Genomic DNA, 52,465 nt, shown 5'->3' on the forward strand with positions numbered 1-52,465 from the left:
ACACAGAATTTCTGTAAGTATAGGGAGACCAATATTATGATTTTTTAATGTGTCCTTTCACTACTTGAGTGTATATCCAACTACCGGACATATTGTACGATTAGTGCGATATTTTTCAAATAAATGAACAAGCGAACTCCACCGGTTTCTTAGTTTCTTGGAGTTCAGAAACTAGTCTGTCCATTTTTTGCCCCATTCTCAATATTACAAAATTTCATTTATACATAAATATAATTGTAATCTGAGGGGTTTCAAATTATTCTATTCTAAAATATCCCATATATACTCATTCATTTGTTGTTGTATTGAGACTGATAGAGAAGTCTTATCACATCCAAAATATATTTTCTCTCTATACACAAATGATTCAACAATTAATCATTTCATTAAAAACAATTAAAATATAATATATTTTTTTTTTTTGCCGCTCATCGAAAGGAAATAAATTATTTTTGTTTTTTTTCGACATTAAAGCTCAAACTATAATTGAATATATAATTACGGGCAAGGTTTTTCCGTTCTTTTATTCGAAACAAAATATTGTGAGATCATTTGATAGACATTACAATGGCCCGGATTATTACATTGGGTCTTTATTTGTAACAATTGGTGCATGTTTTTAATGGATGTTTCTTGTCATATTATTTTTGTTCTGGCTATTTGAGGATATCAGTGAAAAATTATTATTTGTCAGCTAACACATTCGAGACAAATTTTTGGTCCATAAATATTTTATAAAAACAGTAATCAATCTATAGTTGTGACCAAGTGTACAAAAGAAGATAGTACAAATTATGAAAAGTTGAAGACGTCCGTTTATTAAGAAATTAATTTAAAGTTTAATTAACAGCTTTCGACTTTATTATAACTATTTTTCTATGTTTTAAATAAATGCGAATTCTCGGAATATTGAAAATAGAAAGTTTATTAATTTTTTTTTAATGTAGACCTTATGGAAGAGTTCCTCACCTCTACTTTGAATACTTCAGACAATAGAAATACGTGAAATTCGGGTATGCTAATAATTAGCAAATTTGCTACGACTTCGTGGCAGCTGTAGTGGAAATCAGAAGTATTACTATTCACCAATCTTAAAAGTAGTGACATTGAAGCTTCTTTAAGGGTCAAGTACCTCAAGTGTTTTTCAACAATTACCATCAACGGTTATTAAGAAAAATATGTATATCACAAAAAAAACATGTATGTGATACTTCCGATCATGGCACAGTGAACAGGTAATCCCAAGGTATATTTAAAAAGGTAGCCGCATCGGCCCAGCTGTTGGTGCAAATAAATGTCAAAAATGTTGTCGTAATGTTGAACCAAAAAATAAAAACGAAATTATAAATGAAAATCTCCGAATTGGTTTGGGCTTGTTTGGCAATACTTTTATTAACATTTTCTACAAGAATTTGTGTAAAATACCAAAACTGATACCTAATATATCTACCTTGGGTAGTCCATTTAGCGCAGCTGATGTCTCGATTAACTGTCAAAGTGGGTAATTTCTACTTGAATTCGATGTGCAGTGTTGCCAACAATTTGAAATATTATAACGAATAATTTGACAGATAATCGAGACAAAAACAAATGTTTTTGTTTTGATACATCACCTCATTATTGTATCATGCTTCCCATGATTGTTGTAGTTATATATACGACGGAAACTGGGAATGATTTGATTAATGGGGAAGGTAACAGAGCTGGACTCGTATCATGTGAACCCTGCTTCCCTTGGGGCAGATCATGATACAGTGAATAGGTAGTCCATTTAGCGCAGCTGATGTCTTGATTAACTGTCAAATTGGATCATTTCTACTTGAATTCGATGTGCAGTGTTGCCAACCATTTGAAATATTATATGGAAAAATTTGACAGATAATCGAGACAAAAACAAAGGTTTTATCATGGGGCAGATCTCTTCAACAATTCTAGATTGTTAGGTGTTGAGGATGACTCGTGTTCACCACTGCTCTATTGTCATGTCCCTGGTTCACATCTGAATAAATTCCTTATCGGAGATCGAGTCATTATATCGTTCGATGAACCGATTACAAAAATTAACCGTACTTCCGTAAATTTTTTTCGGAGACTCCTTCGGTATCGACACGTTTGATTGTTGTTTGTACTGATGATTGATTCATCCATCGTTTCGATGGGAAGGTCATCAGCACCCACTTCAACGGTCACTGCCTTCCATGGAGTGGTAGATGATGTCAAGAACTTCTCAACATTCCGGGACCCATCGAAGCACCTGATTGATTAGAAGTCCTTGGCATAATTTTCCTGGTTGTACTCAGGCTACTCGCAGTTTCCACCTCCGTTGAGGTTAAGGGGAATTATTTCCATTTCTCTCGCAATATCTGAATTTGAGGTTCCTCACAATCTCAATAAATCCCTTATCGGTAAACGAACCCTATCCCGTTTGATGAACCGATTGCAAATATTAACATCTCCATTTTAGATATATTTGTCGGTGACTAATTCGTTTCGATTCGATTGTGATTTAAACAGTAGTAACCAGACTGATGCGGAAGGAGCAAATTTCCTCTATTAAATCAAGGTGGAGGTCGAGAGTAATGGGGTTAGGAACATAAAAAGAGAGGTTAGATGGTACATTCGAAGTACTCGACGTCATTGGGAATTAATTTAATTTTTATTATTCTCTTGTAGAGTTTGTGGCTGAGGGTGCTACTGCTAGGGCACCCTCAGCCACATTATGTGGAGGCTATTCCAAAAGGGGGATCTATATTAAATATTATTATTTTTTTCTGTGGAGAAAAAACTTAACCCATTAAGATGAAGGAATATTCAAAATATCTCAAATTGGGCGCCATTGTTTAAGTGAAACTACTCCGATAAGAGGATTTATATAGAAAGTTTTTTTCGTAAAGATTAAGGAAAAAAGATTCTATTCTATTAAATACTACATAAACTAGAACTTTAAAATTATTCTAAATTGAGCGGTACCTTAATATGGGGCTATTCCGAGAGGTGGACCTATATTCAATTTTGGTGCAAAATCTTTCAATTTTTTTTTTTTGAAAATTGTGTGGTGCCGTTTCAAAATATATTAAACATTTCTAATGCCAAAAAATTTAACCCATTAAGATAAGAAAATATTCAAAATATCTCAAGTCGGGCGCCACCGTTTTATGCAGGCTATTCCGAAAGGTGACCCTATGTTAAATGGCTTTTTTCGTAAATTTTTTTCTAACCATTAAAAACTCAACATTTCAAACTGCAGAAACTAGGGCTCTAAAGCTATACAAAAGTGCGGTGTGGGGCTATTTCGAAAGCTGGCATTATGTTGAACATTTGAGAGACAAAATCTTCTCTTCATTTTTTAAAAATTTTAAGCGGCATATATCACATAATGTTGAACACTTGTCAGGAGTAAAATAATTACTTACCTATAATCCGGATTTAGCGTATAACCCTCTTGGACAAATAATCCATTAGCTATATTAATGGTGTGATTTATTTCCTCCATTGCAACATTTCGACCTGTTACACGATTATTATTTTTCTTAACTGCGGTATAAAACCAATTTGGGCGCTTCCTCCTAACCGTATCTATGCCAGCATTTACATCAAACTTTTCCATATCATTCAACATTGAACTAAATATTTGATGATATTTTCCGGGATTTGTATTAAAATCGGCTATATTCTCAAGGCCAAGTACTGTTTTTAACTCTTGATAACTTTTGCCCTTGGCGCCGAGCATTAACAGCGATAAAGCCGACATCAGCGAAAGCGGCGAAAAGATTTCACTACGTGTTGCATATGGATCCATATTGCTCAATTGTTGAATCATATTGTGTCCGAATTGTAAAGCATTTTCAGCAATCATGTCATCGATAGAATCTTTAGGTGATGCCGGTGAAGATGCTGGCGGTGGCAACGGTTCGAAAATGGGTAATGCAGTTAGCTGCTGCTGTGGTTGTGGAGGTGGTGGTGAATTTGGAAACCTGTGAGGTCCCATATTAAGGGGATTTGAAATCGTTTGAACAATAAGATCATCACCGGCCGCCAAATGTCCAGTTGCCAAAAGCACCAACAACGTTGATGCCGTCAACTGCCAGCTGTTTAATATTCCCATCACAGGCTATTTCTGTGCTCCAATCCAAAGAAGACGAACAGATAATGAAGATTTCTTTTTATACAAAACGCACCGCACCGAATTGATTACAAACAACACACGATTTTCAACTAGATTCCCGAACACACACACACAAACAAGATGTTCGTTCTAGCCAAGCGGGTTTTATTTCTTTTAATTGACTTATTTTTTGCGGTCTATATTTTCTTGTTTTTGTTTTAATATTTATTTTTTTTTTTGATTATTATAATTAGCAAAATATAAACTATGTCTGTTTGTGTGTATATATATTGCTGTTCTTCTTCTTATAATATTTTTGTATTATATTGTTTTGTTTCCGAACTTATATTTCGCTTAGTTTGTGCCGCACAAAACCCGTCTTTAATACTTAAAGCGAGCCAAACAACTGATCATTGAATAAACCAAGCTTTGGAATTTAGCTGAACTTGAACGTCGGCCGTACTCTCAGCGTTGTGTATCTTTTGTAAAATTAATCTGTAGAGAAGAGTAGAGTTGGGAAACGCAAAAGAAAAAGTACCGCAAATGTACTTTTTTGTGAGTCAAATCGGTACTTTTTAAGTAAGGAAAGTAGTAAAGTCGGACGGGGCCGACTATATGATACCCTTCACCACTATGGGTATATTAAACAGGACTATTAACATGAAATTGGATAAAATAATATATGTAATAATGTGAATCTACCTGGATATATCGATAAAATATGTAAATCGACTTCAAACAATTATAAATAGGTCATACGTTGAGCTATGTCTGTACTTCTAGAAAACGCAACTACGTAGTTCTATTGTCAATTTTGTACGTTGTGCAAAATTTGATGTCAATCTGACTAACATGATGAGTTTGATGATCAATTTATTTAAAATCGGGCGAAAATATATATGGAAGCTCTATCCAAATATTAAGCGATTTCAAGCAAATTTGTCACAGGTTAGGTTATACTAATTTCAGAACGTGTTGTTCCTATTGGTTCCTTGGTGCGCCAATTACTTAAAATATGTGAGCTATATATGTAGGAGCTATTTAGAAATCTGGACCGATTTTCTCGAAACTTGGCAGACATCACTCTAAGCTTAATTCAGTATGTTATGCCAAATTTCGTGCAAATCAAAAGATACATAGGACTTTGGGGCACCATTACATGAAATCGGACGAAACTATATATGGGAGCTATATCTAAATCTGGACCGATTTTCTCGAAACTTGGCAGACATCATTCTAGGCTCAATTCAGTACGTTATGCCAAATTTCGTGCAAATCAAAAGATATATAGGGACTTTGGGGCACCATTTATATGAAATCGGACGAAACTATATATGGGAGCTACATCTAAATCTGGACCGATTTTCTCGAAACTTGGCAGACATCACTCTAGGCTTAATTCAGTACGTTATGCCAAATTTCGTGCAAATCAAAAGATATATAGGGACTTTGGGGCACCATTTACATGAAATCGGACGAAACTATATATGGGAGCTATATCTAAATCTGGACCGATTTTCTCGAAACTTGGCAGACATCATTCCAGACCTAAATGATTAGGCTGTACCAAATTTCGTGCAAATCGAAAGATATATAGGGACCGTTTACATTAAATCGGTTAAATATATATGGGAGCTATATCTAAATCTGAACCGATTTTTCCCAATTTCAATAGGGTTCGTCCTTGGGCCGAATAAGTGACCTATGCCAAATTTCATTCAATTCGGATCATAAATGCGACCTGTACTTTGTTTACAATTTAACACCAACAGACGGACGGACGGACATGCATAAATCGACTTAAAAAGTGATTCGATGGATATTCTCAAAAGGAACCATGTGTCTATCTCGTTTCCTTTTGCCTGTTACAAACATATGCACAAAGACATAATACCCTGTACCACAGTGTGGTGAAGGGTATAAACACATACGAACTGAACTTATTTTAAAAATACTAAAAACGATCTAATAGTTTTTCAAATTATTAAAAATAATATTTTTAAAATCCACATTTATCCTTGACAACTTCGGATGCTCCGACGATGAACTTATTCAGTAACGAAGATGGTTCTGGCTTTTGACAGCTTAACAACTAGGGCCTGCTTACGGGCTCTTCTCTTCACAGGGAATTTTCTCCTCCAGTGGAATGTCAAAAATAAGCCAGGATGTTCAAGATGAATCGATTGCAAAAGTTAATCGCTCTTCTAAATTTTATACTTTACAGAACGGTTGTTCCATAAGCCGACTTTAAAAAGGATGTCCAAGCGCGTTGGTCTTTTGCCATCTCCTCCAATTTGAAAGACCACGTTCCAAGATGTTGTATTCTACTTGGTCTTTCCATCTAATTCGTGGCCTTCCACTTCTGCGTGAACCATCAGTAGGCTTGCTTTTTCTCATTCGCACAACATGGCCTAGCCAACATAGTCGCTGCAGCTCAATACGACTGACTATGTCGATGTCCGCGTATAGATTGTAAAGCTCGTGGTTCATTCGACGCCGATATTCACCGTCGACGCAGATCGGCCCGTAGATCTTTCGGAGAATTTTTCTCTCAAACACCCCAAGAGCTGCGTCTTGTAAAGTGTGAGTTTAGTCAGGCGGGAGGTGGTCTTGTTTCTAAACTGCTTACTTAGACCATCTGTTGGCCATTACTATCCTTCTTCGAATTTCAAAACTGACGACATTCGTTTTTTATGGCGGTACTAAGGTATATAAAATCTTTAACTACCTCGAAGCTGTAGTTCCCAAGTTCCACAGTTGGTCCGAGTCCACTGGACGTCTTGCGCGTTGATACCATCAGCTTGGTCTTCTCGCCATTTACTGCCAGACCTACTTTGGCAGACTTCTTCTCAATTTGTTCAAAAGTGGCAGTTACTGCTCTCAATGTCGATGTCTTTTGCGTAGGCGATTAACATGTGTTGTTTGGTGTACATAGTGCCATTTCTGTTTACCTTTGCGTCTCCTATGACCTTTTTCAGAAGCATGAAGCATAGCCGTATTAATTTTGCAGGAATGCCGAACGCAGAGATGGCTTTAAACACCTCTTAACAGATAGGACTGACGAATGTGGCTTTATAGTCGACGAATATGTGGTATGTGTCGATGTGTTTTCGTGGGTCTTTTCCAGGATTTGGAGCAGAGTGAAAATCTTGTCAATGGTGAATTTGGGATATGTAACAAAGATAAATACATCGACCTTAATGAATAGAATGATATGCGAACTCATTGCTATAGACGACTCTTTGGTTTGGAACTGAAGAATATCACTACATGATATTCTTCCAAAAAATTCCATATTTGATTTTATACTTAGATATAATCTTAGAATATGTAATAGGGGCAATAGAGTGAGAGATGAAGTCATTGACATAACCCTCACTAAAATAGACTGATCTTGGGTTACGAACTGGAAAGTATCTGAAAAATTATCTTTCTCGGACCATAGAATGATACTTTTCCAGAATCCTACCTCCAGTGGAAAACAGAAACTTTATAGGAATCCCCGGAAGACAAACAGGGATAAATTCAAAGCTAAAACCGCATTCTCAATCCTAGATCACAAAGACCTTAGAACAATTGAGGATGTTGAGAGAGCTCTGAACAATGTCACTGAGACTCTTTTGAGGAACTATAAAGCGTCTTGTCTTGGGAAGAAATCTCAGTGGTCATTAAACCTGACATCCTTGGAAAGAGCTGCTAGGAAAGCATATAATAAATGGTTTGTTCCCGTACTGCAAGATTTTACTCGATTTTACTATTTTTTTCGATATCAAAAGGAAAGTTCGTTATCGTAGTAAAAAGTAGTGGATTCTTGTAGTACGGGAACAGACCAAATGCTAGTAGAACGAACAGTTTGGGAGGTTTACAGAGAACAAATTAATAGGCACAAGAGTGAAACCAAGAAGGCTAAACGTGAGTCTTGGTTTGCTATAGCGAGTCAATTAAGAGAGTAAACGTATCCTAGACCACAATAACCTCAACATGATTAAGGATGTTAAGAAAACTGTAAGCAATGTCACAGAGACTCTTTTGAGGAGATATAAGGCTTCTTGTCCTTTGGCATACCCTGAAGAAATCTCAGCCGGAACGGTTGAAAAAAAAGCATATAATAAAGCTAGTAGGACGAAACTGAGTACAGATTGGGAGTCTAAGTCAATAAGACTAAACGTGAGTCTTAGGTTTGCTATAGCGAGTCAAATTTCGAAGCGGCCAAATTTCGCAAAGTAATATCTAAAGTTTCAAAATCTGTAGGTAGTATTAAGCGACGGGACGTGGACAAACTCCGACAGAGAGACTCTTTATCTTCTATCATCAACCCACTTTCCTGGTTGTATGGACCATAACGACGAAATGCGGTGTGCACATCGACATACGGTTCTGTACAATCTCCCATTGCCTACTTTATTGGCAAAATTCGTTTGATATAATACAAGGTTGTCGGCAATAGGGATGGGTAAATCGACTTTCGACTAATCGACATATTGTATTGAAAAGTCTAAAAGTCGAAGTCGACTTTTGATCTTTGAGGAAATCACAATGTCGACTTTCGATTTTCTTCATACTTGGTTAATTGTTACAAAACCCAAATTGCCCAAAAAATACACAACCCAGAACTTTATATCATCTGTTGATAAAAATTCGTACAATCGATTTTGAACAGGTTTGGCAAGATCGAAAATTGGACCATTTAGTCAAAGCCCAAAATTTAAAAGTCTAAAAATCGACTTTTTGGTCAAAGGTAAAAATCTAAAAGTCTACTTTTACGCTCGACTACGTATCCCTTGTCGGCAACAGATGATCAACTGAACCTGCAGATTTTCAAAAGCCATATGGACAGAATTTTCGCGAAGTATAAATTTTTCGCTTGTGTCTCATAGCAGGTCACTGCAGGATTAGATCTCTCACTTCCAATTGGGACATTAGCGGTGTGGATTATTGACGTCTATGTGAGGATGAGAAGAGCTAAGTAGCAGACGACACGGCAGTTCGGCAAATATGAAATTGAATAGATACCAAGCAAATCCTAAGCTTTGTTAAGACTTTGAAATGGCTAATATAACCAGTTTCTTACACTCTCTAAACTTCTACTATATTTCCTCTTCTTCAAGTTTCTCTACTTGTTTCTTTTCAAGTATCAAGGATGAGCACAATGGCAAACGGCAGCCGTAGATCTCTCTACCTATCCTAGCTAGATGGTTTCAGAAGAATGTTCCCTCTCGGCTCAAAGTATGCTATTCTTCCAGATTCCCACTAATATAGTAAATCAGAAGAAGTGCTAAATTCTAATACTTGAACTTCACCTGCCGCTCAGTATGACCTCACCACGACTGAAGACGTTGAGAAAACAGTATGCGAAGTAACGGAAACACTTCTGAGTTGCTTTTCGACTTCTTGTCTAGTCGTCCACGCCTAAAACTCTGTCTCTGAAAAATATTATTTAAATAAAAAAGATCAAATTAATCGTACATTTGTACTAAAACCTTACCATCTCTGTTCCGCAAAAAGCACGCAGAGTGTGTGAGAGAGAGAGTAAAACTTGTTTAACACTTTTTTTTTGCCAATATACGAGTATACTATAGGAAAACCCATGAACTCTAAGTACTCATGACTCAGTACATTTGTCGTCGATTTTATTGTTAAATAATTATTTAATAGCCAAAAACAAACTGTATACTAGAAACGTGTGTGTAAATACGCAAGCGCATCGTTTCTTAGTTGGTACTACAATGTTAACAATACAAATGAGTTGTGTACATCGTAGTAGTATCATATCAATGAGATACTACTACGATCTACAGTGGATCATAAATAAATATGACTATATTCGAAGTTGTATAAAATTATATTAAAAAAAAATTAATTTAAGAAAGTCGCATTAAAAGCTTGAGGAGGACTCTTCTCGTATTTAGAAGTTTACTTAAAGGATCTTTAGTTATAAAAGATCGTTTAACGGATTTTCTACATTATATATACGGATTGCTACCTACATGGATCCATCCAAGATATATTAATATGGACATCCAGTTAGCAAAAGTCAGGTGTATTTTCTCCAGTCTAATATCAAAATATTTAAATTGGTTTACGTTTTCAAGAATGGAAATAAATTCACAATAATGAATTTTTACAGCAAACTTAAGAGACTTCTAATACCCAGCTGATCTCCCTGGATAACCTTATTGATAGGCCTTGGATCCATCCACGTTTTGCACAGGAAATTAGGATGTCGTCACCAGAATAAGGGAGACTGTCACTGTTTTCCAGATACTACCTTCAATTTCCTTGAATCATATCAACAGCATTGGATAGCCTCTGAGAACTCAAAAGTAATTTCTGTCATTCCACAAAAAGTTCTATCCCCATCGGATGTTCTGTGAAATTGTTACAGCAAAAGCAGCTAGATTATTTTATATATTTTAGTTTACCAGCAGGTATGGTAGAATATCCGAGATTAGACACAAGTAGAGTAGAGACAGAAGGACTAGCTTATAAGCGTGATAATCTGCATCCTTCTTACCTAACATAAGCTAGACAGTTTGGTTACACTGGAATACACCATTTATATGAAAAGTCGGGTACTAACAACAAGCTTGTCCTACTACGAACATGTACTGATCGGTTAATACTTAGGGGATATAATGGAACAATAACTTTATTATATCCTTCACCAGACTGTGGTACAGGGTATTATGTCTTTGTGCATATGTTTGTAACAGGCAAAAGGAAACGAGATAGACACATGGTTCCTTTTGAGAATATGCATAGAATCACTTTCTAAGTCGATTTATGCATGTCCGTCCGTCTGTCTGTCCATGTTAAATTGTAAACAAAGTACAGGTCGCATTTATGATCCGAATTGGATGAAATTTGGCATAGGTCACTTATTCGGCCCAAGGACGAACCCTATTGAAATTGGGAAAAATCGGTTCAGATTTAGATATAGCTCCCATATATATATTTAACCGATTTAATGTAAACGGTCCCTATATATCTATATCTATATATTCGATTTGCACGAAATTTGGTACAGCCTAATCATTTAGGTTTAGAATGATGTCTGCCAAGTTTCGTGAAAATCGGTCCAGATTTAGATATAGCTCCCATATATAGTTTCGTCCGATTTCATGTAAATGGTGCCCAAAGTCCCTATATATCTTTTGATTTTCACGAAATTTGGCATAGCGTACTGAATTAAGCCTAGAGTGATGTCTGCCAAGAAAATCGGTCCAGATTTAGATATAGCTCCCATATATAGTTTCGTCCGATTTGATGTAAATGGTCCACCAAAGTCCCTATATATCCTTCGATTTGCACGAAATTTGGCATAACCTACTTAAATGAGCCTAGAATGATGTCTGCCAAGTTTCGTGAAAATCGGTCCAGATTTAGATATAGCTCCCTTTTATTATAGATTCATTTTAAGTAATTGACGTACTAAGGAACCAATAGGAACAAAACGTTCTGAAATTAGTATAACCTAAGCTGTGACAAGTTTGTTTGACATCTCTCAATATTTGGATAGAGCTTCCATATATATTTTCGCCCGATTTCAAATACATTGGGCATCAAACTCCTCATGTTTGTCAGATTGACATCAAATTTTGCACAACTTACAAAATTGAGCATAGAATTAGTTGCGTTTTCTAGAAGTGCAGACATAGCCCAACGGATGACCTATTTATATTTGTTTGAAGTCGATTGACATACTTTATGGATAGATCTATGTAGATTCACATTTAGATAAATATCACATTTTTTTCATCCAATTTTATGTTATAGTCCTGTTTAATGTACCCATAGTGGTGAAGGGTATCATATAGTCGGCCCCGTCCTTACTGGTTTTTGTTTGTTTTTCTGGTCGCTCTAGAGGCCACAATGTCAACAATTTCGGAGCAAAGAGCCTTACTAACGCTGTCACGCTGGGCCAAGGCGAACGGCCTTGGTGTAAACCCAGCAAAGGCGGAACTGGCAATGTTCACTAGGAAGCGTATGCTCGGCGTCTTTGCTTTGCTTGATGTAGTGCAGCATCATCTATCACCCGAAGCAAAGTACCTTGGCACAATCCTGACTGTCAATGACGATGGAACAGGAACGCTGAGGAACGGACGAAGAGAGGGCTGGTTGCTCTCTATGCATGCAAGAATTCCTTTGAGAAAAGTTGGGGGCTAAAACCATCGACTATACACGACATCCAGCAAACTACATAAGCTACAAACAGCCGCCTCGATTCTAACAACAGGTGCCGCGAGTAACACCCCACAAGCAGCTCTGAACGCAATGCTGAACATAAGGCCTCTGGGCCTCAGCAGTAAGTGTCAGGCCGCGCGTACTGCCCTAAGGCTGCATGAACAAAATCTTTGGCGAAGTTGTATCTTTTTGCATGGTTGTTTTTTAAACGAACCAGTTATGACATTGGACCAACGCGTAAAACTAAGCGACTATATATCACAAGTCCTGAGATGTAAATGTCGATATTCCTAGTAGAAACGACTGGAACCGGAGTAACCCTCCTCTGAACGGTCTGGCTTTCTATACAGACGGATCCAAGATGAAAGGAGTTACGGGGGCTAGCGTCTACTGTGAAAGGCTACGTCTTGAGCTTACCTACAAGCTGGATAGCAACTATAGTGTTTTCCAAGCTGAAATCTTCGCGATTTGGAAGGCAGCGGAATTGATAAAAAGTCTGGACGCAGAGATCGCTTACTGTTGAACCTGAGCAAAGCTGAAATAAGAGTAATAACAAGAATCATTACTGGCCATTGCAATGTCAGGGATTTTGCCAGTAAATGGGACCATGATGTTCCTGATTACTGTAGACTCTGCGTTGACGAAGAGGAGACGGAGACAATTGAGCATCTCTTGTGTCGCTGCCCAGTCCTGGCCCACAGACGGCACAGACTAGTGGCTGCTCACTTTCCACCGAGTCGTAGTTTCTTCTCAACAACGGAACCTGATCTAATCTACAGTATTATTAGAAACCTAAAGTGGTTGGGAAAATGGAACCTTGGCACGTAACATATTTTATGTCCGATCTCTATAGCCATCGATACTATCTCATCCTTACCTTCTCACACTTCCTTGTATGCTTGTCATCTTTCACTCAGGAAGATAATCTCTATATGAAGTAACCCATTAACTGGGCTCAATAGTAAATTTAGCCTCTCCATCAACATGTCTTTAATATTTGCTAATGTTTTTTTTATCAATAAAACGCCAAACTCTAGGTCACCTGTGAGGAATTTCCGTATTCCTCTATCTAAAGTAGAATATTTAAGAGACATTCTTTCAATATAAGGTCATTGGAAAGGTCTTAAAAATGTGTTACTTAAAAAATTTCAATTAAGTTGTTTCTAAGAACTTATATTTCCCCCATTATATTTATAACTGAAAGTCTGATAAGCTGTGGGAATTCCCAGTAGTGGCCTAATAATATTTTCCATAGAATTACCATAATCTATGGGATTACGATGGTTTTTGTGATTTATTGTTGGGACGTTTAATAAATTGTATGATATCCCTTTAAAGAACTTCGCTAAATTTGTTTTTTAAAAGAATTTGAACGGATAATTAATGCCGAAAATTTTAAAATTAATTACTTTTGCTGAATTTTGAAGATTGTTACGTGTATTCCTAAATATATTGATGAAATAGATTATCCACATCTACTGCATAAAACGTCTGGAAGAATCTTAAATGAAGCGTATTGTAATATGACATTTTTTATTTCTTTGAAAGTATCTTTGTTTTAACGATTGCTTAAGTTTATATTTTAAAATTAATTCAATTCAATTCAACACATTTCAATTCCTACCAAATCAAATTTGATCAAGATTTTCAAGGTCCAATCTTCAAGCGCTTGTTGACAAAGATATTGAAAACTGTATTAATTCGAATATACGATAAAGATACAAGAAATAAGAGTGTATTGGGAGGACAATTAATGTTACAAGTTTTAATTTAAACCAGTAAGGAAAGTAGTAAAGTCGGACGGGGCCGACTATATGATACCCTTCACCACTATGGGTATATTAAACAGGACTATTAACATGAAATTGGATGAAATAAAATATGTGATATTTATCTAAATGTGAATCTACCTAGATCTATCCATAAAGTATGTAAATCGACTTCAAACTATTATAAATAGGTCATCCGTCTGGCTATTTCTGTACTTCTACAAAACGCAACTACGTAATTCTATGCTCAATTGTGTAAGTTGTGCAAAATTTGATGTCAATCTGACTAACATGAGGAGTTTGATGCCCAATTTACTTGAAATCGGGCGAAAATATATATGGAAGCTCTCTCCAAATATTAAGCGATTTCAAACAAACTTGTCACAGGTTAGGTTATACTAATTTCAGAACGTTTTGTTCCTATTAGCCTATTGGTTCCTTGGTGCGGCAATTACTTAAAATCAATCTATAATAAAAGGGATATAGGGTCTTTGGGGCACCATTTACATGAAATCGGAGGAAACTATATATGGGAGGTATATCTAAATCTGAACCGAAACTTGGCAGACATCACTCTAGGCTCAATTCAGAACGTTATGCAAAATTTCGTGCAAATCGAATGATATATAGGGACTTTGGTGCACCATTTACATGAAATCGGGCGAAACTATATATGGGAGCTATATCCAAATCTGGACCGATTTTCACGAAACTTGGCACACATCAGTCTAGACCTAAATGATTAGGCTGTACCAAATTTCGTGTAAATCAAAAGATATATAGGGACTTTGGTGCACCATTTACATGAAATCGGACGAAACTATATATGGGAGCTATATCTAAATCTGGACCGATTTTCACGAAACTTGGCAGACATAATTCTAGACCTAAATGATTAGGCTGTACCAAATTTCGTGCAAATCGAAAGATATATAGGGACCGTTTACATTAAATTGGTTAAATATATATATGGGAGCTATATCTAAATCTGAACCGATTTTTCCCAATTTCAATAGGGTTCGTCCTTGGGCCGAATAAGTGACCTATGCCAAATTTCATCCAATTCGGATCATAAATGCGACCTGTACTTTGCTCACAAAAATACATGGACAGACGGACGGACGGACGGACATGCATAAATCGACTTAGAAAGCGATTCTATGCATATTCTCAAAAGGAACCATGTGTCTATCTCGTTTCCTTTTGCCTGTTACAAACATATGCACAAAGACATAATACCCTGTACCACAGTGTGGTGAAGGGTATAAAAATCATTATTATTATTCTTAAAATTTTAAACTATTTTATTTCGCGTTATTTTCAATCTTTTGACTTTATTTTTTAATTTACTTATATAGATATATATAAAAAATATTGTACTTGTATATGACCTTTCTTTGGGACTAAATATTAATATGAACTTCTAAATAGATTCTAAAGTTATATTACCAAGAAATTGCAGGGCTAGATTAAAGAAAGGAAAGTGGGCTGACAATATTTTTAAAAGTCGCCATGGTTGGGAGGGTATTCGACTTTGGGAAGACAAACACCAACAAGCTCTTCTGTATCTTGTTTCTTCCGAAGAAAATAAGTAATATGTCGTCAATGTGTATATCTAAGATAATGCTACCTAAAAATTTTTATTTTTCTTGGTCGACCTAGACTGATTTCTTCCGATAAGAACACCCCCCATTAGCCCTGAGTACAGCCGGAATTTAAGTTAGCGTTGGATCGGAAGAAGTAGGGTAGAGAAGCGGGTCCTCACACAATGGATATACAATATCCACCTGTTATAATTCCAAAAAACCCCACCTAACTAACCCTGACCTACTGTATTCTGCGGCGCATAATAAAACAACATAAAATCCCCTTTTCCCGCAGCGCGTTCTTTTACTTGAAAAATTTACTCACCCAAAGTTCCCATTCCCGCTTTATTTACGTCACACAATATCAGTAGTTTACGTTATGAACATAAATACGTACACGTACACACAGACATTCCAATTCATTCATTGAAAGAAGTCTAAAGATATGAAAAATTATTGGGAAACCCCGAATGCTCTCTTTCAAAGCTACTGGTGGGTGCTATAGCTTTGTTCTCACTATTTCCGTTGTTTTGTTTTCTTTTAATTGTTTTGCATAATTTTGTTTGTAATGACTATTTATTTATTTTATTTTTTTGCGATTCCCTGAAACAGTTCTATAATAATTTAAATTTTTTTGCGGGTACCCTCTTTTATGGGCCGTGTAAAAATGGGAAACTACAAACATTTATCAATATGAGTTCTTAACAAAATGTATAAGTTGTTCTTTGTCCACCATATGGAGGGTATATTAATTTTGACATTCTGTTTGTAACTCATCGAAATATTCATTTCCGACCCTATAAAGTATATATATATGGGCAATATTGCCAATTTTTTAACATAGCTGAAGCGGAGGTTCACCCCTTTATAACTCGGGAACTACTTAAATATATGAACAAAAGTGAATAGTTTTGGGTTAATTGATCTGTCGTTGCAAACTGTTCATGATATTGACCTCCAAACTTTATTTTGGTGGAAGCTGTGTCTACTTTAATGTAAAAAAATGTGTAAAAACAGGTTGAGGCAAACCAGTTTTTTTATGTTCTCTATCGATTTGTGACTAAGCCACTCTTTGCACGGCCTTCGTGTCAAAATAAAACTAGAAGCCAACAAAATGGGGACTACACCCCCTTTGTATCATTTTTCAAAATTTTAACTGCATCTATCTTTAAATGATGCTGACATTTTGAAGCTCGATTTTGAGTGTTTTTTTAATTTTACTTCTAGCTTTAATACGCAAACAGGAATTTATAAAAATCGATTATAAGATTATTGTAGTCGCGAATCTGCGTAATTTGATATGTATTTTGTGTATGTAGTATGCACAGCTTCAGAGTAATACTCATCCGAACGTGCGAATTTTGTGCGATCAAATTTCTAAAAAACCTATTTTTCGGGCCAAATTTTTAGATCTGTCAACTGAATGATATGGGTACCCGCGATCAATAAGGTTTTTTACGTTTCGGATGATATAAAATCTTCTTCGTGAAAATCCATCTACTAGAACGGCGGGAACTGGTCTTCCAAAAACACGAAATTTGACAAAAAATGTTTTTGAAAATATCGCGGATTTATTTGCGTTTTCTGTGTATAATTTTCGCTTCAATAAATGACCCCATGCGGATTTTGATCTTTTTCGAAAAGAGAACTTCAAAAACTTCAGCCGAAAGAGAGATGTACGCAATTTATCTCAAAAATAGATTTTGCTGGCACATCCATGGTTCTTAATGGACCACATTGAAATGGTATAGATCGATGTATTTTTTTAGGGTGCACACTGAAATCGGATGCGCGTTAATGGCATATGGAGTTTTCGGAAATTATTCGCGTTTTACGATTTTTTGGGTACTTCAATGTAACGTGCGGCACATCTTAGCCGTCAAATGAAATTACGCAAAATATATATGGATTGGAAGATAAACTTCAGTACTTCCTGGAAACCGCATGCGCATCAAATGATTTTGAGAATTACGCGATTTACACGCAATTTAAAATGTATATTTTATAATATTATTTTATTTTAAGATTTATTCCTATTTATAGAATTCTAAGATTTATCGGAAGGGTCTTGATATAATCCGCAAGGCGTATACTTATACACAAAAAGTGATTTTTATAATATATCTCAATTTTTCGGCGAAATTCGGGTAAAATAGCAGAATAACCCCAACATTTTTTTCTGAAATTTCTTGTATACAATTAAAAAAATAAATATGATGACATTATTTTTTCGAACCAAAAACAAATATTTTTCCTCGATATCTTGTTTTGTTGTCGCTGTGATTTAGAAACCGCTACACGGACTTGTGTGATTTTGATATCATTTGATTCATCATGGTGTTTAGATTATGTAGATATTTTTAAATTAATTTTTAGGTGTGTGTATGTCATTAATATAATGAAAATATTGATGTAATCTGCTATATTTTTTTATTTTTCTCATATTTCGCGAATATGTGCAACTTTATCGTGATTATTATAATATATTCATATTCTTATTTTACGGAGGAAGATATATATCAACGTTTTTGGTCAATATAATAAACGGCGTAATTTTAAGATTTTTTTCTTATGCCCAAAATTAAAACCTCGAAAACTTTTGCGCGCATCGACCAAAAATTTGATCGCGAACGGTTTCGGAGTCAGAACATTTTTCTCTATATGTGTACCAAAAATCATTGATGTGCTACAAAAACAAAAAAGCTGTTTTTTTGAAAATGGAATATTAAAAAATTGGCAATATTGCCCATATATTCTTGATCAGGGTAACATTCTAAGACGATCTAGCCATGTCCGTCCGTCTGTTGTAATCACGCTACCTTCTGAAGGAATTGAGATTGTATGTTGAAATTTTGCATAGGTTTGTCTGAAGGCAGGTCAAGTTCGAAGATGGGATATATCTGTCCACGTTTAGGCGTAGCTCCCATATAACGGTACCCCCCAATATTACTAAATGTCTCCACAAAAAATTGTGAATATAGGTCCACTTTTTCTGGTAGTCCACATATAACGGTACCTCCTATTTTTCAGTATATTGGGGGCTTTGGTCTTATTTTTCCGCCGAATTGGCTATAATTTAGTATTTTGAGTTCTTATTCAAAATATAAATATGGGTCCATTTTTTCGGATAGCCACCATATAAGGGTATCCCCAATTTTCGGTATTTTGGGGGCTTGGATCGCATTTTTCGACCGAATTCGCCGAAATTTGGTACCTTAATTTCTTATTGGGTAGCAAATGTCCCCACTAAAAATTATAAATATGGTCCATATTTTCGGATAGCCCCCATAAAAGGGTATCGGTATTTTGGGGGTTTGGGTCTCATTTTTCGACCGAATTCGGTACATTGGGGTACCAAATCACTCCACTAAAAATTATAAATATAGGTCCACTTTTTCTGGTAGTCCCCATATAACGGTACCCCCCAAATTTTCGGTATTTTTTGGGGTTCTGATAGTATTTTTCGACCGAATTGGCTGTAATTGAGTACTTCGAGTTATTATTGGTTAGCAAATCTCCATACCTAAATTATAAATATAGGTCAATTTTTTCGGGTAGCCCCCATATAAGGGTACCTCCCAATATTCGGTATTTTGGGGTCCTTGAACTCTTATTTCAACCAAATTTGCAGCAATTTGGTATTTTGTAGTCGTATGTGGTAGCAAACCTCCCTCCCAAAAATTATTAATATTCGCCACATTTTAGGGTTAGTCCCCATATAACCCACTTTTTATAACCTTCACCACACTGTGTAACAGGGTTTTATGTTTTATATTGAAATAGTTATCTGATTTGTTCCGCGTTTTGTGTTGACTTTGTTGCAATCATTCTAGCTGGGTAGGATATCGCGATAAAAAATTAGAACGTGAGGTTCGTGAATGAACTATATAAAACCTCTGGTGATGGCCTTATAGACTGCGTAGCATAACTATAGCCGCACCTTTAATTCAATTGGTATGTTAGTTAACAAATAAAATGGACCCATTAAGTTATGGTTCACAATAAAACGATCAAAAACACATATCATTCAACAAAAATAATTAATTTATTCTTTATGGTTTCGCCGAATTCTGCACTTTCAAAATTACTCGTGTTGTATAACTATAGACGCTCGTTTACAAAATTAGAAACATTTTATAAAACTTAAATAAAATAAAATAAAATAAAATAACTTTTATAAATAATGGGTAGGGCCTCCCTCACACTGTTGATCAAAATTATTCGCAAGTTTTCATCGATTGACCGCCATTCATCGATAATCACTTCTTGGAGGTAAAATACAGTTTGGTATTGGCGGTTTTCTGTATAGACACGATGAGTCAAGATTCCACACATGTTCTTGATCGGATTCTGGTCGGAAATTTTAATATTTTTCGATTTTAACCATACTTGAGTATGGCGACTTTTATGAACTGGTGCGTTGTCCGAGTCCTTCATTGTTGTTACTTCCCCAAATTAACTAAGAAAACATATCGAAGAGATCTACGGACGGAATCACGATATTTATTAAAACGATATTTTCATTTCAAGTATCTGTCTGTCAGTATCCTAAGTTCGGCCCGGCCGCTTTTTTCACTTGTTTATATTAAAATAGTTATCTAATTTGTTCCGCGTATTGATTCTAAGACTCTGTTGTAATCGAGACAAACTCGCATTTAGGCCTATTTCCTGTGTGGGAGTTGCCGATATTCCCCATCTTCGAACTTGAACTAAGTTTGGAAGAAATAATAGGTTGGCAAGATTTTAATAAAATCAAAATTTTCTGAAACATATTTGGTCCAAAGAAACATGGGGTCTAGAACTAATATTTCGAAGAGGCTCATTTTCACCGTGTCAAAGTGTATACACCCTCATTAGCCATAAGGCTGAGGTTATAATTATCCATTAAAAATTTCTGAAATTTGTATTATGGTTTGCATAATCGGTTTGTAGAAATATCGATATAGGTCCACTTTTTCGTATTTTCCCTATATTTGCATTTCAAGTACCTGTCAGTATATCTATGGTGGAGGGTATCCAAAGTTCGGCCCGGCCGAACTTAACGCTTTTTCACTTATTGATTTTAAAATAAAGTTCCAAAACAAATGTTCGAAACTCATAATAAATCCGTAGGGACAAATCTTGTATTCCTTACACAAGAAAGAAGGCAATAAATCTTCAATATGAGCAGAAAACAAATTTGTACTGCTGATGTAATACTACAGGACGTTTCTGCGACAAATTGTTTTGGATAAAATGACAAATAGGTGGTTACGGCATAATGACTAACCAATGACCCAGCATATATGTATGTATGTCTAATTGGAATTCAAACCCCTCAAAACATACATATACAAATTCTATTTGTTTTATCGATACATACAACAAAATCGAATTCAAATAGTTTGCAATAAAAAGTTCAAAACCACGACTGTGATAAACTTAGTATATAGTGGAACTACGACCATCATCTTCTTAAAAGAACACGATTTTAACGAATCAAGAATGTCCCTACACATTTTCAAGTGAAAATCTCAAGAACTCTTGAAGATGTAGCCGATTTATTGTGTCAGCATCAAGTGGCGGCAATAGTGATTATCAAACTTTAATCGCATTTCTCTCGAAGAAGTGTTTTTACGAATGTCGGGCACGATAACTCAAAAACTAATAATCCAATCGGTTCCAAATTTTGACACGTTTCTCTGGGAGTGTATAGCTATCGTATGAAATAGGATAAAACCAATCGGTGAATAATTTCTTTATTTTTTAAATTAGTTTGTGGTCAAAAATAGCCGAAATTTTAGACCGTTAGTTTTGATCAATATGATTTACTTTATTATGTACTACTTACGACTCAGCGAAAAATTACAAAAGTAATAAAAATATTTGTATTTAGAACGTATTCTCTCGTAAAAATTAATTTGAAACCGAAACCAAACATTTGTTTTGCGGTTTGTTTATTACAGCAAAAACAATATAATAAATCGAGAAAAGTTATAATTATTTGAAGGTAAAGTAACAGAAGTTGGTAGAGTATAGAATTGTTGATTAATTTAGTCATGTCTAGGTTTTAAGAAAGCTAAAGATCTTTTTGGAGTATATTCTGAAGAAGAATGCTAGAGTATAAATTTCATATTTGCCAAACAATCGTTGTCCTCTGCTACTTAGCGAGGGACGTATACAGAGTATATGTTTCAATTGTTTCCACCTCATCCTCACATAAACGGCAATAATCCACTTCATTAATGTCCCATTTGGAAGTGAGTGATTTAATTCTGCAGTAAGCTGTTATGATCTCCACAGTGATTCAGATCTCTCTTACTTTGAAACAGCATCGAATTAGTCCTACGACGTGAGAACTCAGGCCAGATAGTTTTTGAAGTTCTGCACCTATCCACCTGATGCTTTGGGTCGTACGGATCCCTAAATCGGTAGATGGGCTAACTGCGGACACACTCGAGCAAGCTCGTAAGCTATTTCATTCCCATCTTTGTCACTATGTCGTTGAACCAAACAAAAAAAAAATAAACTTCAACCCTTCATATAAGACGAATATATGAAAACCAAATGGGTTTATTTTCAAAATTGGAACACCATATCGCCGTATGAAGTTATCCCGAAATAAATTAATGTGGTTTGAATCAATATCCAATGGATACTGATGTGGTTAATAAACTTAAACGGTTCGCAGTGGTAATCTTAACGATATATATTTAATAAAAAGTCCCCAAAAAAACTTTGTCTTTGTTGTCTAATCTCAATGAGAATGGCTACATATAATGCATTTATGCTAAATATTAACCGATACGATCCATTTAAAATTTGTGGTCCTGATTAAGAACAAATTTTGCTACCTAATTAGATTACCTACCGAAGTTCTTTTTATTATCCTTTTGTAACATTTCAAAAAGAATAAGCAATTGAAACGATTGTTATGCTGATTACAATTGAATTTTGGGGTCCTAGTACGATGTACGATATAGATTTCAAAACGATCCACAATTCGAAATAAATTCTATTATCGGTTGGACACTTTCATTTTTGTATGATAATACAACAATACAGCTATAAGTTATTTGCACTTTTTAAAATAAATGTTAATTGGATTCCTGCATTCGCCGATGAATCCCCTCAATTTCGCTTGTTATAAATAGCTGGCAACACGATGATGTCAAACAGTAGTAGAAAGCGTCAGCTACCAACAACCAATGAAGTAATTGGCTCAAACAAGACCTTATGTATTGATATATTGATGTTTTTATTGTAATTATACCAAATTGATTGCATTTTCATAAAATTTTCGGCATTCCGTATATAAACCGGACCATTCATCATCAACAATATGTACTGTCAAAAAGGAAAACTGAAAAGATTTAGCAAAAATTACGTAAGAGAATTTTGTTTGAAAAAATCGAACTTTGCAACAACTACGACACTGTGACACAAACATGAAATCAATGTATATATAGAATTTTTTTTTCTTAATTATTCGCCAAATTTGTCCAATTCCACACAATATCCAAGTAATTAATCAAGGCACTTGCTTAGCATTTTTCTAAATATTTATTTCGCAATTTTTCGTTTACATATTAAGATCTTTTTCACATGTTCTGTATGAGACACCAGCACCGAAACCAGTACCCATTATAAGGGGCCATGCTTTCCTCTTGAATATGAGCAGCGACAGCACCGAACCAATGGCCAAACCGCTGACACTTTTTATACCCATATCGGTAATGCAGCGATCGATTTTCTTTCCAAATTCATCTTCAGATTTGCTAACTTGTGGCATCTTGTTGGGATCCGGTGTTTTTTATTTGTTTGTTATTTGAGAAAAATGCAAAAAACTGTATTCGTTCGTTCTCCTATGAATCTATCGTACGCCGTTTCGCACTTCTTTTGATTAGTAACAGCTGTTTTCATTTTGACAGATAGTTGAATGAAAATATGGCGATGCCTTTATTAAGTCGTAAAGAGGTTGGCAGAAAAATGTATATGTAAATTGGTATACTCTACACCATACTCTGTTATAGGATATTATGTCTATATGGATATACGACAGACCCATAGTTACTTTTTAGGATATATAATCACTGTTTGTATCGATTTGTACATAAATCAGTATGTCCATATATTTTTAAAAACAAATACATTTTGAATTTTTATGATGAAATTTGGCAGATTTATATATAGTTTCCAGTATATCAAAGACCCAACGTTTGTCCGATTGACATGAAATGTTAAGCCTAGGATGATGTATACAATCATGTTTTCTTTAAATCGGTTTATATTTACATATAACTGCCATAAATTATTTCGTACGATTATACTCGGACAACGACTACCACCTCAGGCCAACGTTTCCACGACAGAGGGATCTACGATCCGTAACGACCAGAGTCTTGCTCGGTCAACGGGATACTACAACAACAACATCAAGCCAAACCAACATTAGAGCTGCTATAACAAATACTTCTGCAAATACAATTTTTATACCACACAAACACAATATATCAGTATCTATCTATCTATTCTGGCCTATTTCGTCTTATTCAAAGTAAAGCATCAAAGGAAGCCGTCTGCTTACCGTATTAAACCCAAAATTTCACAATAATTGCCGCCTCATCGACATCAACTACTACTAAATGTACCAAAGGCAAAAATATATTCAATAAGAAAATGTATAGGAGTATGAGCTATTATAACCGATTCGTAATCCGATTCGTTGATCCCATCACAAAGGGAAGGATTCGACAATTTTTATAGTCAGCACCTTCAAAGGAGTCTGAAAAAACAAAAGCAATTACCTCCATCCACTATTGTCAAGGAAGGTATGGTCTAAAGAAGTGCCTGAATAAAAACGTTTTCCTCGAAACCACTTTTAATTTATCAATCAACTGTTTTATAAGCTCTAAACTATCTTTCTTTTGCAAATTAAGGAACAGGCTTATGTTTTACGATTCTAAATCAACAACCGATAGAATATTCAGTTAGGTTTAAAATGGTTTAAAACCACTTCAAGTTTCGGCTGATTTCGTAATGTAATTATTGTATAAAAGAAGTCCTTATATTTCTATATCAAAGAAGATTCAGTCGCGTAACCAATTTGGCATCTCTACATAGGAGAATGTATATTAGGTTTCCAGTGGAGTGTTGGAAGCCTATATCCAAACATAATTGCATTTTTGTAAACCGGACCTCAACCACTTCAAACTGATATATTTGCTTTAAAAGGCATGGGGAAATACAAGGAGCACAACGGAATTAAGGGCTATCGAAAATTAAACATCCACAAGGAAACGATAACAAAGTAGATTCAGTCGCGTAGCCAATTTCGGCATCTCTCCATAAGAGAAAGTATATTAGGTTTCCAGTGGAGTGTTTAAAGCCATCTACAAAAATAATTCAATTTTTGTAAACCGGACCTCAACCACTTCAAACTGATATATTTGCCTTGGTGAATCGTAAAAGGCATGGGAAAAGCCATGGTACAATTATAAAAGGTAACAGCAAATCCCAGCTGATTTGATTCCAACGTTATACTAGTGTCAATATGAATTTGACAAATTATGTTTTTAAAAATCACCCAACAGAAAAATTGGGAACGCATACAATTTAAAATTGTTCTTTATTAAATGTGCTCCTGTATTCAATTTACTCAATCTGCCTGCTGGGAAAGTTTGAGGAAGCAAATCTTTCTTCAAGGAATAACTCGCTATTCCCAGCATTTTCATATGTGTTACACATATATATGGCAATGGCTCAATTATAGGAAATATGTGGAATAGATAGAAATATAAATTTGATAGATTTTCATTCATGTTTTTCAATTTTTATTTTGAGGATTCGAAAATATTTCATTTTCAAAATAAAAATAATTTGATGATAATTTGTTTGTTTATTTACATTTTTCTGTCAAATGATTTGACACTAGTAGAACTTACAAAAACAAATTTCCATGTGGTTGTTGTATCGTTTTTTGTACAACAACACTTGCTGTTACCTTCTATTATTATACCATGGGGAAAAGCAAGGAGCACAGCGGAAATTTAACTTCTTTCACAATATCTTACACACGCCAGAATGTCTGAAATTCGTCACATTAGTAACTACATAACCTCTTACCCCGATTTTGAGAATTTCAGTTTTAGTGTGGCTAGATCACCTAATAAGTTACATCCATTACGAAACAGCTGATTTCAATGCTCCTATAGGGTATGTTCAGTGTATGCCACAGGTGATTTTTTAAGCACAGGTGTAAATTCCATAACAGCTGTTAGTTCTTAAAGCCGGTTCCATTCAGTGAATAGTTCCCCTGAGATAGTCCATTCTGAAACAATAAAACTCTAATTTTTTAATTAAATTTTAGTTTTTTATTTATATTTTTTGGTGTGTAATCCACTTAAATGTGAATTAAATTGATATTGAATTTGTTTATTTCTGATATGTGGGAAATTGTTTTATAATACACATCGTCATCATCATTACCTCGATTCCATTAACCCCTTATGGCCAGTGATTTAGAGAGTCTAGACTTATGTGTACCATCAACCAATAACGAAGACTTCCCACAATATCCCCAGAATATACAACGTTTTAATGTCAACGAAATAAGTTACAATGATTTCTATTGGCTTTATATGGAACGTAATATACCGGTTATACTGGAACAGGTGTCCAGCAACTGGGAATGTCGCAATTGGATAAACACTGAAACTGTTGCCGATCCGACGGACTCTTTGGTTACAGTTACTAACAACAAGACTAGTATTAACTATGACTACCTCAAGGAAAGAATTGACAACACTCTGGTACCAGTGGCCAATTGTGCAGTGGAATATTTTAATAGTCATGCAAAGAGTGAAATGTTATTTTATGATTTCTTAAAATACTGGCAGGAGGAGGAGGGAAATGCACATCAGACCAATCCCACTGAAATAAGCAACCGGAAAGGAAATTCCACCGATCTATTGTACCTAAAAGACTGGCATTTGAAGGCTCAGAATTCCAACTATGACTTCTATAAAGTTCCTAAACATTTTGCCTCCGATTGGTTGAATGAACATTTATTGGCCACCAATAGTGATGATTATCGTTTTGTTTATATGGGACCAAAGGGGACATGGTAAGTTATCATTATTGACCTTTGAAGTCAGTGAGTTATGATAATTGTTTTTTTTTTCTATGTCAAGGACACCTTTTCATTCGGATGTTTTTGGATCATTTAGTTGGTCAACAAATATTATTGGTATCAAAAAATGGCTACTCATGCCACCCGGCGAAGAACTAAAACTCGCCGACCGTTTAGGCAATTTGCCATTTTCTATCAATGAGCAGCTGCTAGAAGAACATAACGTCCATTTTTACACGCTAATGCAGAAGGAAAATGAATCATTATTTGTACCCAGTGGCTGGTATCATCAAGTAACCAATATCACCGATACCATATCCGTCAATCACAATTGGTTTAATGCCTGCAATTTAGAACGTATTTGGACAAATCTCTCGCAACAGATGCAACGTGTCGTGACCGAAATAGATGACTGCCGTCAAATGGATAATTTCACGGAACATTGTCAGACAATGTTGCGTGCAAGTTTTGGGATAAACTACCTCGATTTTATACAACTACTACAATCAATAACCGAAAGACGTTTGTTAGCTAGAAATAATAACACTGCCTCAAGTTTATCTAACAACCAATATCAACAAGAAATAACATCATCGTCATCGCAGCCACCATCATCACCATCTTCATTGGTAACACCACCGACACTGTCGACGACGACGTCATCATCGTCTTCCAAATTAATATTTTTTGATAATTATATACCAAATGATTATCATATAGAACATGATTTGCAACGCATTGTTCAGGTGGTCGACTTAATGCTACAGGATTCGGTTATTTGTGATGATCGTATAGTTTTATATCGTAAATGTATACAATTAAAGGAAACACTTAATGGATAATTTATAACATCATCAGCATTATCAACATCGTCATATGAACATTACAATAGATTTATAGATATACATTCAAATATATTTATATATAGTTGTATATATACATATTTATTTTTCACAAAATAAATTTAAAAACTATTTTTTAAAATAAAGACCAAAGTAAGAAATATCAAAATTATTTTTAAAATTTTTAAAGGTAAATTCTTCTTGTCGTCCCTTTCTCATCTAAATATTATTTCATCGGCTAATTTATTCCATTTGTTTCCACTTTGATCTGAAACTTAATAGAGACTAAGGAATTGTAGTTCACCATCCACCACATTGGCACATCCCAACTGGCATTTAGTGATTTTGCGGTGACATTCATAAAGTCATTGTTCCAACCTGGGCAGTCCACCAAACTGTCATTGAGCATGCGCGAAAACGTGTCCTTAACATTCAACCATCAGCGGTCGCTGAAGCTGAAAGGTCCCTGACAAAAAAAAGAAGAACCATTCTGGCAGACCTTTGGTCAAAATTGTCAGTCAGTCCTCAACACTTATTAAACTGCAATTGTTGGGATTAAAGACATCGGTCCAAAATACAAGCCATACTTATAGTTGTAACATGGCTTGAGAAAATATTATACCCTCAGTCTTAGGGTTAATGAGGGTATATACACTATGATACGCCAAAAATGTGCTTCATCGAAAGTATTGGTGTTAAACCCCATGTTTCTATGTTAATAGAACAGTAGGATTCGGGAGGGAGATCCTGTCCATCTGGAGTTCACGATGGAGAGCGTGCGGATAGCTTCTTTCGAACTTCCTTACGAATCTCATCTTGCCCTTGATGAAATGGACCCATCTTTCCGAAATTAAATTCGCGTCTCGCCCCTCGAATTGAGCCGCTGTCCGTTGCTCGACAGATTCCACATCGTCGGACATCGCCTCCGCCGCAGATTGCCTCTGAAGTTTATTGTCAGTAAGTGGCGACACAGGACCTGTTGAAGTCGATCGGTCAACAGGGTCTGCGCTTCCTTCGTTTATGCTAAAAAAATCCCCCTTTGTAGACTTGTCTGGGTGTCCAGCTCATCATCTAACTGGTCGAAGATTTCCTTACTTTGCTCCTCTAAACTATCGCGGATAGCGTTATTAGTTCCGTGTAGGTCATCCCCTCCCAAAACTACAGTCCTGTCAGCCAGAGACTGATTTTCATCAGTACTGACTTGCATGCACTTGTAACAGATACAACTGCAGGTGCCAAGGCATCCCCACCTAGAACAGCCGGATCACAATAGCTTGTTCTTGACGACATGTGGCTTGTTATCTCGCCAACGATTGCCACGGGTATTGGGTTATTAACTCCCTGCACCGTAACTTTATTCTTTTTACCCTTCTTAGCTGATTTATTTAAGGGCTCTACCCCGATCCATTTTTGTCCACGGGGGATCCGAAGATCCCCAAGGTTTCCATAAAGTGCAGAGAAAAGTTGACCTAGGTCAGTTTCACTCTGCACATTATGAAGACCCCCTTCTCATCCGCCACCCGGGAAGACGCGCCAAGTAGGAGATTGGCAACTCCACTGGGCAAATAAGTCTATACTTTCATAGATATGGGTCTCCAAATTTCCGCGGGATCCTTCTTCAATTCTGAAAATCAATATAGGGGTTTGTGGGTAGACGGCCTTCGAACAGGGATTTACGATTTTCTCCTATGAACAGGTGGCAACACCGGCTACGCGATCCCATCTCCTTTCAAGTTGAATAGTGTTTGTGTAATCAATATTTCAAACGCTTTTAATTGATACCTATATTGCCTCGAGTAAGTTTTAAAAATCGTAAGAAAATACAAGGACCCCAACAGAATTTTGAAGGCACATATCTCCGGAAATACCGATTTCCATAAGAAAAAAAGTATACCGTTGTAATCAGGACCCCAAGGACTGCATGTGGTAAAAATTTCAAAACGATCCGCTTGATGGACCTAAACTCGACTTAAGCCTAGCCCCTAAATTTGACTTAAGAACAAGTTTTTTGGCAAAGCTGTAAATGATTTTAGGATCTATCTCGGTCTCGGTTAAAGTGTCTACCCCCACACCCCTTAAAAGACGTCACTGTCTTGTGTGTGTTTACTCTTTGTTTTGGTATTATCATCCGCTTAAAACAACAACAACAGTACAGCTGTTTAATAAACATTTGGAGGCAAAAATATTCACCGACCCGTCGCACCGAACGCGACGGAATAAATTATCAACAAACACAACAACAAAGCCGATCAAACTTGTTGGTACTATTTTTTGGAAAGTTTTTTGCATTATTGCGGACGGGAATATTAATCGGTTAAACAAACTCAATAGAAACACATCGCGCTCTCATGCTATAGGAAAATGCCTCTTAAAGGTATTAAAGTTTTGGAATTTGCCGGTTTGGCACCAGCACCATTTTGTGGTAAAATTTTGGCGGACTTTGGGGCAAAGGTTACAGTTATAGATAGGGTATGAGTGCTAAAGCACCAAATAACAATTTCAACACTTGGAAAAAAAGTTGAATAATTCTGCTTTTTTAGGTGCCAGATAATCTATTCAATTGTATGAGCCGCGGCAAACGTGTATTGGCCATTAATTTAAAAGCCCCCGAAGGACAAAAACTTGCCCGCAAATTAGCCGGAACTCAGGATGTTCTTATTGAACCATTCCGTCCGGGTGTTATGGAAAAGCTAAATTTGGGACCTGAAATTCTGTGCAAAGAAAATCCCAAACTTATCTATGCCAGACTAACAGGTTTTGGACAAACCGGCAGATTGGCTGCTCGTGCCGGTCATGATATTAATTATGCTGCGATTTCCGGTGTTCTATCTATGTTGGGTCATAAAAATCAAAATCCTCAACCTCCTATGAATATATTGGCCGATTTTGCTGGTGGTGGTCTCATGTGCGCATTGGGAATTTGCATGGCTCTATTGGAACGTTATCGTTCGGGACGTGGACAAGTTGTTGATTCGGCCATGGTTGATGGTGCAGCATATGTTGCCAGTTGGCTATTTATGGCACGCTCTATACCATCCATATTTCAAGGAGAACGTGGCACAAATGCTCTGGATGGTGGTTTTTATTTTTATGACGTCTATAAGACCAAAGATGGCAAATATATGTCCGTCGGTGCCTTGGAACAACAATTTTTCAATGAGTTTGTAAATAAATTAGGCCTCCCGGAACTTTCTCAAGGTATGATTACTGAGGAGGAACAGAAAACTGCCAAAGCAATGGTAACGAAAAAATTTCTAGAAAAAACTCAAGCTGAGTGGTCAGCAATATTTGAAGATATCGACGCGTGTGTTTATCCCATTGTCGATTGGGAGAATGTTATGGAACATGATCACAATAAAACTCGTCAGGCATTTGAAAAATTAGATGATGGTTGTTTAGCACCCACTCCTGCACCACGCCTAAGTCGCACTCCGGGTAAACTTTCAACACGTCCCTGTACATCTGCCGAGGCGGTTGAGGAGTCTTTAGATATTTTAAAAGATTTGAAATTAAGCAATAAAGAATTACAAAAATTAGTAAGTGATAAAGTTTTGATATTGCCCGCTCAGGCAAAATTATAAGCATTCCAGTTCCATATACCTACATATAAATAAACTATGTTGTTGTCGTTTTATTTTATTGTGATAAGATTGCAAAGAGATTTTTGATAATATTGTTCTTTTTTATATACATAAGTACTGAAATATATTTGTTGTTGGCAAAATTTTGAATAATCTGTTGATGGTTGATGTTTTTTTATTTAAAATTTATTTAAATATGTGCATATATACTTAACGGAAATGTACTTCCGTAGTGTCTATTTGGCATTCTCGATTTTGAGAAAACTTTTTTCTTTTTATAATTATATGCTTTGATTTCATGCATACAGTGAAAAGAGTAGAAGTGAACGACTTCCTTTTATAATAAAAATTGTTTCTAAAGAAGAACCATTATGCGACGCGTTTCGCCGTTGGTTAAGCGGCTCATCAGGCATATTGGGCTATGTTATGGCTTTACAAAGGTCGTATGTTTATAGCTTGTATTTATTTCGCCCTGATGCAAACTTGCATATGTCTTCATTCTAGAAACAGTCCTTTTCCAAGCAGATTTTTGTTGAAGCGATGAATAGTTTATTCACAACACCTACAATTCCTTCCATGGTGTTGGATATGTTTGTATTTTGAACCCTGATTGTGTAGCAAATATTTTCTTCCCCCATTTGGATATTTTAATGATTTTAGAATCATTTTCCAACTGACTTGGGTGTAATAAAATTGTTGATTTCATATATATGCAGTAAATCCAGTAAAAAAACCGACGAATTATTACGATGGAACAGTAACGCTGAGAAACGGGCGAAGAGAGGGCTGATTGCACTTTATGCATGCAAGAATTCCATTGGGAAAAGTTGGGGTCTAGAACCATCGACCATACACTGGTTGTATAACACAGTGGTAAGGCCCATCCTTTCCTATGGTTTTCTTGTTTGGTGAAACTTCCTGCGCCACAAGTCGACATCCAGCAAATTATATAAGGTACAAAGAGCCGCCTCGATTTTAATAACAGGAGCCATGAAAATCACACCACAAGCAGCTCTGAACGCAATGCTGAACTTATGGCCTCTGGGCCTCAGTATTAAGTGTCAGGCCGCACGTAGTGCCCTAAGGTACTATACTATATCACTAGTCTATATATCACGACTCCTGAGATTTGACGATGTAGATGTCGTTATTCCTAGTAGAGACGTCTGGAACCGGAGTAACCCTCCTTTGGAAGATCTGGCTTTCTATACAGACGGATCCAAGATGGAAGAAGGATCAGGGCCTGTCGTCTACTGTGAAAGTCTAGGCCTTGAGTTAACCTACAAGCTGGATAGCAACTGTAGTGTTTTCCAAGCTGAAATCTTCGCGTTGAACCAGTGACTATCTTTCTGGATAGTCAAGCGGTTCTTAAAGCCATCAAATCCTGTTACATCTAATCTTAGGCCGTCCTTAAGTGTAGGACAGTTTTAGAAGAACTTACAGCTTTCGGCTGTGTTGTGTACCAGGACACCGTGATATCATGGGTAATGAAAGAGCAGACGAATTAGCTAGACGAGGATCTCAATCTACAGATCTAGCAATTGATGGCTCAATCAAACCACCCATATGTAATTTTTATCGGAACTTTGAGGCGTTCTTCGACAAAAGAGCCTATGAAGATTGGCACAAGGAACCCAGGTGCAATGTGTCAAGACACTCACTGTTGAACCTGAGCAAATCCGAAATAAGAGTAATGACAGGAATCATTAAATGGGACCATGATGCTAATGATTACTATAGACTCTGCGATGACGAGTAGTAGACGGAGAAAATTGAGCATCTCTTGTGTCGCTGCCCAGTCCTGGCCTTCAGACGGCTCAGACTAGTGGGTGCTCATTTTCCACCGAGCCTTAAAGTCTTCTCAACAAGGAACCTGCTCTAATCTACAGCATAATTAAAAACCTAAAGTGGTTGAGAAAGTGATTCCTTGACACGTAATATATCTTCTGTCCGATCTCTATAGCCATCGATACTATCTCACACTTCCTTCCAAGCTTCCCATCTCTCACTATCCCCCTTTCTTTTCTCCCCAATAGATCTCTCCATATATTTTTCTTTTCCTGACCTGACGGTCTCAGAGTGCTGCCACATAAGTGGCTGCACACCCCAAACTTAACCTATTGTATAACACCTATATATGCCCAAATTTCGGCATTTTTAGGGTATAGGTGTTTGTAATTTAGTATATCGGATTTTTTTGATTCTTTTAAACGCTTTGGCCTCTTTCTAACAAAGTAGGTGCAATTTGAAATCCAGGATTCTTGAATGTTGCATAAAATACTTTCCAGAAAAAATGCCATATAGGTCCATGTTATGACATAAATTCTCGGAGAATAAAAAAAAAAACATTTTTCAGATAGTCTTTAATGTTCAGAATAACGATATTTCTAGCCCATTTTTCCCAACCTGATATATGGTGTTTACTTTCTGCAGAGCATAAACCACCTACTAGGAGATAAGTTTCAATGACATAGTCTCCATATAATGGTCTCGACCGATTTAAGGTATTTTGAATGCTCACCACATATGGGACTGTCATATTAGCAGTTGCCTTACTTAGAGACCAGTGGTCCGCTGTGTTTATCTCAAAAAGAAAAATTGTAGCGGGGGAAAAATAAGATATAGCATAAAAAGAAACTAAGTTGAGGTTAGGTTTCATAACTCTGGATGCTGGAATCTATATAAACGTGTCAATCTCAATCAAACATTCAATGGCTACTGCTGCATAATATTGGATATCTACACGAGTAGATGCTCAATCGATTCCATCCGATCTTTTATTTGGAAGTTAGAGATCTAACTCTACAAAGACATGTTTTGATACCAACAGTTGATACCTTTCTTAACACATTAAGGACCGCTCACGAGTTTTCTCGTGTTTCGCGTCCCATCTGTTACGGACCGCTCATGAGTTCTATCGTGTTTCACGTTCCGTCTGTTACGGATGGACAAGCTACGAAAAACTAAATGCACAAACGCAAAATAAAAAACAACTTTAATTGCGGTTTTGTCTCAAAGAGCATTCGACACGTTGCATTGCATTTTGGTGATTCGAATAGCATTCGCATTCAAGTTCCTCGCCCTTTTAGAAATGGCCTCCTTTCGAAAAGAGATGGAAACGAATGAAGTTGAAATACTTTCATTATGGTCAGTCTAAGGTAGTTAAAAAACCAAATTTTCCCTAAATATTGAATGTCCGATTCCAGTATAATCCGTATTCGAAAGAAATGCGTACGAACGTTGCCCTTATGAATGCGATTCTAATTGTATATTACCCCATTGTCAGATACGTCTCTGAATGGAATGATGTCAAATTGTTTTCATTTCCTTTTGCTTGGCTATTCGTAGCTTATATTTGTGTTAAAACAACTCTGCATTCACCTACTTGTTCTCTTCGATTGTTGATGTCGTCTATTTTAAAATTAGATCTTTGTGTATCGGTTCGTTACGCTTATTTTCATGTAAAAAATATCTAAACGGAAATACACACGTGTTAAAGTAATACAGAATTTGGTAATATATAGAAAAATATTCAATATTTCAAATATTAATATTTAGAATATCAATAATTTTTGTGGATTTCTAGATACACATCACTGGGAAAATTAGTATTGAATTCGTTCGGATTGGTGCGCCGTGATTCACTATTTTTTTTGTTTGTATATTTTTGTGTTTGTAAACTACACCATTTCCAAGTTTTTAATAATCTAAATTATGTATCTGGTGATCCAAAAACCGCAATACGTATCTGATTCTATGTCGGGTTTATTTAAATTTTTGTATACAATAACCAAAATTTATAAATCAATTTAAAAAATTAAAGTTCACAAACAAAAAATTTAATATATTGAAAGATTGCAAATACATTATTTCGCAACATTTATTATTGATTAAATAAAATAATTCCAGATAATATAGTATATAACAAAACAGATAATAGAGGTGCAACAGTTTTTAGAATTTGGTTGTTCCTAAAACCGATCATAGCTTTTGAGCTAAGTTCCAACTATTTGAAATTAACTTACCGATTTCATTTTGTTTCTTCTTCTATTTCAGGAACTAACCTCAAGCAGAAATTATGGCTGATTTGGAAAAACTCAGTAATAAGGAGTTACGTCAAAAATGTAAAGATTTGGGCATTGCAAACATTCCCGTTACAGATTCAACACGGAAATTACTAATACGTAAAATACAAAATTGCATATCTGGCGGCGAATCGAAGAAAAATGTTAAACGTCTTGCCAATCATAAACCTGCAAAATCCTCCACTTCCAATGTCAAAATTGCTGTCAATACAAAAATACGTGTAAGAGATGATGTTGCCGAAAAGAAAAAGGATACCATAAATTTAACACGACGTTCAATAAGCGACACTAAAACAAAAACAAATGTAAAACATACTCCAAAACCGTTGAACAACAACAGTACCGTTAAAATCCCAACAAAAGATATATCACCAAAATCTTCGTATTCATCAACACAAAGAATAAGCCCTCTTAAAGGTATACTGAAAAATAAACTTTCCATATCGCAAAGACCATCGGAGAATATAATAAGCGATAGCCTACATAAAAGGGACTATACAAACGAATCATTATCAGCGAATTTTGGAATTTGTCATACTATGCAACCAAAATTATTTAAACCCCAAATTTCGAAAATTAACACCACAGTATGGCCGCACAATACATCAGCAAGAACTCAAGTTCTAACTAAAACTCCCGTCTTCTGTACATCATTTATACAAGAATCTAGCATTTATAGATCCTAAAATAAATTAATAGACCCTAATAATATTATAAATATTATACTTGTATAGCATCACATTATTGTCTAACTTTAAGCTTCATATTTTTGTATGTATATTAATAATATACTAATAAATATTTAATTCTAAAAACATATTTTGTTTTATGGATCGTATTTTAATTATTGATGTACGTAATTATCGATATGTGAAACAAAAATCCACAAAATTTACGAATAGAATTTACTGTGAATTGAAATTTGATATCGAGTGGATTCCGATTTTTTCTTTAATTTGTTACTGGATCTTAGTTATTTATGCATAGGTACATTTATAGCTATTCTATTACGAGCGCAAATTTGACAATTGTACAGAGTTATTTCGAGGGTTTAAAAGTATGGAACTGAAATTCAACATCTGCCAAACAAAGTTTTCTTTTCAGTTGAAATTTTGACATTGAGAAAATGGATCGCTTCACAATCTCACAACGCAATAAAAATCTTTTTTTTTTAAGTCCAAGTCTGACCAAACCTATTGTTTTTGGTAATAAACGGGTAATAGTTAGGAAATCGAATGGACTAAAATCTTTATATTTGCCTGTTTTTCAGGTCGCTCTAGAGGTATCAGTAAATACCACAAAATTTTGCACGGAGAAGAGGATCTAGTCACTGAATATTTAGCGCGTCAAATGGAGACGGGGGAAAAATCACAACATTTGTATGGTATGGCGTATATATTTACTCCATACCATACATCTATTTAGAATGGCTGATTAGAGGGTCAATTGAAGGATAGATAGTATAGAGGACAAAAATACTCTTCACCAAATTTTAGCATAAGTCCCTGAACAAGAGAAATCGGTATATATAACATATATTAGGTTTTGGAAAAAGAAATCCATTATTTTTATAGGACTTTAATTAACATGCTTCACTTACATCCGCGAACAACACTGGCGCCACATAGCTTACTACTGACTTACTAACGATTTGAGGACCTTGTTCCTACTTCTCAGCTTATCGCATACAGCAGTGGCTTGCGCAGACGACTTATAAAGGCTGTCGAACGTTACTCCCAGTATCTTGAAGAAGTTGGTGGTCGGAATCAGTTCTCCATCGACCATTATGTTCAGTGGGAGCTTCATTTCAGCCGTTCATGTGGTGAACAGTGTGACTGTTGATTTTGTGGCGGATATTTTCATATTCCTCAGTTGGAAGAAATTAACAAAATCGGCAATGTAGAAGTTTAACATCTCACATATGACATCAATAATGGTACCCGACGCCATGATCGTACAATCATCTGCATTCATTACGATCTCTATGCTGTTCGGTGGTTGTAGAATATCAGAAAGTTAGAGGTTGAACAGTTCGGGAGATATCACCCCTCCTTGGGGAACTCCCTGTTTCACTCTACAGGGCTTAGACTTCCTGTTTCTGAATTCCACATACGACTGGGGTCCACACATATAGTTGATTATCCAACGTTTCAAACACGATCGGATGTTTGTCTTTTCTATATCTTTGAACAGCTTGGTATGGTTGACTTGGCATGGTTGACGGCCTTCGATAGGTTAAGTGCCACCATAACTGTTCGGTTGCACAGTCTGTTCTGGTTAAATCCTCCTATAATATATGTGGAAATGGCGTGTAATGCTGTTGTTGTGCAGTGCATTTTACGAAATCCATGTTGGTGTTGGAAAACTTCTTCTCAATGACGGCAAGTGTAGCGCCTCCAGTGACTTTGCCAACTGGACAGAAGTGAAATCGGCCTGTACGATTCACCCTTGCTGGCATCCTTGCCAGGCTTCAGCAGCGGGATCACCCTGCCTATTTGCTAGGCTTTAGGAACTATGTGGGTGGTTAACAACAAGATGAGGGCTGATGTTAAGTACTAAACTGCGGGTTCATCCAGCTGCTTGAGCATTACTATGGATATTCCGTCCCGGCCCAACACTTTGGATTACTTAGTGTTATTGATGACATCTACAACGTCCTCCTTCGTAAATTGTAGTGGTGGTTTTCGCCCTGTCACTCTCGGGTTGCTCTATGAATTGCCTGTTAAAATAACTCGCGTACCTCTTCGGGTCTGTCAGAGTTACGTCGTTAAATGTAAATGGTGTTAAATGCTGTGAGTTTTACTGTTGAGGAGACTGCGTGGTGTCTCGTACTCCGAAGATGACGAATCGGACGACGACTCCTGAGACACACTGGGAAACATACTACGCAGCATGAAGCGACGTAACTCATTTCGCAGTACTCCTGGATTTTGTTCAGTCCAGAACAACCTCGAAAGTGCATCCATTCTCCACATCCATTGATCTATTGCACATAATGGGCTGTTGCAATATCGCTTGACTTGCATTATCGCCTTTGTCAAAGAAAAACTGTAAAAAGTACAGAATTTTCTCTTTGTTCACTTCCATTTTTAACCCTGTAACTCACAACTGAATGCATCAAACAAAAACAGCAAAATAATTGTTTTTACTGCGATATGTCACCCTTCCAACGAGCATAAATTTGAAATAGTTTGATCGATACTTTACGAGAATAGAACGGCCATCTGCCCAAAAAATAATGGATTTCTTCTTCCCCAACCTAATATTTTTTTGTGAACAAGTTACCCATTTATTTCTAAAAAAGCTTTCGCTATAAGTATATTTTTTTTTAAATTACAGTTCATTTATTCAGTTTCCAATTTCAGTTGCTTTAGTTTTTGGCCACCAGCAGAGATGGCCGGTCAGAAACAGTGACGTATAATACATACGTCAGAAACGTCGGAAACCTACCCAAATCCATTTGGTTTTTTATAAAATAGCTATTTCTATTAATCAATTTGGAAATTACGCATGCTTTACTCAAATTAATATAAAATGTCAAAATTTTGTTCTGAAAAAAATTTAAAAATTTGCATCAGTTCTAGTAAGGAATAGTAAGATATATGTAAAAATAATATATATTCTTGAGAATAACTGTATATACTGATAATATAGAAATAAAGGACGTTTACTACATTTATTACATTTTATACAGGTATATGACGTTTTCGACGTTTACACCTTTTTGACAGTCGGAAACCTAAAAATTCGTCACATGGACCATCCCTGGCCATATATATATTAATATATATATATATTAAAAATTATTTATTCGGTACTTGTTCAATTTGTTCTTTAGTATTTTTATTTAGTATTTTTAATATATATGGGAAATTACTAACATCTTTTAAATTCCTTGAAACTGAGGTTTGCATGGTTATAACTCGCGAAATATGAACATATTGCATATAATTTAAATTCATTTATATAAAATGAATTGTTCTTGTCAAAATCTTAAAATATGGGTAATAAATAATAATTTGGGTGGAAGCTGTGATGTTGGTAATGTAATAAAATGGGTGAAAATGAGTTGAAGCCAACGAGTTTTTTTGTGTTTCTTCCTGATTTGTGGCTAAACTACACAACGCACGCATATGGGATCAGTGTCTAAGTTGCAGAATACCCCATGGACAACATGGTTCTAATGTATGATTTTTCGATATAATCACTGCATCCACCCGAAATGGATGCTGACATTTTGAAGCCGGAATTTCGGTGTTTTTTGATTTTTTCTTATAATTAGGATGCGCATCCAGATAACGGACTAAACTAATTATAGGATTGTAGAACTCGTGATTTTGCTTCGTTTAGTGTATATCTCATGAATGTGCTCACCGTAGCTTCTTTGCAATTGGGCTCCAAAGACAAAAATTTGGTGCGTAAACCTAAAAAACCTATTTTATGAGTCCAAAATTAAGAAACTACATTCAAATTCCGTGGAACCCCGCGTGATTTCAGTTTTTTTTACGTGCCGGATCTAATGAGCCCATCCATGTTCAATTCCGCCCAATAAAACGGCGGATATAGGTACCTTGAATGTGGGAAAAATTCCAAAAATTTATTTTGACAAATTCGCGTATATTATCGCGTTTTTCTTCGAACTGATTCCACATACATCCATTCTTGTGTCATCATATTCGCGAATCTGTGTGAAAATAGGCCAAAAATATATCGATACGCGAATAATATGCGTATTTTATCCAAAATCGATTGCGAAGGCACATCCGCGGTGCTTAACCGATCCTTTTAAAATAGGTGTTCTTTTGTGTATTTTCATAGGAGATTACTGAAATCGGATGCGCATAAAAATCGTATGCACTTTGCGTCATTTTTAAGGTTTTTGCATAGTAAAGTGCATCGAGCGGCACACTTTAGCCGAAAAAACATCGAAAAATTCATAATTATTGGAAGACATTGATTCGGTTTATACGAAAACCGCATGCGCAACAACTGATTTCCGCGAATACGCGAATTGCATGTTTTTCAATATTGACCATTTTTATGTATTGAAAGTGCAATATATTTAGTCAGTTTTAAAGTCGAAATTCTTATCAGATGAATCTACCGATATTTAAAAATCATCTAAAAGAATTTGAAGAAGAAAGCGTGGCGTATTTTAGAAGATTAAGGCAAAACCGTATTCCCTTAACCATACTAAAAAATCGAAAATTCTAATTTATTCTATTGTCAGTTGTCTTCATTTTTTTATTTGTTTTTCGCGACTATTAAACCATATTTTAATGCGATTTGAGAAGTATACAAAGAAAACAAATGTGTTTATCCGTTTGTGAAGAAATTCGCGATGTACAACAAATAGGAATTCATTTAATTTATATTTGAAATACAAGGTTTAAAACGGCTATAACTTATGTGCGCAGCATCCGAATTTGTGAACGCGAACAGATTTCGAATCAGCATATTTTTCTTAACCTATGTACCAAAAATCATAAATGTGCTCGCAAAAAAAAAATTTTTAATTTTTTTTAATGGAATTTTAAAAGAATTTTGTAATTTCTTATATCTTGCCACCTTTTCAATATAATTTAAAAGCCAATTTTTATTTACAAATTTCATATTTGAACAAAAAGTATAAATTAAAAAAAAAATAAATAATTTTTAAACCCCTTCGTAACGAAAAAATAATTTTAATTTGCCTTGTCAACTAGCTGAACTAAAGGAACTAGATAAATGGAATGGTTCCAAACGTTCATTTCACACAGCACTTCCTTTGAACCTATTCGTTGCGAAACGACACAACTCTTGAGAATTTAGTCATTCGTTTTTTCGCAATATCAGCCGCCAGCCGGGGCCACGCGCTTTGTGAAAATCTATGCAAAAAGAGAAACAGAACAAAGATATATAGTCACTTCAATTAGAAGAATTTAATCGTGGAAATTAAAAAAAAAGTTTTTTGTGCTTTTCTTTCGTTAGTTAACGTTGAAACATTTGGGAATTGCACAAATTTGTTTGTATTTGCAAGGTGGCAGTGAATTAAAACGAAGCAACAGAAGAACAAAAAATAAAATAATTGTGAGACATCATCATCCGAATTACATATAAAAAATTCAAGCAACACACAACAGAAGAAAAACGACGACGACGAATAAGAGGCAGTAAAGGAAAAAGCGAGAAGCCAACAGAAGCAGTCAAGCAGCGGAATCAAAGAAATAACGAAAAAAAGAGGAGACAAAATCAATTATTGACAGGCAACAACGAACGAACGAATCAATCGCCAAACAGACGAATAAGAAACTTGTGCGTGCATTTAATAGAAGTAAAAAGAAACCGAAGAAGTTCAAAAGGATAATAACGTCTCAAAGGTAGGCATAATTAGTATATCCTGCATTTTGAGGCACATTTCTATAGTGAAGGTTAAAACAATTCTAGTTTCTTCCACAACAACGCTGTGTCATTAAAAAAAAACGTTTGGTTCGTTTCACATTTCTTCAGCGATTTGAAAGCATCCTCTCTCCATCCATCCATACCCAGTGCAAATATCAAGTGTTATCATGATGAATCCACAAATAACCATGCAGTTGATACAAATCTTGGAAAAGACTGTTTCACCAGGTAAGAACACATTTTTTTATCTAAATTTTGGAAATAATGCAGTTTTCCTGCAAGGAAAAAAAGTAATTTTGGCGCTTGTATACACATAATTCGTGATAGTTCATTTGTATAGGTGCAAGTAGCAGCAGAAGCAAAATTTCATATTACCCTAATCCCCTAGCCCTGTTGGTATCCCCTCATCTATGACAATTGCCTTTGTTATATATATGTGTGTTTGTGTGTGCGTCTCATGCTTACTTTTTTTTTTGCACACAACGAAAATGGGGGAAGAAACAGAATTGAAATTAAAAATTATTTAACTATAGCCGCCAAGGCAGCTTTTATCGAGTTTTGTTGTTGCTGTCGTTGTTGTTCCTGTTGTATTCTGTTTTGTGTTTGTGTAGTGAAGGGATTTTTTTTTATGTGCACGCAGGGTTGCATATTTCGGTTGTAGTTTTTGAAAATAACGGACAATAACTACTTAGAGTAGCTTTGGTTTTGTTAATCACTGGTTGTGGACGACTAATAGGAAAACAGGAATAGGCGTTGGACATTTATGATTTTAGAATGTCGACAATCAAATGGTTATCTTGATAGAGAAGTCATGCTATTGATAGGTTATGTTTTTGGAACTTTGCATTTAACTTTCAAAATCACTTGTAGCACAAATCGAAAGTGACGAATACTTTTGTCTACATTCTAATTGGAAATAGAGGAATGATATTATTTGCTCTCCAATTGGAGCAAATACCTTTCCTAACCTAACTAACATTCCACCATATCTACTCATTGTGTAAAATCAATAGGTCAACCCAAGTGGAAATATTTGGGGGGTAGTTGTTGAGATTTTGGTAAAATTTTGTATGTAGTTGACATTTTTGTAACCTCTACCATAGTATGGAGGGTATATTAATTTTGCCATTCATCGAAATTTTCATTTGCGATCCTACAAAGTATATATATTCTTGATGAAAACTTCTAAGACGCTATCTTCTGAAGGAATTGAGACAGATCGCCAAAATTTAGCATAGAGTCGTCTTTTGTCTGCAGGCAGGTCAAGTTCGAAGATCGGATATATCGGTTCACGTTTAGGCATAGCTCCTATATAAGGGTACCCCCCCAATCGATATTTTGGGGTTCTTGAGCGCGCTTTTCAACCGATGGGGGTTTTGATGGTATTTTTTCACCGAATTGGCTGTAATTTAGTATTTTGAGTTCTTAATATATACCAAATAACTCCACAAAAAATTATGGATATTGGTCTACTTTGAAGGGTACCTTCAATTTTCGATATGTTGGAGTTCATGAGCGCGCTTTTCAACCGAATTCGCTGAAATTTGGTACATTGGGTTATTTTTGGGTACCAAATGTCTCAACTAAAAATTATAAACATAGGCCCACTTTTTCTGGTAGCCCCATTTTATAACGGTACCCCCAATTTACGGTATTTTAGGGGGTTTTATCCGCGTTTTTAAACCGAATTCGCTGTAATTTGGTGCAATGGGTTCTTATTAGATACCAATTTTTTCCACTTAAAATTATAAATACAGGTCTATTTTTTCGGGTGGCTCCCATATCAGGACAGCCCCAAATTTTCGGTATTTTTGGGTTCTTGAGCGCGTTTTTAACCGAAGTCGCTGTAATTCGGTACATTGGGCTCCTTTTGGGTACCAAATGTCTCCACTACAAATTACAAATATCGGACAACTTTTTCTGGTAGCCCCTCCCATATTTACGTATTTTGGAGGTATTTTTAAGCACGTTTTAATCTGAATTCGCTGAAATTTGGTACAATGGGTTCTTATTGGGTATCAAATTTCTTCACTAAAAATTATAAATATAAGCCCATTTCTTCGGGTACCACTCATATAAGGCACCCTCAATTTTCGGTACTTTGGGGTTCTTAAGCGCTTTTTCAACCTAATTCGCTGTAATTTGGTATTTTGTAGTCGCATATGGTAAAAAATCTACCTACCAAAAATTATTAATATTCGCCCCCTTTTAGAGGTAGTTCCCCCATCTTACATTAAAATAGTTAGGTGATTAGTTCCGTGTGTAGGGGATGTCCCCATATAGGCGTATTCTATCATAGCATAAGGGATAGTCGTTACCAGAGCTCCGAAATGCTCGCTCGAATTCGAGTAAAGAGTGAAACTTGCTCGAATTCGAGCGGGAGTACTCCTGCGAGTAGAAAAAGTAAAACGAGTATACTCTATGTTTCTCTTCCACTCAAATAAGAGCGCAAGGGCTTCGCTCGTATTCGAGTGGGAGTGAAATTCGCTCGAAATCGAGCAGAAATCGAGCATATCCACTCGATTTCACTCTTAGAGTGAACTCTTACTCTATTTCGAACGTTTTAACTCTCACTCTTTTTCTTCAATAAGGAGTACTCGCGAGCACTCCCAAACAAAATAAAAGAGTGAAGAGTATACTCCTTAAAAAACTCGTACTCTTCTCGTACTCCCACTCGGGAGTATTTTTCACTCGCGAGTAAAATCGAGCAAATCGGAGCTCTGGTCGTTACTCGAAATAGTCAGTTTTACCCTATAAATTATGGAATTCTAAGACGATCGGAAATAGTCATAAAAAACTCGATCCTGACCATAATGAAATATATCTGACTGCATTTATGCATCTCACCCATATAATTATACCATCTGAAGGAAGGAAAATTGAGACACAAAACAAAAATATTGGGTTCGAAATTGACATATGTCGGTCATTAATTAGGCATAGCCCTCATATAACTATAACCCTAATGTTCGCTAAATCCTACAGTATGTAATCTAACTTTGTAATCTAAATTGCTAAGTTTGAAGTTTGTATATTCTACCATGCGTTATTTGTATCATTGGGGTTTTCATTAAAATTTGCTGAAATTTGTATTTAGTGTACATAATAGTTTACACTTTTTGGTATGTTCGCTATATTTTCATTTCAAGTATTTGTCAGTATACCTATGGTGGTGGGTATCCAAAGTTAGACCCGGTCGAACTTAACGCTTTTTCACTTGTTTATATTTCCTTTAAAGGCACCCCTCAGAAAAATTTAAAATGTTCACCATAGGTATAACTTAGTATCCTGAACCCAAGATATGGGTCTCAAAATTTCCGAAAATCACAACATTTTGCTTAACTCTATATTGGTAAAAACTATCAGTTTTCTTTTGAAATTTACAGAAGTAGGTGTTTTAACCCTTATAATGGAGATATAATTTTTTCTTGGAGTACGTATCCGGTTGATTGACCTAGAAGTTCAGGTACAGGTACCCGGTTTGGACCCCGATTTTTTGAAAAAGTCAACCTAGGGTCCATTATAGTCTTACCATTCCTGACTGAAATGATAGACTACAATTTATCCTTTCCAAAAACAAGGAAATTCGTTGACGTAGCCGAAGGCCGGCCAACCAAAAATCTATTATATTTAAAAGGAGGTTATTTCGCGTATCCGGTGTTGGTATCTGTCCATATTAGAAAATCTCAAATCGCCGGCCGATGGCCGGTCATCCCAAAAACTATTCTATTTAAATGGAGATTCTTTCGCGTATCCGGTGTTGGTATCTGTCCATAGGAGAAAATCAAAAATCCCCAGCCGATGACCGGCCATCCCAAAAATCTATTTTATTTAAAAGAAGATTCTGTCGCGTATCCGCTACTGGTATCTGTTCATAGAGGAAAACAAAAAATATTTTATTGAAAAGGAGATTATGTTGCGTAGCCGGTGTTGGTATTTCTCCATAATAGTAAGAAATCTTAAATTCCAGCCGAAAACCGGCAGTCCTTAAAAATATTACATAACAGGGTATTTGACACCTAAAAGTGACAATGCGTAGCCAAAATTTGCACCATAAGAGAAATCTTAAATCCCGGTCAAAAAGGTAAATTAAGAGAAATCTTAAATCCCGGTCAAAAAGGTAAATTTTTGAATGAAATTGGGGCATTTTTGGAGTCTTGTATTTCGGGAAGTATACTTCTGTCCTCGCCTATCTTCGCCATTTAAAGTACAAAGTACTGCTTTTATATTTTAGTTTAATTATTTGTAAGTTAGGTTGATTTAGGTTTGCAGAATCTACACATAACTTTATTTCAAGGATTCAATTATTTCCTCACAGTGAATAGATTGCATATTAGGATCCTTTTCAGTTTTCATTAGATCGTTCGATCAAAAACGTACATGATTAATTTCCATATATGTTCATTACAGACAAAAATGAATTGTTGTCGGCGAAAAACTTTTTGGAGCAGGCTGCCGAAAGTAATTTACCGGAATTTCTAAAGGCATTGTCCGATATACTGGTCACTGTCACCAACAGCCCTGTGGCTCGTATGGCAGCTGGTCTGCAATTGAAAAATCATTTGACCAGTAAGGATGAGACCATTAATTTACAATATCAACAGAGATGGCATCAATTCCCCGAAGCCACAAAGGAGTACATCAAGAAGAATGTAAGTAAAGAAAAATTAATTTTTGCTACTTTAGTTTTTATTCTAATTCGATTTACGATTTATTCATAGATTCTTGATGCTTTGGGTACAGAAAATACCCGTCCCTCCTGTGCTGCTCAATGTGTTGCCTATGTGGCTGTTGCCGAATTGCCCATTAATCGTTGGGGCATGCTTATACAGACATTGGTAAATAAGGTTGTAAATGCCGGTTCCAGTGAAATGGATCGTGAAGCTGCTCTGGAAGCTATCGGTTATATTTGCCAGGATATTCGTTATGGTGTTTTGGAAAATCAATCGAATCAAATATTAACCGCCATTATTCATGGCATGCGAAAACAAGAACCTAGCAATCATGTACGTTTGGCTGCTACAACGGCTTTGTTAAATTCCCTGGAATTCACAAAGGCCAATTTTGAGAAGGATGTGGAACGTAACTATATTATGGAGGTGGTCTGTGTGGCAACCCAATCGCCAGATACTCAAGTGTGTGTAGCTGCTCTGCAGTGTTTGGTTAAGATCATGTCATTGTATTATCAATATATGGAACCTTATATGGCACAAGCTTTGTTCCCCATTACATTGGAGGCAATGAAATCGGAAAACGATCAAATTGCCCTGCAGGGTGTTGAGTTCTGGTCTAACGTGAGTGACGAAGAAATAGATTTGGCCATTGAAAATCAAGAAGCCAACGATGCCGGTCGTCCCCCCACTCGTGTTTCTAAACATTATGCAAGAGGTGCTTTGAAGTTTTTGGTTCCCGTTCTGGTGGAGAAGCTTACAAAGCAGGATGAATGTGAAGATGAGGATACCTGGAGTCCAGCCAAGGCTGCCTCTGTGTGTCTCATGCTTTTGGCCACCTGCTGTGAAGATGAGATTGTGCCTCATGTATTCCCCTTCATTAAGGATAATATTGAATCGGCCGATTGGCGTTTCCGTGATGCTGCTGTCATGGCATTTGGTTCTATATTGAGTGGTATTGAAGCCAATACTTTGAAATCGTTGGTAGAGCAGGCTATGCCAACACTTATTCGTTTAATGTATGATCAAAGCGTTAATGTTCGCGATACAACAGCCTGGACATTTGGACGTATTTGTGATGTAAGTGGTGGGATATTCTCAAAAAATAAAATAATATTTACTAAATTTTATATTTGTCTATATTTTCTTTTAGATTATTCCCGAAGCAGCCATCAACAAGACCTATTTGCAGCCTTTATTGGAATGTTTCATTCAAAGTTTGAAGGCCGAACCACGTGTAGCAGCCAATGTTTGCTGGGCATTCATTGGTCTATCAGATGCCGCATATGAAGCTGCTGAAGGTGGCGAAAGTGAAACACCCGAAACCTATTGCCTTTCGCCATATTTCGAATATATCATTACACAACTGTTGGAAACCACTGATCGTCAAGATGCCAATCAAGGAAATTTGCGTGCTGCCGCCTATGAGGCTCTTATGGATATGATCAAGAATTCTCCATTGGATTGTTATTTGATTGTACAGCGTACAACCATCGTGATTTTGGAACGTTTGAATCAAGTTCTACAAATGGAGACACACATTTCCAGTCACAATGATCGCCATCAATTCAATGATTTACAATCTCTGCTCTGCGCCACACTTCAGAGCGTATTGCGTAAGGTGCGTGAAGATGATGCACCACAAATTTCCGACGCCATTATGACTGCTCTGCTAACCATGTTCAGTTCAAGCTCCGGCAAATCGGGCGGTGTTCAAGAGGATGCCTTCTTGGCGGTATCTACATTGGTCGAGTTATTGGGATTGAAATTCGTCAAGTACATGGATGCATTTAAGCCATTCTTGTACATGGGCCTGAAGAATCACCAGGAATATCAAGTGTGTTGTGCAGCAGTAGGCCTAACTGGTGATATATGTCGTGCTCTCAAACAACTCATTATTCCCTACTGCGATGAAATAATGAATCTCCTTTTGGCAAATCTGTCTGAGCCAACATTACATCGTAGCGTCAAGCCGCAAATTTTGTCGGCATTTGGCGATATGGCTCTTAGTATTGGTGGTGAATTTGTAAAATATTTAAATGTCGTCTTGGAGATGTTGAGAGCCGCATCACAATTGGAGGTATGTAACACTTTTTATGGCAAATTTTTTTTAATTCATTATTTTTTTATTTAAATTCCAAGAATCGAGTTTTGATATTGTTTTTGAGAATTTGAATAAATTTTAAATCGATTTCAATTTCCATTTTACTACAGGTTGATCCCAATAGCTATGACATGGTTGAATATTTGAATGAATTGCGTGAAAGTGTCTTGGAAGCCTATACCGGCATCATTCAAGGTTTGAAAGGCGTTGAAAAAACACCCCACCCAGATGTCTTCCATTTGGAACCACATTTGGGACACATTCTTATGTTTATTAAACGTATTGCTGCCGAGGGTGATAATCCCGATTCAATGATTGCCAGTGCTGCTGGTTTTATTGGCGATTTATGTTCGGCATTTGGACCCCGCCTATTACCATTGGTGGATAATGCCACCGTTACACAATTCTTAACCGAAGGCAAACGTTCAAAATCCAGCCGTACAAAGTCACTGTGTAATTGGGCCTTGAAAGAAATCAAGAAATTGCGTGATCAACAACCAATAGCTCAGTAAATTGAAGTGAAGTTCATATTTTAGAAAGGGAATTTACGCCGATGTTGATGCTCACATCGAACATCGTTTTAAATGAAAATGGTAAGTTGTAGAATTTTGTTCTATTTTTAAAACAATATTTTTTTCGTCAAATGATTTTTCTGGCAAATATAAAAAAATACAAATATACAAAAAGAGGACTTCTTCATAGAAATACTAACTCTTTGTACAAAAATTCAAGATATTTCATTTATGATGACAAGAGTAAATGACTACCGATGGGATCTCCAGCATCACCGATTATTGCACATATAGTAATTTAGGAGTTATTGGACGCTTCTATTCAGAAATTGACACACAAATCAAAAGTAATTACCAAATATGTGGACGAATTATTCTGCATTGTAAAAAAGAACAGAAATTGACAACACTTTAAACATCTTCGACTCACTCGATAAACATGTACAATTTACACACGAAAGAGAAGAAGACTATATTTTGAGGCAATAATAATTCGACAAGGCCAAATAAAAAAAAAGAGAACAAAATTCTGGATTTTATTTAACTTAAAGCCGAAACAAATCCAACAAGAAAAAAGTTAAAAACCAGTGAGCGGAGTAGTATATTCGAACGGGGCCGACCATACGATACCCTACACAACTACCACGGAACTATAACTTTCTGCGGGCTTTTTATTCCGAGGTCAACAGCACCTCTTCCTTACACTGACATATTTTCCGAATATTACTAATATTCAGTACAGTCCATCTATGTTCGGCTTATAAGTGCGGCCTATAGGTCGGCTCGAAAGAAAAACACAAAACATACGTTTTCGGTCCACTTCATCCCAAAATTATTATCTGACCATCACCGAAAATTATAGGCGTTGTCCTTGACCATACCTGGATCCTCATGGAAAATTTCAAAGCGATCAGCGCTATATTTCCGCCCTCTACGTGGCAATGGGTTACTAAATAATATCTGAATACGTAAGCACATGTAAATATTTAAGTGTAACTCCCACATCCGAGTACATATGACAATATAATTGGTATCATTTTAACGGTCAACAACTTTGGATATACTATCAACTTCTCGGGTCTATGTTCTTTAGGAGTAAATATATTCGCCATAGAATACATTTTTTTTATTTTTTCACACACCGCTAAATATTGACCGATCTTTATGAAAACAGTTATGTTTATTCTTTGGCCAGAAAATCTGACAAAAATTAAGTATTTGGTCCATTTTATCCCCTAAAAATTAACCGATCTTTACCATAAACAATAGGGGTCTTCATTAACCACAACCAATCCTACATGTACAATTTCGTGAAGATATGTCCATAACTGTGGCCTGTATCGTGTTTACAAATTATAATGGACAGACGGACGGACACACATGTCTATATCGACTCAGCTATTCGAGATATGACGATCGGTATGCTTAAAGGTAGATCTAGGACCAATATTTCGCGGCGTTACAAAATTTTGGGGCTGCACAAAGCTATAATACCCTGATAACATAGTTGTGTATGGTATACAAATAGAATTTCATGTCGAGTTGGCCATGTTCGTGTGCTGTGGATAGAAATCGCTATATTTAAGATTAAGCTTTGGAACTTTGCACTACTCCTAGCATAGATGTCTATATTATGACATAAAGAACCCGACTTATTTTAGAATGCATTTTCTGAATGAAAATATAAATCGGTCGGCAATGCTGACTGGTGCTTTATTACTTATTTTACACTAACCTCTATTTTAGGAGAGAATATAAACGATTTGTGAATTATTTGTCTTTCAAAAAATTCAATTTGAAGCTTCAAAGGCCGATTTTAATTTACGTTCGGCTGATCCGAATCGTTAATATTCAATACAATTTATAACTTTTAATTAAAATTTTATTTATCATTTCTTTTCTTTCTAGCAAAAATCCCCATGTTCCCCCACCCCCGCCCTATTACACTTACATAATAATTATTTTTCGCAATTAAGGTAAATCAACGAAACAACAACAACAATAACCTACATACAACAAAAATGGCTTCGTTCAAATTATTTTTTTCTAATTTTGGTGTGCCGCCGAGTATTTACTACGAATCGAAATATAAATCATCCAAAGGTGCATTGTTTTCTTTTGTGTATGTATATGTATTAAAAAATTATTCATATTATTTTCCTTCAAATTTCCATTTTTTTAAGAGAAACGCTCATAATATATTAAATTGTAATTTTTGCATTATAATGACTAAGTCAAGATTTTCATATTGAAGCCTTGTTGCTTTTCAACGTTTCCCCAAAATGATTTAATTAAATTATTATATATTGTTTTGTTATTTCCTCTAAAACTTAATTTATTGAAAAAAAAATATCTTAAAAACAACAATAACTACAAAGATCTTATAAAAAATGAATGTACTCATTTAGTGTTTAGTTTCTCCTTTCTTTCCCCCCTATGAGCATTTTCTCTAATTTAAAAAAAAAAATTGGTTTATAAATAGTAATTATATATTTAAAAAAACTACAACAATACTAGAAAAGAAATAACCCAACACACTGTATACACAAACCATTATTATTATTTTTTTTTTTTTATATAAAACATACATTTGTTGTTTTTAGTTTATTTAATAATTAAAACAAACAAAAAGATAATAGGCATTTTCCCGCTTTTCACTTATAAAACCATAAACACCACAACCACCCCCTCCCCTAAACAACAGTAATATATTTTTAGTTCTTAATTATTTTTATATAAATACAATTAGTTTTCATATGAAAAAAAATTATCGTAAACCATTTTTTCTTTCTTTTTTCAAAATCCAAATTAAAATTTTTCATCTATGAATTAGAGAAAATCTTTTAAAAAATATTTTTTTTAAATTATTTTTAGAAACTAAACATATTTTGAAATTATTTATATACAGTATGTAAAGAGGAGGGTTTCATATACTTGAATATATTTTTTCCGATTTACTTAATTTAAAAATTGCAAAATTCTATAATCCTACATCATTTCTTAATCTTCTCTCTTCCACTTACAATATTTCCATTTTTTTTTCAAATGGATTTCAATTTCAACCCTTTTTTACATACTGTATAAATATATATAATTTCAATTTATTTTTTTTTATTTTTTGAATACCATAAATAAGTAAATGAAAAATTTAGCTTAAAATCTTTAGGAAAAATTATTCAAAAACAAAACACATTTTCAAAACGAAAAAAAAAAAATTAAAAAACCCCAAAAAAAAGAAAAAAAAAAACACAGTTAGTCTATAAGAAACACATAATTTTTCACAATGTGTGCATGAATATTTTGAGTGAAATAAAACGTGAATTGCTGTAGCATGATGTGAGAATTGAAAACCACAATACAAAATACCAATGAATGAAATGTATATGCTGTGCATGTGAGTTTATTGAGTGAGAGAGAGCGAGAGAGTAAGTATGCATTTTCTACTCTAGTGGTGTGCCTGTGATGAGAATGCGTATATTTTTTTTCTGCATGTGAGAGAGATGATTGTCTGAGTATATATGAATTTATTATTTATA

General features: G+C 35.6%; 4 protein-coding genes across 4 annotated transcripts; all 4 read left to right on the forward strand.

Annotated features, from left to right (window-relative positions):
* The first annotated feature begins 26,117 nt into the window (after nt 1-26,117).
* On the forward strand, nt 26,118-27,619 carry LOC133337365 (2-oxoglutarate and iron-dependent oxygenase JMJD4 homolog). Its single transcript, XM_061545599.1, has 3 exons — nt 26,118-26,748; nt 26,816-27,282; nt 27,409-27,619. Exons 1-3 carry the CDS (start codon nt 26,132-26,134, stop codon nt 27,594-27,596), a joined length of 1,272 nt encoding a protein of 423 aa, XP_061401583.1. The 5' UTR covers nt 26,118-26,131; the 3' UTR covers nt 27,597-27,619.
* A 2,329-nt stretch (nt 27,620-29,948) lies between these two features.
* On the forward strand, nt 29,949-31,177 carry LOC133336817 (alpha-methylacyl-CoA racemase). The gene is made up of 2 exons (XM_061545128.1): nt 29,949-30,065; nt 30,137-31,177. The coding sequence occupies exons 1-2, from the start codon at nt 29,958-29,960 to the stop codon at nt 31,175-31,177; spliced, it is 1,149 nt and encodes a 382-aa protein (XP_061401112.1). The 5' UTR covers nt 29,949-29,957.
* A 4,078-nt stretch (nt 31,178-35,255) lies between these two features.
* On the forward strand, nt 35,256-35,948 carry LOC133336929 (LEM domain-containing protein Bocksbeutel-like). The gene has a single exon (XM_061545227.1). It carries the CDS (start codon nt 35,256-35,258, stop codon nt 35,946-35,948), a length of 693 nt encoding a protein of 230 aa, XP_061401211.1.
* Nucleotides 35,949-41,799: 5,851 nt separating this feature from the next.
* Nucleotides 41,800-48,959, forward strand: LOC133336715 (importin subunit beta). The gene is made up of 5 exons (XM_061545031.1): nt 41,800-41,871; nt 46,054-46,295; nt 46,365-47,393; nt 47,467-48,393; nt 48,528-48,959. Exons 1-5 carry the CDS (start codon nt 41,811-41,813, stop codon nt 48,927-48,929), a joined length of 2,661 nt encoding a protein of 886 aa, XP_061401015.1. The 5' UTR covers nt 41,800-41,810; the 3' UTR covers nt 48,930-48,959.
* Nucleotides 48,960-52,465: the final 3,506 nt, after the last annotated feature.

Source organism: Musca vetustissima, unplaced genomic scaffold, assembly GCF_032173495.1.
Source record: "Musca vetustissima isolate MV318-11 ecotype Yass unplaced genomic scaffold, APGP_CSIRO_Mvet_v1 utg51661, whole genome shotgun sequence".
In the NCBI taxonomy this organism is placed as follows: Eukaryota; Metazoa; Arthropoda; class Insecta; order Diptera; family Muscidae; genus Musca; species Musca vetustissima.

What these genes read in the sequence shown, in the direction of transcription:
- LOC133336929 (XM_061545227.1), top strand. Translation starts at nt 35,256, where the DNA reads ATGGCTGATTTGGAAAAACTCAGTAATAAGGAGTTACGTCAAAAATGT.
- LOC133337365 (XM_061545599.1), top strand. Translation starts at nt 26,132, where the DNA reads ATGGCCAGTGATTTAGAGAGTCTAGACTTATGTGTACCATCAACCAAT. An exon ending in ATGGGACCAAAGGGGACATG is followed by an intron (nt 26,749 to 26,815) that starts GTAAGTTATCAT and finishes TTCTATGTCAAG; the next exon opens with GACACCTTTTCATTCGGATG. An exon ending in AATAACCGAAAGACGTTTGT is followed by an intron (nt 27,283 to 27,408) that starts TAGCTAGAAATA and finishes CACTGTCGACGA; the next exon opens with CGACGTCATCATCGTCTTCC.
- LOC133336715 (XM_061545031.1), top strand. Translation starts at nt 41,811, where the DNA reads ATGATGAATCCACAAATAACCATGCAGTTGATACAAATCTTGGAAAAG. An exon ending in AGGAGTACATCAAGAAGAAT is followed by an intron (nt 46,296 to 46,364) that starts GTAAGTAAAGAA and finishes ATTTATTCATAG; the next exon opens with ATTCTTGATGCTTTGGGTAC. An exon ending in CATTTGGACGTATTTGTGAT is followed by an intron (nt 47,394 to 47,466) that starts GTAAGTGGTGGG and finishes ATTTTCTTTTAG; the next exon opens with ATTATTCCCGAAGCAGCCAT.
- LOC133336817 (XM_061545128.1), top strand. Translation starts at nt 29,958, where the DNA reads ATGCCTCTTAAAGGTATTAAAGTTTTGGAATTTGCCGGTTTGGCACCA. An exon ending in AGGTTACAGTTATAGATAGG is followed by an intron (nt 30,066 to 30,136) that starts GTATGAGTGCTA and finishes CTGCTTTTTTAG; the next exon opens with GTGCCAGATAATCTATTCAA.